This window comes from Urocampus carinirostris, chromosome 3 (assembly GCF_059441175.1).
Source record: "Urocampus carinirostris isolate Australia breed hairy pipefish chromosome 3, RoL_Ucar_1.0, whole genome shotgun sequence".
Classification (NCBI taxonomy): Eukaryota; Metazoa; Chordata; class Actinopteri; order Syngnathiformes; family Syngnathidae; genus Urocampus; species Urocampus carinirostris.
In genome coordinates, this window is record NC_142351.1 from 63,286,888 (window position 1) to 63,351,572 (window position 64,685).

The window sequence follows — 64,685 nt, forward strand, 5'->3', positions numbered from 1 at the left end:
GTTTCAGGTGGGGGTGGAAAGCACTACCCGAAAAACAGCCTGCAGACGGATGTACTTACCCAAGACACAACACAGGAAGTGGTGCCCATACAACCATGGCGATAAAGAGGTGCATAAATGGTGAATACATATTTACTTTATATATGATTAAATAAGATTAAAGACAAACATACAGGGTATTCTAAAGATAATGGGCTCATTTTGACATTGACTATCTCAGAAAATACTAAGGATATAAATCCTGTGAATTCATAAAAGCGTGTTCTCTATTTTACATGGTACAATGTTTAAATATGTTGAATGTGAGCACCATTGGTCACACAACACAAATCAAGCCAATTTTGAAAATTCAAGCACACAAAAGCCTTTTCTGGCTAAGTGAATGAGTCTGAAAAGAAATAAAAGCATAATAACCCTACAAAAACTTAATTCATTTAAATTAGCAGACCTTTACTGTTACTACCATTCATATTTAAGGAGATTTGGTGACTTCAAGTGTGACCTAACTTTAGGTGGTAGATCGGAATTAGTGAGTGGATACAGAGGGGGGGAGTAGTCTGCGTATTCAAATTAAAACTGATTTTATAACTCCCACTTGAGGGGATTGTCATGCCCTTAGAAGATTCTGTTAATATAATCACTTCTTAATAATAGTCCTTGTCAATTAGTTACAGCAATAATGTGACTCAGTGAGAGTAGTGATATATAGTAATATATATATATATATATATATATATATATATATATATATATATTTATATATATATATATATATATACAGTGTATCCGGAAAGTATTCACAGCGCTTCACTTTTTCCACATTTTGTTATGTTACAGCCTCATTCCAAATTGTATTAATTTAATCTCTTATCTCAAAATTCTACACAAAATACTCCATTATGATAATGTGAAAAAGTTTTTTTTTTTTTTACTTTTTTTGAATTTATTAAAAATAGAAAACCAATAAATCACATTTACATAAGTATTCACAGCCTTTGCCATGAAGCTCAAAATTGAGCTTAGGTGCATCTTTTTTCCACTGATCATCCTTGAGATCTTTCTACAGCTTAATTGGAGTCCACCTGCAGTAAATTCAGTTGATTGGACATGATTTGGAAAGGCACACACCTGTCTATATAAGGTCCCACAGTTGAGTGTGCATGTCAGAGCACAAACACCAGGCATGAAGTCAAAAGAAGTGTCTGTAGACCTGCGAGACAGGATTGTCTCGAGGCACAAATCTGGAGAAGGATACAGAAAAAAATCTGCTCTTTGAAGGTCCCAATGAGCACAGTGGCCTCCATTATTCGTAAATGGAAGACATTTGGAACCACATGGACTCTTGCTAGAGCTGGCCGGCCTTCTAAACTGAGCGATCGGGGAATAAGGGCCTTAGTCAGGGAGGTGACCAAGAACCCGATGGTCACTCTGTCAGAGCTCCAGCGTTCCTCTGTGGAGAGAGGAGAGCCTTCCAGAAGGACAACCATCTCTGCAGCGATCCACCAATCAGGCCTGTATGGTAGAGTGGCCAGACAAAAGCCACTCCTTAGTAAAAGGAACATGGAAGCCCGTCTGGAATTTGCCAAAAAGCACCTGAATGACTCTCAGACCATGAGAAATAAAATTCTCTGGTCTGATGAGACAAAGATTGAACTCTTTGGTGTGAATGCCAGGCGCCATGTTTGGAGGAAACCAGGCACCGCTCATCACCAGGCCAATACCATCCCTACAGTGAAGCATGGTGGTGGCAGCATCATGCTGTGGGGATGTTTTTCAGCAGCAGGAACTGGCAGACTAGTCAGGATAGAAGGAAAAATGAATGCAGCAATATATAGAGATATCCTGGATGAAAACCTGCTCCAGAGCGCTCTTGACCTCAGGCTGGGGCGAAGGTTCATTTTTCAGCAGGACAATGACCCAAAGCACACAGCCAAGAACTTAAAAGATAGGCTTCAGAACCACTCCGTGAATGTCCTGGAGTGGCCCAGCCAGAGTCCAGACTTGAATCCGATCGAACATCTCTGGAGAGATCTGAAAATGGCTGTGCACAAACGTCTCCCATCCAACCTGATTGAGCTTGAGACTTTTTGCAAAGAAGAATGGGCAAAAGTGCCTAAAGATAGGTGTGCTAAACTTGTGGGATCATATTCAAAAAGACTTGAGGCTGTATTTGCTGCCAAAGGTGGATCAACAAAGTATTAACCAAAGGCTGTGAATACTTATGTAAATGTGATTTCTTAGTTTTCTATTTTTAATAAATTCAAAAGGTTTTATATATATATATATATATATATATATATATAGGGCAGCATGGCGGCGCACAGCTCCAGACTTCCTGTGCGGAGTTTGTATGTTCTCCCCGTGCTTGCGTGGGTTTCCTCCGGGCACTCCGGTTTCCTCCCACATTCCAAAAACATGCATTTCAGGTGAATTGGCCGGTCCAAATTGTCCCTAGGTGTGAATGAGCGAGTGAGTTGTCTGTCCCCGTGTGCCCTGCGATTGGCTGGCAACCAGTTCAGGGTGTCCCCTGCCCACTGCCCAAATTGCTGGGAAGGGCTCCAGCACCCCTGTGACCCTACTGAGGATAAGCGGTGTAGCTGATGAGATGAGATGAGATTGCTGTTGAGATTGTCATGATTGTTTTCTGTTATTAGTGTCAATAAATTTGTTCAAACCCATATATATATATATATATATATATATATATATATATATATAAATACAGTGGGACCTGGCTACCTCGTGGTTCCACGTTCGCGGGTTCAGAGCTTCGCGGGTCTAAAAAAGAATAAAAAAAAAAAAATAAATAAAAATTTGTTTTAAGTTTTTAAGCATTTTTGAAGGGGCGTCGCTACTTTGCAGTTCTACGTTCGCGGGTTCAGAGCTTCGCGGTTAAAAAAAATAATAATAATAATAAAATAAAATTATTATCTTTTTTTTAAAATGTTTTTTTGAAGTATTTTATGAAGGGGCATCGATGCTTCACGGATTTTCACTTTTCGCGGGTGGTTTTGGTCCCCATTAACCGCGATAACCAAGGGATTACTGTATATATATATATATATATATATATATATATATATATATATATATATATATATATATATATATGTACATACATATATGTACATACATATATATATAAATATATAAATATATATATATATATATATATATATATATATATATACATATATATATATATATATATATATATATATATAAAATTACAATGACTCATGATATAGAGCGTAAAAACATTGTAAAAGGGGGTTGGTGTATCCACGAGGTCTACTGTATAATGCAAGATTACAGTCAGAAACCAATGGCTTGCGAGACATCCAGTATATGGCTCTTTTCATAAATACATACGGCTTGGTGATGAAATGCTTAGTTAACAAATTTTACCCCAGCATAGTGGTATGCTTAACATTGAGTTTGATGCACACCCATGTAATGCTTGGTGCGTGCATTGCTATAGCTACGCTAACAAATGCTAATGTCCAGTCCAATATATAAAGGGGACAGTTATAACTACAGTTTAAAGTTGAGGTGTCACACCAACAGACCCTGTTTTGGCTGTACATTACAGAATCTTTTATATTAAAGCTCATTAAATGACAATAATAATGTATGTTCACTGTTAATGATAAAACCCCACAAAAACTGTAATTACCCATAAACGCTAACCAAGAACACGGAAAATTATGATTGGGTGAGCGGTAGGGGTGGGCAGAGCTATGCAACATAGCCGCTCCCCTCTCTCACACGCGCCCACTGCGTTGAAGGGAAATACATCCATAAACTTTGAGTTTGCAATTTTTTATGACATATTTGCAAAAGAACTCTTTTCGCACCTTGTTTTGTGACCATAACTTTACAAAAGAAATTAAGGTCAAAATGAGCCTCAATTACTTTAGTAACGGTGGGAGTCGGGTTTAACTGGTATATTAGTTTACATGGGACACAGGCTCTGGCATTATTATTATTTTGGAAATGTCACGGTCGCCATGGCGACCAGTCTGCCGCGCCCCCGAACTCAAGCTGTAGCAGATTAGCTGATTGCTGGTCTGCTACTTAAGGCTGGGTTGTGGGTTTGGCGGGCGCTGGCTCATTACACATTCCCCGGTCTGTTATGCCTTGTCCTGTTTTAGTTTTAAACATTGTCCGTTCGGTTATGCATTGTCCTGTTTAGTTGAGTTGGAAGAAACAACTGTTTGTTTTGTCATGTCCCAGAGTTTTGGACAACTTTTATTTTGGTGAATAAAAGTTTTGGATCGTTACGCAATTGAGTTCTCCCTTCCTGCCTCCTGCCTCTGTTCCGGTCCGATCACCCCTTCTACTCCACCACGCCTCGTGACAGAATGAGCCAGCCACGACAAGAACTCAGCGAACGATCCCAGCGCGACTTGGGGAGAGCTGGAGAACGCAGTTTGGCAAGCGCCCACTGAGGTAACCTTCCCTGCCCGTTCGAACCACGGCCCCGCCCGTCGTGGCCATTGGTGTGCCTCGAATGGGGTCCCGGGAAGAATTGACGCCTGCCTGTTCGACTCTCATGCCTGCCTGCCCGACTCCCATGCCGATTGCCTGCTATTCCGTCTCCCCTGCGTGCCAGTCCGACTCCGACTCCGCTGCCCGTCGGGCCGACTCCGACTCCGCTGCCCGCCGGGCCGACTCCGACTCCGCTGCCCGCCGGGCCGACTCCGACTCCGCTGCCTGCCAGTCCGACTTGGCTGCCTGCCAGTCCGACTCGGCTGCCTGCCATTCCGACTCTGCCGCCTGCCAGTCCGACTCTGCCGCCTGCCAGTCCGACTCTGCCGCCTGCCAGTCCGACTCTGCTCCCTGCCAGTCCGACTCTGCTGCCTGCCAGTCCGACTCTGCTGCCTGCCAGTCCGACTCGGCTGCCTGCCAGTCCGACTCCGACTCTGCTGCCTGCCAGTCCGACTCTGCTGCCTGCCAGTCCGACTCTGCTGCTCCAGTTTTGCCGGTTCTGATTTTGATTCGCCTGTTTTTGCCGGTGCTGATTTTGACTCGCTTGTTTTTGCCGGTTCTGATTCTGACTCGCTTGTTTTTGCCGGTTCTGATTCTGACTCCCTTGTTTTGCCCGTTCTGATTCTGACTCGCCTGTTTTGCCGGTTCTGATTCTGTCTGTTCTCCGTGTTTGCCGGTTCTGATTCCGTCTGTCCTCCGTGTTTGCCGGTTCTGATTCCGTCTGTCCTCCGTGTTTGCCGGTTCTGATTCCGTCTGTCCTCCGTGTTTGCCGGTTCTGATTCCGTCTGTCCTCCGTGTTTGCCGGTTCTGATTCCGTCTGTCCTCCGTGTTTGCCGGTCCTGATTCCGTCTGTCCTCGTGTTCGCTGGTCCAGTTTGCCTGCCGGACCCCCCCAACCCTGCCGAGCGTCGAACCATTCCGGGGCGTGAGGTAGTATATATTTTTTTTTTTTCTTTTGGGGGCCTCAGGAGCTGTCCCTTAAAGGGGGGGCTCTGTCACGGTCGCCATGGCGACCAGTCTGCCGCGCCCCCGAACTCAAGCTGTAGCAGATCAGCTGATTGCTGGTCTGCTACTTAAGGCTGGGTTGTGGGTTTGGCGGGCGCTGGCTCATTACACATTCCCCGGTCTGTTATGCCTTGTCCTGTTTTAGTTTTAAACATTGTCCGTTCTGTTATGCCTTGTCCTGTTTAGTTGAGTTGGAAGAAACAACTGTTTGTTTTGTCATGTCCCAGAGTTTTGGACAACTTTTATTTTGGTGAATAAAAGTTTTGGATCGTTACGCAATTGAGTTCTCCCTTCCTGCCTCCGTTCCGGTCCGATCACCCCTTCTACTCCACCACGCCTCGTGACAGGAAATTTTATCAAATCATCTCACGTTACAGAGAGTAATCAAATGCGCCGAAACATTAGCTTTTGTCTGGAGAGCGGGTGCTGCGGTTTTGCTGAATTTTGTTCTAAAATATATGGTATGGCTCTCTCTTTCAAAAAAATCAAAATATTTTGTCTATTATGGCCTTGTGGGTCAAAAAGGTTCCCCACCCCTGCTGTAAATTGAAAACATTGTAAGGTGGGGTCACTGTATCCTGAGGTCTACTATATAGAAGGTCTAAGAATTTCTAAAAGGTGACCGGATGTAGTAAAGGACGACATGAGGCCAGAAGGTGGAGAGACTCGGCTGGCAAACGCCACTGAGACAACTCAAAGGGAACAGAAGAGAGAAAAACGCTGAAAAATTACAAGCTTCGTAACTGCAAGATTTTCACTTTTGTAAATTAAAGACGATCCCCAGCGGATCGTAGAGTAAACAAATGAAAAAATAAAAGGTCGCTGTGAGAAAGATACAGAGCGGCTCTCATTCCATTTCTACCCTCAGTGCCGGTCCTCGTAATCACATGTTGGGTTTTCTTCCTCTCAATCCTGCGCATGTGGCGCAGCTTTCATAATTGTACGCTGACTTTGCCAAGGCAACATTACGGTCGCAGGAAACGGCTCCTTCTCGTCCATGCTACCCTTTCTGCGGGGAAAGGGAAAAAAAAGACCAAAGGCGCTTGTTGCCATCTCCCCCTGAGAGTCCGCTCTGATCTCGAAATCCGTGGACCTGTCTCCTTCGGGTAGTTTTGAATCGGACAGGCTTGCCATTCATTGTGTGGTAGGGCAGATGAAACGTTGTGTTTGATATATCATCGCTAAGCCGACTAAGAAGTTAGAGGGCTGACTTTGGGCTCGTACGTCGTGTTTTAATTTGGCTTCTGGTCTTTGTTCGGGAAAAGAGCTCAAACTAAGAAAAAGCAGAGGAAACCATCTGGGGAACTTCTTAAGAACATACGTGAGAACATTCTTTCAGAAGACATAGATTTTTTTCTAAATTGGAACAGCTGCTTTATTTTACTCTGTATAATGAAATCTTTCATAGACCGATTGTTGCCTTCTCATAGTTTTTTTTCCAGTCGTGAATTGTAAAAACTGGAAAATATTCTGATGTCATTGATCAATAGCCCCCTCTGTCTCACTCGGCATTATGTTTGTATATAAAACATCTAGAAAGGTAGGAGTGTTTTTTCTTGTGGGCCTTTTAATTAACAATGGCATACCTAGAGTGTACATCATACTTTCAATACAGTGGAACCTCGGTTTTCAAAAGACTCACAGTTCGAACAAATCGGAGCCCGAACAAAAAATTTGAGAAATTCTTGCTCGTAGTTCGAACAAAAATCGAAGTTCGAACGCTGGTAAGACAGCTATGGCTAACTGTAGTGCAGTGCTACCGTCTAGGGGTGGATGTTTCACATCACTTTTTTTTTACTCCTTTTAATTTTCTCAGGTGCAATTTCACCTCCACTACACTAGGGAACGTCCGAGATTAAACAAATGTGTAGCAAATGGGCCGAGTTACAGAATTTCGTCGAACTCCACCACCCCAATGAAGCTGCAGCCACCAGAGTCATCAATGACTTTAACAACACTGTCATGAAGCACTTCCGAAAAGTGCTAAAAAGAAGGCAGAAGCAAGTGTCATTGGATAGATATTTTAAGAGAAAAGAACATCCTGTAGCCGAGTCATCCGTAGCAAAGAGATTTGAACGTGTGAGCACCCCTCAGACAGAAGAGCTCTCCAAAGTTTTTATGGAAGGGGACTCTCCTTCCAAACAACAATTTTCCTTCCTCCTCCATCCCTCTCCACCGTCCACCTGCTGACCATCACAAAGGTAAAAAAATCCTATTCATAATTCTTTTTTTTATCCTTTTTTTTTTTTTTACACGTTCATGTTAGCGTAATCTTTCGTACGATTAGCCTGGGTTACATTTATGTTTATGTTATTTGTGTCTTAAAGGTAAACAAAGGTAAACATTCAGGGTGTTGGAACGGATTAAAACGATTTACATTATTTGTAATGGGAAAATGTTTTTGGTGTTCGAACAAATCGCTTTTCAAACAGGGTTCTGGAACGGATTTTGGTCAAGAACCGAGGTTCCACTCTATTTGTCTTTTTGTTTGCATTTAAAAGATAAATATGAAAATCGCCACGAAATAATTTTTACATTTGGTCTTCATTAAGTCTCCTGTTAATTTCTATGGTAAAAACATAAACTCATATGGCAGTATGTTTGTCACAATATAAAATTCATTACTATTAAAAATGAAAGAGCAACACCACCCCCAGATTTTTCATTTCTGTTTACACAAACACCGTTTTGGAGCCCCCAGTCTTTTTTTCACTTTTAACAAATATGTTTCTGAAATTTCAAAAATGTCAAATTTATGTTCGAGGTAAAGTGCCAGGTAATACTTATTTTGATCAAAGCTGGCATAGAATCCTATAGTGTTTAATTGAGTAATTTAAAGTTTTCCCCCAGGAGTCAATTGTTCATTGAATTGTGATTCTGTATAGTAGTGGCTTGTTTCTGGTTTGCTGTCATAGTTTTTGTTATTTTCAGGGCCAGTTTTTTTGGTAGGAAATTTGAAATCTATTGTTTATTCTTGGTTGATTAATATTGGATAATCCTCTAATCATTGTATTTTTATTTTTTGGGGGGTTCTCAAATTCAAATTTTCAATTGACTCGATGAGTCTTTCCATTCTATTTTTAACAAAAAATAAATATTGTTTGGGGAAATGTTTAATATTTAAATATCTTGGAGTTGACTATCCCTGATGCTGTATTAGGTTCTAAATTTGCACCTCATGCAGCCTTATTGTATGTGCGCGGTTTGATTTTGATTCCATAGATTACAAATGTTTTTTTGAGAGAGTCACACCATAAATTTTAAGATGAAATTCCACAAAACTGCTAAACCTGCTCTCCAGACAAAAGCTTATTATTCATTGTGTGATGTTTGATGATTTGATAACATCTATGAAATAATTATAATAATTCCAGAACCTGTGTCACATACGAACGTAAATATGTAATATTTGTCTCCCTCCTGTTATTCAAGAGTGTTGGGACTCATTTTGACTGCCATCTTTGTCCTAAATAGTGGTTTCAAAACAAGGAGCAGGCAAAATTATTTTGTAAAAATGTCACAAAATACTGCAGACGAGGATACCAACATATCTACCTTCAGTGGGGGAGGCAAAAGAGTGTGCGCTCCTGGTGTATTGTTAGAACTAAATATTATAAAAACTCTTTGGTGGCTGTATTTACTCAAATAAAAACAGATATTAAGTTAAATCAATGTCCCTAGCGGAGGAGCCCTGCGGGGAGGCCATTTGGCCAAGTGTCCTCGACAGAGAGTGGCTTGTCTGGTCGGGCGTGTGTTTATTATTCGTCACAGGAAACAGGAAAAGGAACACACACACATGAGCACAACTTCATAATAAAAGAATATAAGATTGATAAACGTACAAAAGATGTAATTAGACTGATGATTGAAACGTTACTTTATGTGTGTGTGTGTGAGAAAGATTGTTTTTATATTTAGGAATATAAAAACAAGTTATTTTCATTGCATTGAAATTTGAGAAATGTACATCCAAACCGGCCAACTTTACATTTATAGCGCCGCCCATTCCTACTGCTTACCCAATTAAATTGCTCTTGTTGCTTTGCTAGAGATTTTGGGTGAAAAGTTTGTTTTGGGTTTAAATTTGTTCTGTGGCTTCCCATCATAAAGGGTCTCAACAATAAAGATAGATTGTTTAATGGGGTTCAATTTAAAGGATAAGTTAGCAATTTACAGACACGGTTTCTGTTGGTGTGACACCTTGACTGTAAACTGTAGTTGAAATTGCGTTCTATATATACTGGACCAAACCAACTGCTCATCAGTATTGTCTTAACTCCCCTTGTGCAAAATTTGTCTCTACATGGGACAATTGTTTAAAATAAATCACACATTTTCTATTTTAACTCAGAGTAATATGTATGCATGAAAAGAGACATATATGGCTTGCGAGCCATTGGTTCCCCGACCACTGGATTAGAAACATTTTCAGGCGGTTGTTCTATTCAATATTATTTACCTGATTTTTCAGACAATAGATAAGTCAAACTTTCATATTTTTTGAACCAGACTTGTCATCGCTTGAATTTCTTTTGAAGTTTTCTGATTTTTTCTTTGATTTCGTCAAATTTATCATTAATTTGGGTGAGGATTTTTACCTTTTCTGTCTCTGCCTTTTTCACATTTTTCTTCTATTCGGCTGTCGGCTACGAGCAAGCGTGAAACAAAGCAAAAGGAGCAGAGCAAAGAATAGCAATCGAAGCACTGCAAATAAAAATACTGTCCATTTAATACGGACAGATTTGGAAAACTACAAAATTGATATCAATACACCGTTGAGGTGTAATTTAAATAATGAAGGACAAAAAACAAATATAATAAATATAAAAACAAACCAAAAGACTTTCTCCCAACTTTTCCTGTCAGAAGATATACATTTAAGTCATAAACATAACACATAACTTGGGCAGGGAATGGGTCATTTGGGGTTTGGCTGCGTTCGATGGTCCAAAGAGCAAACAAGTGGGTGCACTAATACGTGGAGTGAGAGCAAAAAATAGTTTCATTTGCATGCCAAGCCCTGCAGCTTCTGACGAACACCATAATCAACAAAGCCACAGCAAGAAAGCCATGGAGTGCCATTGAAAAGGGAAAAACTCAACAGATGTACAGCAAGTGCCGAAATCAACAAAACAAGAACTGGAGAAAATCAAAAAGCTACAAAAATGCAACTTTGTTCCAACAAAAAATGGCCTCCGATTTTTCACTGATAATTGAAAAAATATTTAATAAAAACCTCAAATTTTGCTTCAAAACAACTTATCCCCACCTCGGAACGGATTAATGCCGTCCCCGGAGGTCCACTGTATCATATATTTTCTATTTAGAGAGGGCTTCTCTCATTTTAGCTTCCTCATGGTGTCACTAGGGATGCTGACTTTGTGACACATAAAGTTATCATATATTAACCCATTTACTAATCTTACTATGGGCTTGATTCATTTTTCATTCTCCGTCCAACATTACATGGTAACAGAAGGTAGGGCGAATGACCCAACCAGGATGACAATAGCGGAAGAAATGTGTGATAATTGGGCGCACCTGTGCCCAGTTCAAACCGCGGTTGGGGCCCTTTGGTGGACAACATGACCTCCCTCCTCAAGGGCCGGATACCAGACGGCTGCAAAAGGAAAAAAAGGGAAAAAATTAACAGGGGCAGAAGCTACAGGACGGCTGAAGGTCCTTTCCCTTGCCGCCGAGACAGAAAACCAGTGTGCGACCGAGGGGCATTCTCCTCGCCACCGAGACAGAAATCAGGCGCGGCCGAGGGGCATCCTAATTGCTGCAAAACCATGAACCAGGCGCAGCCGAGGGTGCCTTTTTCTCTCTGCTAGGACAGTAACCAGGCAAGGCCAAGAGGCCTTCTTCTCCCTGCCAGACAGGAAGCAAAAGCTGACGCCAGTACAGGAATGTGGGAGCCTCCCATTGGGTCTTCTGGTGGTTGGGTCATTCTGCCAAGTGTTGGTGATGGACCAATGTGGGAGGGGCAGGAACTGGAAACAAGAAATCAGAAACAAAAACCAAACCTGGAACTGGAAAAATGCAAGGAGCAAAGAAGCAAAGAGACCAGAAAAAAAAAAAACACGACATGGTAACAGACAGCAGGATGATAGTGGCATGGCAATGACCGGACCAGGGTTACAATAGTAAAAGAAATGAAAATGACCCAACAACGTGTAATGTTCAAAATGTCCTTTTAAAGGGTTCAGGATAATTAGGCTCAGGTGTGTAATAACTGGACACACCTGTGCCCAGTCCAAACCCTGGTTGGGGCCCTCTGTTGGTAGGAGGTGTGTAAAAATCGGATGAGAGAGTGTATGTGCCACATACCACATTTCCTGCGTGCGTAAATCAAACTTTACTGCCTGTTTTCTTTGTGTTTCTGGATTGAACAAGGCCCTATGAGAAGCACCCGTTGGCCTGTGATTAGTTTGTTTCGACCGATGTTTGAGCATTGACTTAATGACGGTAGGAGAAAACATATTACAATTTTTTTTTTAATTACCTGCATGCTACAATCAAGATCGAGTGTCTGTTGTCTTTGTGGTTCTGGATTACACAGGCCTAAGGAGAAGTACCTGTTGCCCTTCCTATCTCTGCCATTCTCTTTTTCCACCCTTGTTTGTGAGTCCATTTTATGACACTATGAGTGGGCAAATATACGTTTCTTTTCTTCTTTTTCTTTTTTAATAAAATAAAGATTTTTCATGTCTTTGTCAGTAAACCCGACATTTTTGGAAATGAATCTAAATACCCTATTTTCTAATGTACGTGCAATTTAGGCTATTTGTTAACCACTACCATGTGAATATTATACATATATCCTAAAATTCTTCATCTTATTTTTATCTTCCAAGTCTTTTGTTACATATTGCCACACCTATGTGCATTGTTTTAATGCACTAGCATTAGCAGCTAGTACTCGCTTCTACAATGTCAGTATTAGTAGTTAGTGTTTGTGACACTAGCGTTTATAATAAGCATTGGGTGTTACGAGCGGCTAAAGCAATGCTGGCGGTCAAAACAATGCTATTTGTTAACGCAGCTACCGGTTGCATCCTCAATACCCAAAGCAATTAATGGTTAGCGTTAGTGACGCTAACTTTAGCTGACAAAATATATCACATTAGCTGCTGAAGTGGTACAAGTGGCTAAAACAAAGCTGACCCTCAAAGGGATGGTATTTCAGCTTCCGATTGCATCCACAATGTCAGTATAAGTAGTAAGCATTTGTGACCCTAGTACTGTATTAGCTGCTATAAGAAATAGCATGTATTGGTTAATTGATGCTTGTGGATAAAGTTAAGCTGGCCATCAAAGTTAGCTATTTGCCGATCCAGCCAGCGGTTATGTTAGCGTAAATATGCGCTGTATCCAGGCCAGAGTAGAATAGGCCTCTTAGACGATTCAACGATCTTTCAATTTTTGGAGATCACGATCTTTTTTGATTTCTGAGCGATTTATTATTAAAATATGTTAAGGACACCCGGTTTTTCTGAACGGTTTTCATCACTACACTGCAGATGTTTTATTTTTGGCTGATGGATGAGGTCTGACTAAAGTTTGTATGAGGCGTCTAACCTACCTCAATAGGGACACTTTACCACCTTTCATCTCTCTTTCTTGCAAATAATTTTTTCCTTTCAATTTTTGAATAATCTCCAGGGGCGTGTGCACCGGACATTTGGTAGATGACGGCACAGAAACTTCAAGCTTTCCAAAGCGATTTGCAGAGTCGCTGCTGGCCACATGAGAGGATTTGTCGGCTTAGCGCTACGTCAGCTAATTACAAGGTCAAGCGATGGATGGGATTTTCTTGGACCGAGTTCCAGTAATGAGTAAATAATTCATGAATGATGAAATGCTACATCGCTTTGACGGTAACTCACAATTAATGTGTCAACGTGCGGGAGTCGAGTGCTGGTGGTAAAGGCCGGAGGTGTCGACAGGGAAATTTATTTGTGTGAATCGGACACAAACAGAAGCAAAACTCTATGGAGACGAAAGGAAGTACAGTAGACTCCTGGGTTACGACGTCCTTAGCTTACGATAGTTTCACGTTATGATGTGGAATACAATGTTTTTCAGACCCTTGTTATCAATGTCATATACAGTGACGTGGAAAAAGTATTTGCCCCCTTTGGGATTTTTGTGTTTTTTGCATATTTTTGCAAACCTGGAACTGGAAAAACGCAAGAAGCAAAATAGCAAAGAAACCAGAAACAAAAAACAAACATGACAGACAGCAGGATGAAAGAGGCATGGAAATGTCAATGACCAGGGTTACAATGACAATTTTTCAGATCATCAAACCAATTTTAGAATCACACTGAGACAACCGAAGTTGATACAAAATGCAGGTTTAAATTGTTGATTTATTACGGCACAATAAAATCAAAATCCGTGTGACCCTGAACCGAGTAGAGAGTTGGGCCAGCCAAGGCTGCGATAACAGAAAACAAATGTTCAAGATATTTGGTAATGAGTCTTTCACAAAGATGTTATGAATTCTCTCCACGTTTCAGTTTTGCCAACTCCAAGACCTGTCACACCAATTACCTCCTCCGGTTCCTTTTTCATCCCATAACCGTACACCCAAGCCATCTTCCTCAAAGTTATTTCCAAATCTTCCATTCAAGATTTTCCCCCACTCCAAGAGCCACTCTCTGATTTCCCTCGCAAGCCTTCCTCTCAAAGTCTCCTCCTCAGCAGTCTCAGTCCCACACCCCCTTTTTTTGCTAATATTGTCCTTTGTTGTGGCTGTTTTAATAAATGCCCCCGTTAGTGGGGTTTGACAACATCCCTTGTGTCCCTAGCTTGGATCTGTCCGACACCTCGTGACATATAGCCGTAACCAAGCAACAAATGTAACATTTAAAAGAAAAGAGGCTATTAAAGCAAGAACATCTTCCAAGAGGTCTACAATCCTCACAAGTGGAAGTTATAAAATCTGTTTGAATTCTATTCCGGCCCAACCCCTGCATCCACTCCACTTCACCAAATGAAAGCATGCACACCAAAGGTAAATAAAACTGAATTCCTTTTTTGATTAATGGAAGTTGTTTAAATTTTGCTACTAGTTGTCCTTGAAGAAAACATGAGCAGGATACATCTCAGCATGTGTACTGGGCCAATACTAAATTAGAATAGACTTACATACCTGTATAGTCTAATAAAAAAATGTTATATACGAATGTAACTTTAAAAAGTTAGTACATTACTGTGAACATTTTGCAGACGGTTATTGTATCCACTAAACATATTATCGACCCGTACTGGTGATTTTAAACCAAAATTAAGCTCTTTAATGCTACACTGCAAAATAAAAACATTGCCATTTTTTATTATCAAGTTTTCTTACTTTTAGATAATTTGAATAGTTTATTTGTAGAATAAGATAAATCCGAACTAAAATGGGCAATATTACCTGATTTCGCAGATGTTCTTATTTTAAGAATATCTTAAGTTTATGAAAAAATAATAATAATAAGGAAAATGTATCTGCCATTTGGCATACAATTTGGTTCTTTGATACATTTTGTTTTGTTTTTATTTTTCCGGGTTATCGAAAGAACTACTACTTTTGAAAAAATCTCATCTCATCTCATCTCATTAGCTGCACCGCTTATCCTCAGTAGGGTCGAGGGGGTGCTGGAGCCCATCCCAGCAATCATTGGGCAGTGGGCAGGGGACACCCTGAACTGGTTGCCAGCCAATCGCAGGGCACACGGGGACAGACAACTCACTCGCTCAGTCACACCTAGGGACAATTTGGACCGGCCAATTCACCTGAAATGCATGTCTTTGGAATGTGGGAGGAAACCGGAGTGCCCGGAGGAAACCCACGCAAGCACGTGGAGAACATACAAACTCCGCACAGTAAGGCCGGGAGCTGGATTTGAACCCACGCAGGAGGTTCCCACGACCTCAGAACTGTGCCGCACACGCGCTAACCACTGCGCCGCCGTGCTGCCTTGAAAAAATCTATCACAATTTAAATGGATTTACTGGGATTTCTCAATTGTGGTTTTTTGTATGAGAGAATCTACTTGGATTTTTCAATGAATTAACTTATATTGTTCACCTTTGATTTATTGGAATATTAAAGGGCCAGCGTGTAATATTTAGTGCCTCCAAGTAGTACAAAGAACTCTCATGCCAGAAAAAACATTGATATGAATACTAAGGCAAAAATCCATGAACTATCATCCATCCCTCCATCCATTATCTGGACCACCAGGGTCGCGGCCCGTGGGGGTGCTGGAGCCCATCCCAACTATCTTCGGGTAGTGGGCACGGGACACCCTGAACTGGTTGCCAGCCGGTCACAGGGCATACAGAGACGGACAACTCACTCGCTCATTCACACCTAATGACAATTTGGACAGGGCAATTAACCTAACGTGCATGTTTTTGGAATGTGGGAGTAAACCGGAGTGCCCGGAGGAAACCCACGCAAGCACGGGAGAACATGCAAACTCCACAAAGGTTCCATCTTGTGACCTCAGAAATATGCAGCACACGTGCTAACCACTGCGCTGCCGTACTGCGCATGAACTATCATACCAATGTTAAATTTTATTTTAAAAAATCATAGGTCGAGAAATTTTTATTTGTTTTACAAAGTGGAATCCCTACCCAGAGGTTGCTGCCATGTTTTTCTGGCATCTTGCTCCTAAGCTGTGCTCATTTGGAACAAGCATTACAGTGCAACACTGTGCCCTCTAGCGGTCGAATATTACACACTGTGGCTTTAAAAATACAGAAGATATATAGCATTTTTAAATGTGTTTGGATAATTTAAAAAAATATTAGTTTTTACACAGTTAAAAAAGAAAGAGTACAATTTTATCCGCATATATCATCCAGAAACATTTACGAGGCCATAAATGTCAGCATCGCCCTTGCAAAAAGATGTTTTTTTTCAGTGCATGTCATTCAGAGCATTTTTGAAATGCACAGATTTGTGGTCTTTTTTGAAAATGAAACAGTCTTAACTTTTCCTGTTGATAGTGATGAGATTGTGTTGACGTTTAGATATCGGAAAAATCTCCTCGTTGTGGAAAGATAACGAGTCCCTTTGCATTGGTGAGACACGTAAAGGCATTGGAGGGGATTTGGTCAGGGTCCAAAAGGTTCTCTTCTAAGTGAACTGAAGACAAAGTGGAGCCAGAATTTCCAGGATGACACACTCCCCACTGCCTCACCGACCTGTAAGCAGAAAAATACAGATCATTATGCTCCTTCTCAAAGACCCTTTCATAGCCTACGTGACGTCACAATCGAAGCTGGAGGCAAAATGATTCTCCCGTTGGTTAAAAGATTGAGCAAAATAACTGCTAGTTGTTGTCATGCTGTGTATTTGTTTGCCAGAATTAAAGAATAAATAAATAAATAAATAAATTGAGGTTTAATCCCAGCCGACACTCCCGATCAAAGAAAAATCAAGAGTTGTGCATTAAAGCAAAACCATTAGACCGAGGGACTCTTTTAAAGTGCTCGGGTTTGCGGAGCACACTTAATTTCAAGTAAGAGAAAATAAACATTTATGATTTTTGCTATCAAGTCCATATTACTTGTTACATCGGCAAAGTATCTTGTTATTTCCTTAGTTTCAGCTAGCTGTTAGCATGTAGCCTAAATGCCATCTGTAGCCTTGTAAACACTGCTTGGGTCGAAAACAAAACAGGCACGCATTGCAAACATTTGTTTGGAATACAAGTATTTAATTAGATACATTTAATTATTCATGTATTTATTGTTTTTTTTTTTTGCTTTAATGTATTCATGATATGCCGAACGATCTTTTGCAATGCGTGCCTGATTTTATTTTCGACCCACGCAACGTTTGCACGGCTTTGGTCGATATTTGGGCTACACACTAACCGTTAGCTCAAGCTAAGGAAATAACAAGATACTTTGCCCATACAACAAGTAATATGGACTCGAAAGGTACAATCATAAACATTTAATTTATTTTACTTGATGCGAAGTGTGCGCAGCAAATACAAGCATTTTGATGAGTGCCTCGGTCCAATCTTTTCACTTTCATGCACGACTCTTCTTTTTTCTTTGATCAGGAGTGTCCGCTGGGATCCTGTAAAACAGGATTCGGCAACCTATGACACGCGTGACAGCAGTGACACGCGAGGGGTTAACCAGTGGCACGCAAGCGAACGGCAAAATAATAATGATTTTTTTCTTTTTTTTAAGCGCATTTACCTGAAATTTAGAAATTTTCAGTTGCGCACCGTGTTATTTAGAAGCTTTACTTGAAAAGCGCTATATAAATGCAGACCATTTACCATTTACGTTAGCACCCTCCGTATGTCAGCGCAGCTCCTCGCAAAGGAGAGCTCCATGTCTTAACCCAGCCAAAGAAACACACGCGCGCGATAAAAGAACGAATCATGACGGCTCCTCGAGCGAAAACATCTCGTTCTTTCCAGCCAGCGTGGACAGATGACTGGGGCTTTGTGCATCATGCCTCGAGAGCGTTGTACCTCGCGCATCAAGTGTTTTACGTCATTACGAGACGAAACATGAACATGACTTTATGTGTCCAGGTAGCAAACAAACACAGACCCTAAAAACCTTTGTCGCTGCTAAAAACACCACCACTGAAGCAATCGACTTTGGCCTGGACGGATCTATTGACACTAACAAAGTTATATAATGAAATTGTGAATATGCTTGATTGCTATTAAGATTTTCGAGAAGGGTTGTTCAAACCTCACATTGTGTTTGCTGTTAAAAACGTCATATTGAAATATAATATTGTGAATGTGCTTAATTGCTGTTGAGATTGTCATGATTGTTTTCTGTTATTAGTGTCAATAAATTTGTTCAAACCAAAAAAAAAACACTGAAGCTATCTAGTAAATTGCTCCCTGAATAGCAAAGCACGGAAAACCATTGACTGAGGGCGAATATTGCTTGTGCCTTCTGCATTGCTGCTGTTATTTCAAGTTTTGATATTTTCTGCAACAAGATATCATTGATGAATGGTACAGTTAGCTGACCATATTACTTGTTTTTTGAATGTAGTTTATAGTTGATGAAGAATGGTTGATTCTGGTTCATTCTTGTGGTAAAAAGTTGAAGTCAGAATGGCTACAGGCCTTTCCACATGTTGTTCACATTCATATTTTAGTTAATTGATAAACAAGAATAGTGGAAGATAAATTGGTCAGTTATACCAGTGTTTTTCAACCAGTGTGCCGGGGCCCAATAGTGTGCCGTGAGACCTTGTCTAGTGTGCTGTTAGATATTTATCTTTCCAATAAATCAGGCCATTATTCAGTATTTTTGCACTCTTTAGACGAGGAACTGTAATAGTCATCTATATCAGTGGGTGGCAGTAGATTTTTATATACTAATTATCTGCTCTTGAGATAGCACAGTACATTTAATAACTTAATTTGTTTAACAAAGCAGTTTAAGATCACTGTCCATGTTGTATGTTTGGAATGGTGTAAAATGACAGCGCTGTTGGATATTAAAAAAATGTTGTGCGAGTCATTAATCTTAGTGCGGCACACTGATTTACAAGGAAATTTGAAAGTGGCACTCCGCACCGGAAAGGTTGCTGACCCCTGTTGTAAAACTTCAATTTATGATCACTCAGGTTTTTTTCTCCAATTCTTGCACACAAACACACAAATAGCAGCTACAACTGCATACTTTTTCTCTGTCTTCTGACCAGCGCAAATACCCTTTTGCGTCTAGGCTAAGCGCCGCCCACCGGATATGTCACAATGTTTACAAACAAATAAGAGTTCATTGTCCCGTGACCCGTTTGGAAAATCAATTAATTATTTGAATTTTTGCAGTGTAAATCTCTAACAGTTGAAGGAAAAATATAGTAAAATATGAAAAAAAAATACTGAAGAACCAAATTATCTCTTGACAAAGCAAAAACTATATACTTGATATTGTCAGCCACCTTATTCAAAAATTATATATACTGTAAATGCTTGGAATCTCTGTAACAAAAAGTGCCAGCTGGTCTAAATATTTTAGTTTTGCAGCAGATGACTAATTATTGGATACATTTTTCCGATTCTGGCCAAAAACTGTGACGTCATATTAGGCTGTTTTCAGTCCAATAACTGTAAACCCGATACACGTAATTATCGCGAACCCCTCCTTAGTTAGTAACCAGTGTGGGCATTTAAATTATTTTTTTTTCTGTGGTAGTAGCTCTCTTTCAATCACTTAGTCATGTGTGCAATGGATGGGAAAGCGTAAGATTAGTCACATGGCGCACCATGTGTACAATATATTTAATTTTGTTTTAAAAGTGTTGTTGTTGGACTATTGCAAATATGTTAATGCAAATTTAAATAATAATGTCTGCTGCTTGAGATTCTTAAGATTGACAGTAGTACAATATGTTTTCTGTACTAGACATTTCCCCTGTGATTTTTTTAAAACCTGTAAAATTGGACATGAGTGAGTTGATTTTCATGGCTGTTGAAGCCTGCGGCTTAAAATCCGGTGTGGCTTTTACAAAAAGAAAGTTGAGTTTCTTCCTTGAATTCTAGCATGCGGCTTCTTAATCAGGTGCGCTTTGTATCCAACCTGATATAGTTGCTGTCCAGCCTCAGTACTTGCAGGTTCTTAAACTGGCGAACCCAACGAGGAACCTCCTCCAATTGGTTGCCGTCCAAGCGGAGCTCTACCAGGGAACGTAATGTTCCCACAAAGGATTCCCGCACCATGCCCTGGTCCTGCAAGGCGTTGTGGGACAGGTCCAAGCGCCGAAGTCCCGGTCGAAGGTGGCGGAAGACGCTCGTCGGGACGCGGCTAATGTTGTTATTTCGAAGGTCCAGTTCCAGCAGACGGCGGGGAAGGGGCCATGCCAGAGATGTTAACTGGTTATCAGAAAGGTCCAAGGATTCCAGTCGCCTGCATAGGTCAAAAACAATCACAGTTACATATTGTAACTTTGTTGGTAAAAAGGTCACAATATACTGCAAAAAGATACACATGTACTTAGGGGAGTGCGCTATTTGCGCAGAGATCCACCCAGCCCAACCCCTCACCCGATGAAATTGCTCCGGGAGCATGACTAGCGTTTTCAGGTGTTTAAAGTTTGTTCTATTGGATTTCTCATAAGGTCTCTTAACAGTGAACTTTAATTGCTCATGTGTTTTGGTTGAGTCTCTTAAGACATTTCCGTTTTATTTTCTGGGAAAAATCCCCAAAGTTGTATTTATCCATGTATAATATAAATCTCTAGTTTTTGCTATGCTACATAAACCGCACTTTGCAAACACGGGACGCAGCAACTGAGCTGAAATTTGGTGAGCAGTGGAAACAATCACAGTATTTTTTGCATATACCGTATTATCCGCACTATAAGGCGCACCGGGTTATAGGGCGCACCCCGAAAAAATAGTTTTTAGTCCTATATTTGACATACATAAGATGCACCGGATTATAAGGCGCTACAATGGGAACGTCAACAAAACAGTCAGATAGTTCAGTCAAACTTATTACCCCCTTAAAATTCCGAAAGCTTGCAAAGAAGCAAATACGTGTCGTAGACACGTGCGGATGCGGTGTCCGTACTATGTCACTCAAATGCATCGTTCCAAATATCATTCGGAAGGTTAAAGTCTTGGGATTCAAGAAATGCCAACCGTTCCTTAGTTTCTATTTTCTTTTTCGCTCGCAACTTTACTGTGCATATGACAATAAACACTTGGAATTGAGTTTAATTCTAAAATAGACCCTCCATTCCATCCATTATCTGCACCGCTTATCACAGAAACATCGAGTTCAGTCTGAAACAAGATACTGGGAAAATATATAGCCGGAGTAGCTCACCGAAGTCGTTGTGTTCAATAATAATGTGCAACCATGGTCCTCTTATATCCGTGAGTGTAGTAAATCCAGGAGAGTAAAATATTTACAAATACATTACAGAATAGTAAAATTTTGTTATCTCTATGGCGTAGTTCTACCCAACATGCTATTCACAGTCATCTTTTTCGGCCAATTGCAGGCTTTGTTTTGTTCCTTTAGCCTATGCAAGCCAGTAAATGATAAAAAGGATCCGCCCCCTTTACCTACGAATAACTTTAGCCAATAGTGATCGATTCAACTGATGATTGACACATCTTTTTCGGCCAGTTGCATGCTTTGTTTTGCCCCTTTAGCCTATGCGAGCCTGTAAATGATAAAAAGGATCCGCTCCTTTACCTACGAATAACTTTAGCCAATAGTGATCGATTCAAATGATAAATGACACATTGGTTAGCCAATGAAACGCTGGTAAATAAATCCCAGCGTACACCGCGGACTACTTTGCGTTTGGGGGAAAATCTAGTCGGCGGCTGCTGCATTAGTTGCAAGACTTTGCAACTTAATATTGATCCATAAATAAGGCGCACTGTATTGTAAGGTGCATGGTCAACGTTTGAAAAAATAAAGGCTTTTAGGTGCGCCTTATAGTGCGGAAAATACGGTATTTGAGGTATTTAAATATCTACATTTTTGAACACTGTATGAAAATCTTTGAACCGAAAAAAAAAAACCGTTTATTTTTGTCAGACTGATCTTGTCTTGCGCTTTTCGGCTCTAATCCAGATTGTTCCATCAGTAACAGACAACTATGTCCTTGTAGATGTCATGGTTTCCATTGCGCCCAATTGGTCCCCGCCGTGTGGCGCCAGGTTCTGTCACAGTTGCCACGGCGCCCAATTTGCCCCGCCCACTGACACTAGCTGAAACGCGTTGAAAGATTGCTGCCGGACTACTTAAACGCGGTCTTGCAAGTTGCCTGGTGTCAGAGCGAAACTCCTGCTAGACTCTGTGTGATATGCCAAGTCCTGTGAATTTGTCTGTGTTTTGATCCAGTTTTATTTTTGGCCCGATCTGTTTGATTTCAATCTACTTCTGCGACCATCGATCCCCCGATTGAGTGTGTGCGCATTCCTCTTCTCCCCAATAAATTGTGAGTAACGTTACGCGATTGGGTTCTCATTTCTGTTTCCTGTCCTGGTTCGTGACAGCGGACTGCTAATATTGTCGTGGTACACTAGCAAATGTGTTAGTAAAACATTTATTTTAAACTAAATTGTGACAGTTTCTGTTGCAGAGTAAAACCTTCTTAAAATGACTACTAAAATAAATTTTTCCATTTTTGCAACATTGCAAAAACTGTTGTCCCAGTCTGATGCCGAGATTATATTTCACGTGTTTGTTACCTCCTGTCTCGATTACTGTAATATACTACTACTACTCTCCAGTCTCCTGAAGTCGAGCATCAGTTTGCGGCTGGTACGAAATGCTGCACGGAAGATTTTTAACTAGGACAAGAAAGTTTAAACACAGTACTCCGGTTTTAGCTAACCTTGCAGTCGCTCCCTCTCAGTTTAGGATGTGATTTTAAGGTTCTGTTGGTATTACACACAATTTTGCATTGACTTGCCCCCTCATATTTTTCTGATTTATTTCCCACTCTGTTCCTGCTCGAAGCCTTTGCTCGGAAAACGCTGGTCTACCAGTGATCCAAAGACCCAAGAAGAAATCCGCAGGTTCGAGAGCGTTCTCCAGTTGGACCCTGGGGCTGTGGAATGCTCTTCCCTCTGATATTTGATCTGGAACCTCAATGGAAGTGTTCAAATCTAGGCTTAAAACACACTTATATTCATTAGCTTACTTGTGATGTTGACCCCATATTCTTGCCTTCTAATACCTGAAGGAGAAGGATGACCCCGGTTGTTGTACGGTGCATGCATTTTGAGCCATCATACTGGCACCTGAACCAGACGTACAACATAATCTAGAACCTGCTGCATTGGTCAAAATATTGGAACAGGAAGCTGTCTCTCTTATTACCTATATTTCATGTTGATTAGATCTGTTTATTGTCTGTTGATGCCCTCGCGACATCTATTGGAGCCTGGTCATCCTTAACAGGGGATTACCTCATGTGTTGCCACTTCTCAAGGTTTCTTCATTTTCCTCAGGCTAATATTTGCTTTTTTCTTTGTCCTCAGGTAGATTTTAGTTCAGAGGATGGTGTAATGGTAGTTAGTAGTCTGTACAGCCCTTTGAGACTTGTGATTAAGGGCTATATAAATAAACATGACTTGACTTGACTAGACCAAATGAAGTCTGCGAAATCCTGCACTGCTAAGTATAATTAGCAACACAAAATTTACTGTAAGGGATAAATCAAATAAACTTGCGTGTTTGTAAGGTTTACTATTGTTTAATAATGGGAATCGCAATCATAAATAAGGGGAGCAATTGCTGGGGGTTGACAGTTATGTTTTTTGTAGATTTCGATCAAATCATTTGCTGTTTTTTAAAGTGCTTGTCTCTCTTTCTTGATGTCGTATTACTTTCTCCTCAACTCTCCCAGAAGCTCCCATTGCGGTTCAGAAGAATCCCAGGGAGCGATAGCAAAACCCAGAGGAATTAACTATATTTATACACAACTCAAACATGCTCACACACACACCTCCATGCCTGTGAACGTGCACGCGTGCATGCATAAGGGACAGTGGAACATGGCGACATAATTCACGTTGACTGACACTGATAATGGAGCAAGCGTAAGCTTTCATTTGGGTGCGTGCGCAAACTCTTTTTGATCCTAGGCCGTCGTGCTGGCGCAGATGTTAAAAATCGCAAAACGATCAGTCAGCTAATGTTTCTTATCTGCCACAAATTTACACCGCCATCATCCTTCAGGCCAATCAGACCGCAGGGCGGTAGAATCAGAACATTTCCAAGAAACGCCGGCCTGCCCCTAGTGGCTGACACATAAACTGCAGCATGCGCATTTCAGAGCGTTTTTGTCACGTGGCGTAATTTTCTTTTTCCAAGAACGCAATTTATCGGGAGAGTTTTGCACGTTTTTTGGTACCGAAGTCGGGTCCAGACGTATTGGGCCACGCCATCGTCACGAAGGCGGTTGTGACTCAGGTCCAGAGTTCGCAGGTGGCCCAGGCCCCTCAAAGACTGATCCGAAACCTCTTCCAGGAGATTGTCATCCATTTCTAAAGTCTAGTGAAAAGAAGAACAGAAAAATACAAAATACAAGTAACAGTACGTAATAAAAAACAACTAAATATAAAATTAAGTGCTTAAAACGGGGACCTAATACAATAATGTATATTATTTTGCTTTAGAAATGAGCGTTTCAAAACCAATTTGATAAAACGTATCTATTTAAAAACGAATATAAAGAAACATGTAGATGTCTGCATGTATATTTATTGAAAAAACGTATCTCTCTGGGATCAGCCCCATGGCCAAATTCTTGAACCCAATGTGGCCCACGACTCCAAATAGCTGCCCACCCCTGTATTATGGTATAAAAAGGAAAATGTCTCAATAAATTTGCATTCCCAGTAGCTCACCTGTTACACAGGTTCAATCCTCACCCAAGTTCGCTACTTTAATTCTAACTGAGACTTGTTCAAAAAACACTGAAAAAAATGTTTGGTGAATTCAAAGTCTTGTGTTTTAAGTTTTATTTCACCTCCAACGAACGGGGAAGTCCAGTCGGGATGGACCGGAACTGGTTCTTCTCCAGTTTAAGATGTCGCAGGCCCTTGAGCGCCTTGAAGGCTCGAGGAGAGACCGCACCCTCGTGGAGGACGTTCCCCTCCAACTCCAGCTTCAGTAAGTTCGTCAGCCCTAAATGCATTCAACAAACGTTTTACCACATTTTACCTGCATAGGGAATGCTCCCTCCCTGTAGGTCTACCAGCAAAAGAGTCAGGGTGGAGGCTAAGTAGCTGATTGTCGTTTAAGCTCAGCTCTTCCAGCGACGGCGGCAGTGCCGAGATGCTCGAAAGCCGGTTGCCATCCAACTTCAGCTTTTTCAGAGAGGTCAGGTTCTGAAAAATGAAAAGGAGTACTTTTCATGAAACAGTTTAAAACCAGAGTTTAAAACCAGAGTTTGAAACCCGAGCGAAACCCTGCTTTAAACCCGTAATGAAAACCAGTTTAAGTTCGAAACCCTAATATACAAAAAAACTCCACCAACTCCACAAAAAAGGGCAGTTTTGTTTTTGGAAAAAAACAAAAACTGGTGTTTTTTATTTATTTGTTGAAGATAGGTGCTATGGTTTATTTGTTTTTTTTATTTATTTATTTTTCAATTTTTAGAATTCCAGCATATTGGTTGATTTGTCAAAATTTTTTAACTCATTTTAATTTTAAAAATATCAATTTATGACAAAAAAAAACAAATTTGGGGCGTGTTGTAATTTTAGCCCAAAACACTGCTTTAAGTTTAGTTTAAAACCCTAGCTTGAAACCATAGCAGTAGTTTAAAACACTAGTACAGCTCTAAAACTAGGGTTTTAAACTACAGCTCTGGTTTCAACTAGGATTTTGAACCTCAGCCTGGGTTTCAATTTAGGGTTTTATACAAGACCAAGGGTTCAAATTAACTTAGTATAGCAGAGTTATGGAATAAAATGTAGCTAAGGTTTGAAAGAAAGTTTTTAAAATTTATTTTGGGTTTCATACTAAAGTTTTAAACCAAGCTTAGGGTTCGAATTGGGGTTTAAAGTTGACTTTACGGCTAAAATTAGTGTTTTGAACAGTAGCAAGGGAAGGTGTTTGAATTTACCGTTCAAAATTAAACCTAGCGCTCAAATTAAAGTTTAAGCCGTACTTTGAACCCTAGGTTAAGTTTTTGCTTGTTTCTCAAGGCAGCCGCGAAAAAAATGTGACTTGTTTTTTATCAATTTGCCCCGGAAGAAGTTACATCAATTAATATCTAACAACCCCAAAGTTGAAGCGTGTTATAAAGAGAAAAAAGGGCTTTTTTTAAAGCCACAATGGGCTATCCTTGGTCACTAGATGGCACAGTATTGTCTAATGCGAATGAAAACCAATGCCACAAATCACAGCGAGGCAGAAAACTGCCAGACAGACATAGCGGCGACCTTGGGCAGGCATTCCACGATGTAAAATACAAAATTCTCGACCTATGATTTTAGTGTGATAGTTCAGGGGGCAGCACAGTAGCTGAGTGGTTAGCGCGTCCGCGGCACAGTTCTGATGTCATGGGTTAAAGTGCAGCTACCAGCCTTCCTGTGCAGGGTTGCATGTTCTCCCCGTGCTTGAGTGGGTTTCCTCCGGGCACTCCGGTTTCCTCCCACATTCCCAAAACATGCATGTTAGGTTAATTGGCAGGTCCAAATTGTCCCTAGGTGTGAATGAGCGAGTGAATTGTCTGTCCCTGTGTGCCCTGCAACTGGCTGGCACCCGGTTAAGGGTATCCCCTGCCCACTGCCCGAAGACAGCTGGGATGGACTCCAGCACCCCCGCGACCCTGCAGATAATGAATGGTAATGGGTGATAGTTCAGGTATATATTGCCTATTATTCAAATCTTTTTTTAACGTTTTTGGAAAAAAAAAAAGTACTGTACCACTACGACTAAATATTACACACTGTACTTTTAAGATAAGTTGAATGTTTTAACCACCACACACAAAAAGGGTTTTTGTACAAAAGAACAGAGGAAAATGTGAACTTTATTTTCTTGCACTTTAAATTTAAGATCACAATAATTACATCAAACTACCCAGAACGTCTGACTAAATCGATCCAAATGATAAATCGGTCGATTTTTGACCCCGTTTTGCATTCTTTTTAACCCAAATGTTTTTGGAGTGTGGTTACCTTTAAAGTTAAAAGATGCGTCCTCTTTCATTACTAAAATGTGTGCGGGTTGGATTAAAAAAAAAAGAAATACCACTAAAAATAATCCCGTTCCCTCCCATATGATCGGAGATGGCCAATGGCTTTCCGAGGGGGCGTGTCCCCACATTTGAGCATCTTTGTGTACATTTGGCGCGCGTTGCATTTGAGGTCTGAGTTAAAGTTATTCTTAGTCGGGATGAGTTAACGCCGTTCCCAAATTATTTTAATCATGGGGCATTATGAGCGCCTTTTATTTTAAAAGTTTTGGAATCAAAGATCAATGACATTGAAAAGTCACTTCCATGGCGCCTAACGGAATGTGGACACAAGGTTTTTCAGAATAGTTAGCGTGCTTCTGTTATCACAACGGGTTTGGGGTATTTTTAACTTGGCGCTCAAAAGCAGAAATTCTATGATGCCTGCAACCACTTTCCACAGTGTTTGGGTTTCAGATTAGGGTTTTAAACTGTTTTTAGGCTTTCAGTGTTTGAGTCTAAGGGTTAAGGGGTTAGAGTTGGGGTTTTCATCCCTGGGTTGGGCTTCATATTAGGGTTTTAAATCGGCTTTAGGGTTTCAAACTATCGTTTAGGACTGGGGTTTGGGCTTCATATTGGGGTTTGAAGTTTTTTTTTTTTTTTGGGGGGGGGGGGTTAGAGGTTATGGTTAGGGTTTTTAAACCTGGGTTGGGCTTCAAATAAAAGTTTTAAAACCGGCTTTAGGATTTAAAACTAGGGTTTAAGGCGGGGGCTTGGTCTTCATTTTAGGGATTCAAATGTTTTTAGGCTTTCAGGGCTTGGGTAAAAGGGTTTAAGTTTAAAACAAAAACTAAAGTTTGGGTTTTAAATTAGTGTTTTAAACTGTTTGAGTCTTTCAGGGTTAGAGGGTTTAGGAGTTAGGGTTAGGCTTATTAGGTTTTTGGGTGTTTTATTTTTACTTGAGTTGGGCTTCATATTAGGAGTATTAACTAGCTTTTGGTTTCAAATGAGGCCTTAGTTTGAAATCCTGTTATTAGTTCCTAGGGTTTAAGACTAGGGTTTGGACTTCAGATTAGGGTTTAAAGTGTTTTTAGGCTTTCAGGGTTAGGGTTTAGGGGTTAAGGTTTAAAGGTTTAAACCTAGGGTTTACGTTTCATATTAGGGTTTTAAACAGGCTGTATGATTTTAAATTAGGGTGTAAAACTAATGATTTGGCTTCATATTGGGGATTCCTGTTGTTAGTCTGATTTCAAATTGAGGGTTAAGGATAGGGTTAGAGTTCTGAGGCTTAAAAGTAAGGTTTAGGCTTTTCTATTAGCTTTTCAAACTGTTAATAGACTTTTAGGGTCAAGGATAGAGGGTTTGGGGTTTGAATTAAGGTTAATTTTTTCAGCTTTTCAAATTAGGATTTAAAACTAGGTTTTGGTCTTCATATCAGGGCTTTAAATCAGGTTTGGGGATTGCGACTAGGGTTAAAACTGCAGTTAGGGTTTCAAACTAGTAAGCGAGAACATCTTTCGGGTAAAACTAAAACTAGGGGTACAAGGTTTGAGGTTCATGTTTAGAGTAAGCTTTTTTTTTTTTAAACCAGGGTTTGAGCTTCAAGTTCAGGTTTTAAGCTGTTTTCAGGCTTTCAGGATTAGGGTTGGAGTGTTTAGGGAATGGAATTTTGAGTTTGAAACTAGGGTTAGGACTTCAAATAAGGGTTTTGGGCTCAATAGTTGGGGTTAAGCACTTAAATTGAAAACTTCAACATGACAAGGTGCCCGAATCATTTTTAAAATAACTCTATTGGAATAGTGGGCATGCTTCTTTATCAAAGGAGGCAGTTGCCCTGGTTTGAAATTGGCGGTTTTACCTCGTTGGCATTCATTTTAATGATGGCGTTGACTGTCTCTTTTGATTTCTTTAAATTTGAAAGAAGTCAAAATTTATGTATGTGCAAAGCAACTCACAGACAGCGGGTTCTGGTCAAAAGAATTGTCATCCAGTTGGTTCTTGCTCAGGTCCAAGGATTCCAGATAGGGAACGCCCAAGAAAGCTTCAGGGGGGATGACCTGGATGTTGTTCTCTTGGAGAATACAAAAGTGAAGCAGATTTCAAACATAAGTTTGAACCCCTAGCTGCAGTTGAAAACCCTAGTTTACAAACCTAACCGCAGATTAAAGAGTCAAAGTTTTAGCACAAAACGCTACTTGAACCATAGGCTTAGGTTGATAGGCCAAGGCTGGTGTCGAACACAAACTCCAGCTTAAAACCCTAGTTTGAAACCCTAGTTCAAGTTTAAAATTTAGTTTAAAACCCTAACTTTAGCACCAATCCCTGCTTTGAACCCCTAATTTGAACTCAAGGTTTGAAACTGTAATTGCAGTTTATGATTCATAATTCAATTTATTTGGTCCTCGTAGGGAAATTACTTTTCACCAATGGGCGGCATTAGCTCAAGAGGTAGAGCGCTCGTCATGGGATCAAGAGATCGCAGGTTCAATTCCCAGCTCCTCCATGTTATATGTCGAAGTGTCCTTGGGCAAGACACTGAGTCCCTAATGCCCCCAATAAGTAGATCGGCTCCTTGCATGGCTGCATGGCCGCTATTGGTGTGTGAGTGTGTGAATGGGTAAGTGTGAAGCACATTGTAAGGAGTTTTGAGAGGTCTTCATTGACTTGAAAAGCGCTATATAAATGCAGACCATTTACCATTTTAACAAACTGTACCAGGGGTTACAATCAGTGCTGACGCAGCAGAGCGTGCGCCAAATGACCTATTTACAGTACCTGGTAGTCCCAGTTGGTCTCTAATCCGAGTACAAACCAGGCCCAGCCCTGCTTACTTTCCGAGATCGGGCATTCTCGGGGTAGTATCGCGGTACACAGAAATAAAGGTGTAAAAAGTAAAACGAAAACTATCTACAGTTTAAAGCCCTCATTTCAAACCTAATTGACTGTTTAAAAACCTTTGGCCTAAAACTTCAACTTCAAAACTCTAATTTGAACTTTTGGTTTAGTTCCAAACCATGGTTTGAAACCCTGCTTTATAACCCTACTTTGAAAGCCCAAAGAGGGTTTTGAACATTAATTTGAAACCAGATACAGTTTTAAATCCTAGTGGAGGATTTCAAACTATGTGAACTCTTAGCCAATTTTCTGAAACATAGAATATACTAGAAATACAATTTTTGGGTTAGGTATAGGGTCATCCTTAGGGTTAAGGTTTAGGGTAGGGGTTTGGCTTGGATTTTAAGTCTATGGTTGCGGTATGGTGTTGGTTGGGGTATGGGGTTAGAGTTAATTTGAGAAGCACTACATTTAAAGAGTTTACCAATTGAAATGTTTTGTTAAAACATAGACGGATAACAATTCAGTGTCTGAAAGAAAGGAACAAGACGAAGCAGCATCTTCTGGACCATGGAAAACAAGTCACCTCCCAGGTCCAACTTGGTGGCCTCCAGGTTGGCGATGATTGGCAGATGAGTCATGCCGACGCCCCTGCAGCTGATTTCCATCACGTCCGTCTCACAATCACCCACCGAGGAGATGCTCTCCTTCTCCGTCTCCGGCTGCCCGCCGGGAGCTTCGGTGCCTTCTTCTTCTTCTTCTTCTTCCTCGTTCTCTTCTTCTTCCTCTTCTTCTTCTTCTTCTTCTTCTTCTTCTTCCTCCTCTTCTTCTTCTTCTTCCTCCTCTTCCTCCTACAAAAAAATCGGCAATAAATCATGTGGAAAAAGAAAGGTAGGGAAAACAAAAGGGAAAAAAAGCAAACTAGTTAAATATGGAGATAGAAAAATGGAAAGAAAAAAACAGGAAAATTAAAAACTAGGGGAAAGACAAAAAGCAGGAAAAGAAAGTGAATAAAAATGAAAACACAAAAAAGAGAATAGAAATGGGATTGAAAAAGAAAAAAAACAGACAAAACATAAAAAAATTAAAAAGGACATAAAAAATACATTTAAAAAATAATCAAAAAAGGAAAAAAAGAGAAAAAGGAAACCTAACGAAAAAAAGGAGGGAAATGGGAAAATGACAAAAGAAAAAAAAAAGAAAAAACACAAAACACAAAAATAAATAAAAGAGAGAGAAAAGGAAAAAAGAAAATGAATCACAAAAAAAGAATAATTGAGGGGAAAAAATGAAATGAAAAAAATAAAGATTGAAATGTTTTAAAAAGGAAACTGTAAAGAAGAAAAAACGGGAAATAATGAAAAATGAGGGAAAAAGGAATTGATAAATGAAAAAAATATATTTTTAAGAACCTCATCATCGTCGTCGTCATCATCCTCATCGTCGTCGTCTTCTTCTTCTTCTTCTTCTTCTTCTTCTCCTCCCTCTACTTCTTGTCCTTGCTCCTGGTCCATCAGTTTCTTTTTCTCCTGGTGAAAGGTTTTCAGCAACGCCATCAAAGTGCTGCTGTCCTCTTCTCCTTTTTTGTGAATCCTCCAACCAGCCAGGGGACGCCCTAAACCTGCCTGACATCACAACGACCTTTATTTCTCAAGAGTTTAAAAAATAACAACACAAACCACTGAATATTATCACAAAGTTTAAATGAATAAATGCACAATAGATAGGTCAACTGTTTACAAACATCAAAACAATGAAATAACACCATAAAATACATAATGTTCTTCCTTTTTTGCCTTTTACCAACTACAAATTTAAACTTCCATTTCTGTTAATCCTCCTTCCCGCCAGGGGGCGCCCCAAACCTGCTTGACAACACAACATTGTTTCTTAAGCAATTAAACAACACAAACCACAGAGACACAAAAGTTCTCATAATAAATGCAAGAAATATAACAAAATCAATAAAACAGCACCATCAAAATAATATTCCTTTTTTGCCCATGACGGAGTTACACTTCCCTTTTTGTTAAATGGACAGTGTATGATATTTAGTGCCTTCTAGGTACAAAAACACCTTTATTCAGTAAAAAACAAGCATTGATTTGAATATTAGGCAAAAATACATTAATTGTGGTACTGATATTTTAGGTGGAGAAATGTGTATCTATTTTAGATAATGGAATCCCGACCAAGAGGTGGCCACAATGTTCGTCTATCATCTTGCTGTTATGCAGTGTTCTGTGACACTGGTTGCATTAAAGACAAAATAGCGGTCAGATATCAAACACTGGGACTTTAAGGATTCCTTTTATTTTACCATAACAACAAAAATATGAATTGTAAATTAAAAGAATCCTTAAAATTAGCAAAATGATCTGACAATCAGGCAATATTATCTGGGTGTCTCATCTCATCTCATTAGCTGCACCGCTTATCCTCAGTAGGGTTGCGGGGGTGCTGGAGCCAATCCCAGCAATCATCGGGCAGTGGGCAGGGGACACCCTGAACTGGTTGCCAGCCAATCGCAGGGCACACGGGGACAGACAACTCACTCGCTCATTCGCACCTAGGGACATTTTGGACCAGCCAATTCACCTGAAATGCATGTTTTTGGAATGTGGGAGGAAACCGGAGTGCCCGGAGGAAACCCACGCAAGCACGGGGAGAACATACAAACTCCGCACAGGAAGTCTGGAGCTGGATTTGAACCCACGCAGGAGGTTCCCAAGACATGAACTGTGCCGCACATGCGCTAACCACTGCGCCGCCGTGCTGCCCTTATCTGGGTGTTTACCCAGGAAATTGTAATCCCAAAAAAAGGGTTGAAAATGTGTAAAAAAAAATAAAATTAAAAAAATTAAAAAATAATACGAATAAAATAATTGTATTTATTTTATTTTTCAGAATTATGTTCCTCATTTACTAAAACAAAAATACATACAGTGAAATGAAAGAAAAAAAATTAAAGCGACAGTGTGTAATATTTAATGCCTCCTAGTGTTACAAAAAAACTTTCTCTCAGGAAAAAAAACAACATTGATTTAGATACTGGGCAAAAATATAAAAAAAACTGTCTTACCAATATTATTTATTTAATTATTATTATTATTATTATTTTAAACAGGTTGAGAAATTTGTATTTCTTATACATAGTGGAATCCCTGCCTTGTGTTGCCACTATGTTTGTCTGACATCTTGCTGCTACTCTGCGACACTGGTTTTCCTTCACATGAGGCATTACAGTGCCATCTATTGGTCACATATTACACACTGGGGTTTAAACCACCAGTTTGTTTCTCAAGCTTCATGTATACAATTTAACGATGAAAATCAAACATTAAAAGAGCATTTCCAATAATAAATGCGCAAACAAGGCCTGGAGAGGGATGGGCACCACCGGGCTGTACTTGCCCAAGATTCACCACGGGAAATTGGTGCCCCTACGACTCTAGTTGTTAAGAGATCCGAGCCACCCTGACCGATAAATGTTTTTAAAATGTTTCCAAAACTTTTATAATTTCATAGAATGTGTTTTTGTCTCAGCGGCACAGCAGCTGAGTACTTAGCATGATTTTTTTATTTTTTTTATTTTTTTATTTTTCCTATTTTTCTTAGGCCTATTTAAAACAATTGATTTTAAAAAATAACTTTTATGCTACCTAGCGACAAATTGTGGTAACGTAACTGGAAAACATAAATGACATCTGGAGTTTGTAAAAAATATGTGTCCTTCCACATTTGAATGCGTTTATAAAAGATTTAAGGTTGAAGGTTTTCAGCTTTCTACTGACTAATGTGGGTACTATAACTGTAAATTACTGTTGACCACCTACGTATTTTAACCATATTTTTCAATCTTTCTCAGATGTTTATAAAACAATTCGTTTTTTTAATCATCTAAAATTAAAACTACCGCCAAATCCTGGCATTGTAAATGGAAATTACATATGACACTTTATTATTTTTCCAAGGGTTTTTAAAATATTTAAGACTAAAACTTTTTTGTCATCTAATGATGAAATGTGTTGTTGTTACTGTAAATTATAGATGACTAATTCCGGGCAGCACGGCGGTGCAGTGGTTAGCGCGTGTGCGGCACAGGTCTGAGGTAATGAGATCAAACCTCCTGTGTGGAGTTTGCATGTTGTCCCCATGCTTGCGGAGGGTTCCTCCGGGCAACCTGGTTTCCTCCCTCATTCCAAAAACATGCATCTTAGGTTGATTGGCCGGTGCAAATTGTCCCTAGGTCAGAATGAGCGAGTGAGTTGTCTGTCTCTGTGTGCCCTGTGACTGGCTGGAAACCAGTTCAGGGTGTCCCCTGCCCACTGCCCGAAGATAGCTGGGATGGGTTCCAGCACCCCCTAGACCTTACTGAGGATAAGCAGTGCAGATAATGGATGGGTGGATAATTCCGAATTATTATTTTTATTACAACTATTATTATCATTATTACTATTATTATTATTATTATTATTTGGTGGTTTAATACGATATAAAACATTTTCATTTATTTTTTAAAATCATTTAGGAAATTTTCAGATTTCAAAATAATCACTGATATGGTTAAACCCAATTTATGTTGTTTTAATGTTATTTTATAGTATGAATTTGTTTTAATTTTTGGCTTAGTTTTTATTCCTCGGGGATGTCCAAAAAAAAAACAATTAAAAGTATATAAATTACAATTCAAACGAATTGACTTTAAATTTTCACCTGATTTTTTTTATGAGAGAATTTACTGGGATTTTTCAATAAGTTAACTTATATTACTCACCATTGATAATTGGAATATTAAAAGGACAGTGTGTAATATTTAGTGCCTCCTAGTGTCACAAAAAAATTGTAAAAAAAAAAACATTGATTTCAATACTAGGCAAAAATATATGACCTATCATAGCAATGTAAACTTTTATTTTAAAAAATCATTGAACGAGAAATTTGTATTTCTTTTACATAGTGGAATCCCACCTAGTAGTCACCGCTATGTTTAGCTGTCGTCTTGCCGCTTGCTGTGGCACTGGTTTTCGTTCACATTAGACAACAGTGATCAAATATTAAACACTGTGGGTTTAAAGAGGGTATTAAAACATAAAGTATTGCAAGGGTTAGAAATGTCTTACTATCCGATATGCAAAAGATTCCACAGCAGGCGCGTGTTTTCTTATCCACCAGGCTGATCTTTTTTGTCTTTCGGCCTGCAAGTTTTCCAAGTCCTGGTTTTGGTTTTCCATCATAGTATTGGGGTTTACTCTTTCGTCACCTTGAGAAATCAAAGAATATATTAATCTTAATGGAGTGAGAATAGGAATTAAAGATAGAGAAAATTGATTTGACATCATAGTTACGACCCAATATAGAAGAGAAAAAAAAAGATAATTAGTCACATGTTTCTTGACCAAGGCCAATCAGCTCCGATGCTGATTGGCCTTGGAAGTTTGGAAGTGACCATTTTCACATCATGAAAACAGCCATAATCTTTTGCACTTTCTGCAATATTTATAAGTCAGTGTTATTGTTTTCACAACAACACTTTTGTATTAAGAAATTTGATTCCCAACCCAATTTTAGCCTATTTTAATCCAACTTCTAATAATTACAACACAGTAATAACATAGTAACAACATAATAACAACATATTAACAGCATAGTAATAACAGTAACAAAGCAGTAATGGCAAAGTGAGAGCATGTTATCTTAGAAATACATATAAAACTGGTTGCTCTTTTTGCTAATCGGTACCAAAAAAAGTAGGACACAGCTTAATAAAGGTTGCTCACAAGCAATGGGATCATTGTAATTTCCAGAATTTCATCTGCCGAAGCCAAATGAACGCTAGGCACTTTAATATTTTGCTAATTATTTTCCCCTTTGTTTTACTAAAAATTTACCATGAAAACACACTTTTTAGGAAATTTGATTCAATCCTAATTTCAACCCTATTTGGATAATTACAATCGAGTAATAACATTACAGAGTAATAACATAGTAAATACATAGTATTATAATTGTAATAACACCATAGTAATAACATGTTATACTAGAAAACGTAAATAATTGATTGCCTTTTTTACCAATCAGCAACAAAAAAGTAGCACTCCGCTTGAAAAAGATTGCTCACTAGCAATAGGGTCATTGTAATTTCCAGAAGTCCCCAGAAGCAGGATTTTATTAGGTATCGGTGTGAACATTTTTTTTTCCTGCACCTCTGTAGAATAATCAAGAATTTACCTGACAGGGAAAAATCAGAGTTCCTCAATCCCATCGACTGGGGCTCCATTCCCGCACTGACGTCTTCTGCCAGGCTTTGGGCAAATAAAAGCCAAATAAACGCTAGCCAAATCTGCAGCATTTTTTTTTTACTTGACGAAAAGAAGAGCAACCTGAGTAAGAATCCTTCCTCTCCAAATGTTTCGTGAACAAGAGTCGAGAAGGAGAAAAATCTTGTTGTAAGTGGAGAGGTTAGAAAAAATTCTCACATTGTTAATAAATGCCCAAGCATGACATACAGGCGTCCACATCACCCCCCACCGACTCCGCCTCCAGTCTGCCTTACACTTGCTAAAGGCAAATGCTCGACCTCGGGGTAAACACGACACATACGTGATCAGTCTTTGGCATTTGTTTGTTCATAACTTTATTTGGAAAAATTACATTTCAAAAGAATATTCACCTACTTGCTTCCTTTTACCACGAAAAGTGTATTTATAGATTTATTTTGTAGGTGCAAATTTTGGTCAACAGTATCTGGCAAAGTCTCACGAACACAGAGGGTCTCTAATGTGATGATCGCGGGCCCTCGGTTGCTCCCTAAAAACACCTGAGTAGCGGATAAGATGTGAAAATTATTGTGATTTTCGAGGAAAATTTATATCTGTCTGCCATTATGTTTTAGTTGTTCATACTTGTCAACCTGCCCTTACAATCTGTCGTATTTTCCCCTACAAAATACAAAAAAGTCTTACACTATATTTTTTTTTTCAAATGTGTTTAAGTAGTTTAACATGTTATATTGTACATGTGTTTCGTTGTATCATATATATTGTAACATTATATATATATATATATATATATATATATATATATATATATATATATATATATATATATATATATATATATATATATATATATATATATATATATATATATATATATATATATATATAGTCATAGTCATATGTTACAATATATATGATACATTTTGTTGTGAGATACTGAGTTGCTCAACATGAATGAGGTTTATTCTAAGAAAAAGTTAAAAAATTAAGTAGCTTGGACGTTCACTGTAGAAGGAAAAAATACATGCAAATATAATTAAGTAGTATACAATACATTGTAATACATTTTCTTATTCAAATCATGAATTCATTTTCTGGATTAAATTATTGTTGGTAATATACCGATTAAAGGGATAACCACAAACCTGTCTTTTTTCATTTTCTCCTTTTATACTTCCTTTTTTTCTTAACTTCTTTATACAACATAATTTGAGAGCCGGCTCTCTTTAATGAGTTGAGCTGAAAAAGCCGGTTCTCTAAAAAGAGACGGACTTCCTTTCACTACACAACTACGACATAAAATCCGAGGCGGCAGACGTATGCGCACAGTAGAATCAAAAAACGATACCAAAATAAAGGCTACCGCGGCGAACCTGTTTGACTTGATTTGCCGTTTTGTGATATTCGGTGTATACCGGATGGTACCCATAATTGACAAATTTGCGTTTTTCCGTACAGATTTTCTTGTACGCCGTACACATCTTAAAATGCATAATAAACGTACTTTATACGGCAAAAAGGTACAGGTTGACAGGTAAACCTACTTCAACCATACTTCTGGTAATTACAATCTGGTAAGAAAGTGGTAATATCATAGTAACAAAATAGTTTTAACATGGTAAATTGTTACTCGAGAAATGCATTTTTAACTGGTAGCCCTTTGCGCTAATCAGTAGCAGTAGCTCTAAGCTTTAAACAGTAGCTCACCAGCAAAACGGGAAAAAATATGAGATTTCACGAACGGCCAGCTCATGTCAAGGTGGAGTTTGGGCTGGCTGGATAAGAAAAATAATTTGTATCTGTCACTTGCACTATCTGACTGTAATCATTTATTCTCTAGTCACCATTTAGCCACATCCAGCGCACCAGATAAGGTGAGTTTTACAATCTGGGTTAAATCTCCCCTCGCATCTTTTAAGTTGGTTTGGCCCACCACCACACTTCATTTCTGTAGCAGTAAAATCAACACAGAACAGCTCGAATGATATGAGTCAGGTAAAATGGTATGCAGAAATCTGCTTTGTGGAGACAAAAGGCAGGCAAAAAAAGAAATGTGGAAAAAGAAGGACGGTTATCATTCATTTCACTCATCTTGTAATTTGTTGCCTGTCATCCGTGCGTCCCTAGTTGTGTGTTGTGCAACATGTTTGCAGAACTTAGCAGTTAATTGCCTTTACCGGGTCGCTCCTCACATTTAAATAAGCTCGTAGTGATAGGAATTCCGTCTCTTTTTTGAGAGGCGACTCTTTCGGCTTGGCTCACTAAAAAGAGGCGACTCTTTCAGCTGCCCCCAAAAGCCTCTTTAGATTGTTTTGTCGCCGACATTCAGATATTAAAGTTATTATGTAACATTATGCACGCGATTATTTTTAGGGGACAGATAAAGTTAAAAATAGACATAAAGACAGCAACAACAAAAAAGAAACAACAGAAGACACAATCTAAATAAAGAGAGAAAAAAGAAGAAACAATAATAAAGGAATAAAAAACAAGTAAGACGATAGCAGATTCAAAAGAATACAAGGAAAATGAGAAAAATGAAGGTAGAAGCAGGAAAAAAATAAGAAAAAGAGGAAAAATGCTGTTAAAAAAAGAAGAAGATAAAAGTGGAAAAAAAAACAAGGCTGAAAAAGGGGCCCAGTAATGGATCATTGCGATTTACTGGGAAATTTGTAACCGCCATGTGAAATCGTTGACTTAATTAGTGTCTTTATAAATATGATGAATGATTCCAAATTAGCCTTTAATCAGCCAAAAGTAGCCTCTAATTGGTATACTGTATCTAAATTACACAGTGCCCTTAAACAAGGGAGATATTTTAGCTTAGCCTATTTTAACACAACTTCTAATAATTAACACCTGGTAATAGAATAATCATAACATAGTCATAACATAGAAATACCATGATAAGTTTCTGATCATTGTGATTTTCTAGGAAATTTCATTCCCAAGTGGCATAATGTTTTAGTGGTTTACTGAGCCTATTTTAACCTTATCACCTGGTGACATAGTAATAACATGCACTATACGAGTTTTTTTTTCTTTCTCTTTAAAAGCAAAAGTAATAGTTAAGTTAAGTTAAGATATGCATTTTTGTTTCCGGCGTTAGAAACATATGTTGGCCTGGAGAAAGATTGGCGCCATCCGGCTGTACTTGCCAAAGACACACCACTGAACCTATTTTAAGCCTACTTCTGATCATTACAAACTGGTAATAACAGTGATAATACGTTACTATATTTTAGAAATGCATACATAACTGTAAGCCCTCCTCGCTAATCAGCAACGAAGTAGTAGCTTGGAAAAAGGTTGCTGACCCCTGCACTAGCAACTATGTACGAAAACAAACACGAGTACGCGGAAATATAAAAACGAAGTGCCTGAGCGTTTTAAATACCAGTCAAATTTGCCACCCGCCCACATCTCTGCAACCTCCTCCGCATCTGTCAAAAATCTGTCAAAAACGTCTGCCGAGTAGAACACAACTGTTTGTTAAACATTTGTTGCGTTCATCTCCAGGTCAGGACGGTCCAAAAGAAATATTGCGAGAGAAGTGGAAAAAAATTACCAGAAAATGACGAAAAAAATACAGTAATGACCATAATAGAGGTTGAAACTGATATGAATGTCTACGTAAAAAACATTTTTTTTTTACTTTGGGAGAGCTCAAGGTGAGATTTAAATCAAACTGTACCTCTAATTAAGGTTCCCAAAACTTCTGAGAAATTACACAAAGTCTGTGAGCATTGCTTGGAATAACAGTGATAAACATCAATTCAGCGTGTGGCAGCCAAATTATCATCAAACATGTCTAAAACCTGAGATCAAATAAAGTTACATTTTTCTGAGTTTCCTGAAATGCTTAATTATTTTTTCACAGTTTAATAAATTGATTGTTAGTGAAAAGGTTGCACGGGCAACCATGTCAGTTGTTTTTAAAACAACTTTTACATGAGATTTATTTTTAATGTCAGAACCAAAACAGATACAGGACCCAATCGCGTGACGTTCTCACACAAGCTTTTTATTTTATGGGAAATGGGGAGTCATGCACGGTAGGAAGCCAGTCTGGCGTGGAAGGACAGGACGCCAGAGACCGACGAGATCGATAACAAATCAGGGTAACGAAAATAAACAGGAGAAACTGGACGGGAACCAAAACTGGAAAAACTAACCAACAGGACAAGAATAGACAGAAAACAAAACTGAACCCCGAAATTAAACAGTACAAAAATAAACGGGAACAATACCAGACTGCAGATATCACAGAAAAACAGTCTTTGTGGGGAAGACTGACACTGAAGCAAGAGCGCGTTGAGCTTTATATACACGGAGAGTCAATCTCTAAACGAGGCACAGCTGTACCACACGGGCGGGCCAATTGGGCACCACGGCAGCCGTGACACATACTGGCGTAGCCAAGTGGGCGCCATGGCAGCCATGTAACACACGGGCGCGGCCAAGTTGGCGCGTGGCAACCATGACATTTTAATTAAAAAAGGGTATTTTTTCCGAATAATAACATGTTGTGGATTTATTTAATTGATTGCACAAAACAGAGCTGTATTTAATACCACTTTTTCAGTTGAAATAGTGTTGGAAAAAAGATTGTCTGTTTTTCTTGAATCTATAAAGATATAAACCCATGGCTGACCAAAGAATTCAGGCAGAGGCAGGAATTGAAGTTTAAAAAGGCTACTGCAGTAGGAGATCGATTCGCCATCCGCAGCAACTTGGCCCGTTTGGCTGACCAGATCTTTCTGACCACTTGCGGTTTCAGTAGCGCATTTATTGAAAGGTCTCGCATGCGCAGTCCATACAATGGAGTCACGCGTGCGCATTACATTACATGCAATGGAAAAAGACTGAAAAACGTGGATCTTTGAATGTGACTATGTGTGTGTGTGAATGATTACTTGTGTATCAAAAATAGAAAAACAGGTTAAACAAGTTAATTTCATAGCAAGTTAATTTGTAACATATGAGTCTGAGAAATGCACAATAACTAAAAGTACTTTACAGTTTTCAATTTTCACCATGGGTTTTCAGTTGGGTTGAGGTCTGGGCTATTTGCAGGCCATGACATTGAATGGATGCGTCTTTCTCCAAGGAATGCTTTGACAGTTTTTGCTCTCTGGCATCTTGGAAAATGAGTAAATCATCCTTAAAGTTTTTTTCAATTGAAGGAATAAGAAAGATGTCCAAAATGTCAACTTGTGCCTTTATTGCATATATGACCATAGCCATCTATCCAGTGCTTTTGCCTGAAATGCAGCCTGTTGGGAATTTTTAATCAAAATCTACCGTTTACCAAATTGTCCGAATTAGTTGTCTGATTCTATTAACCAAACACGACCCTCATTCATCCAACAATTATGCCCGCTGGTTTTTCGAGAGAGAAATGACCAGACGGACCACACGGAGACGGATGTTTATTGTTCCTAACAGCAGACCTAAGTGTATCCAATCGGAGCCGGCCCCCATCCAAGTTGCCCGGGATCATTTATACATTTCACAAACAAAGCAAAGACATCCTATTGGCTATGTGTCATCTGCAGTTAACGTTAGCTTTCTCTTATTGGTTTTCTCCCCGCATGAAGGCGTATCGGCTGGGCTCCACATTCTTCGCATACCAGCGGCGCCCCGACGTCTGGCCTCGTGCATCTGGCCTTCTGCGTCAGCACCAAAGGCATTCTGTTATCAGAAATACGTCTGATGCATTCCACACAGCCTGACCTTCTATTGTACATTGAATTAAAGCAGTCAGTGAATATGTTTATTGCATTGAACTGAATACATGTACCTTGTAGTCAATCATATAAAATCCTTTAAGCCCCATATCATTAAGGACTGAGGGAATTTGGATGTTTTCTTCCTGCGTCATCACTTTGTCCAATGCAGATTCGTGACTCATCACTGAAGATAACCTTCATCTTGTCATCCACAGACCATGATTGCCTCTTCTTAGCCGATTGCAGTCTTGTTCTTATGTGTTTAAGCGTCAACAATGGTGTCCTTTTAGCTTTCCTATAGAAAGTCCCATTTCCTTTAGCCGATTTTGCCCAGTTCTGTCATTTACATTGACTCCAACTTCTACCTATTTCCTCTTCATTTGTCTTGTTGTGCATTTTCTGTTTTCAAGGCATATGGCCTTTGGTTGTTTGTCTTGACGCCTACATGTCTTCCTTGGCCTACCAGTAAGCTCAACTTGTACAACCTTCCTATGCTGTTTGCATTATGGCAACCATGCAAGTGGAGTTGCCTTCTTCAGGAAGTTTGTCTATCCTGTCGTTGGTCTAAAGAGACATCTCTCTTGTTGGAGCCATGATTCTTGCCAATCCACTTGGTCCAGGAACCCTCCAAGCAGAGGTGGGTAGTAACGGAGTACATATACTCCATAACATTCACTTGAATAGGTTTTAGGAAATTTTGAACTTGTAGGAGTAATTTTGAATCCCTATACTTTTACTTTTACTTGAGTAAATTTGAGAAGAAAGAAACGGTATATTTACTTCGCTAAATTAGGCAACATAGAGGTCGTTACTTCGTTACTTAATAAATCCCCTCCACGTAAAGACGCGTCTTTATTATGACGTAGAGCTTCGGCAGGCTCTACCACTTTTAACCAATCAGACGTAGCAGCCTCGTCACGTGACCATATTCCACTTTAGCGGGGGGAAAAGTTGTTTAAGGATGAAAAAGTTCGAAAATGTCGCTCAGCAATACCGACTATGAAAACACAGCAAAAGCATGTTCCCCTTAAAAAGGATACCAAACACCCACTACAATATGCAATGTCCCCTTTGTTTGCCGAAACGAACGGTGATTTCTGCATTCAAGAATTCAACATGGAACTGGAGTAAATATGTAGCGGTCAGTTTCCTACATTTTAATTAGTTGTGATGGCTTCAACAGCACAGCTGCAATGGGTTGTGCTGGCAAAGCCAACTTTCCTCCAAAATATTATTATTATATCTTCTTCCCTAAAAGTTTGGCTCGCTCCTTCTCCCAGAGTTTTTGGAGAACCCCAACGATTTGTTCCGGCCCGATCGGGAAGCGTGTGCTATAGCTTTTTACACCAATACGAGTTACCATGACATCACTATTAGCTGCCAAATGAGAAAAAAAGCGACATAGACAATGAATAGAGAGAGAGAGTCCCATCCGGAATGCATGGGGCCCATTCATTTCAATGGGTAGCCATGGTAACCAGGGAGTTTCCAGAGGTGGCTTAAGCGGGTCACTGACCCACATTTAAATTAACCATGGGTAAATGGTGAATGCTAAAGAGCGAGTAGATGCTAACAGCTATGTGTACAAGCTAGCTGTAAACACTGCCATGAGTTGGGCTGGCATAGCCAACCCAAGTATTAGTTGTTACAGGCTGATGCAATGCTTACTCATGCTAGCTGTAAACACTGTTGGTAATTGTTGTGTATGTAGTAGGGTTGTAGTCGGATTCAGAGACAGGCACGGACGGTACATTCATAGAGTGTTTACTTAACTTCTTCTTCGGTAGTTCTCAAGCACAAGTACAAGGCTGCGCATTAGTATACAGCGACACCGCAGGAAGGGGAGTGCATTACACGACACCACATATTCCCTTTTTGTTAGAATAGGACACAAACAGTAGCATTAATCTAAAATACGCAATAACTCTTCGGTAAGTATGATCTTATAGAAAACATACATTTCAATATTCATTACCAGATTAGAGGTAAATATTTATCAAAGGTAAGCAATAATGTAAGGAACTATACTGTCAATATCGGTAAGCAAAAGTGTGTAAACCTTGTAAACGTAAGCAGACTGTATGAAGATCACATCATAAACAAACATGACAATTTTTAAAACAATGAACATTCATCATGTCTTTTTTTGGGGGGGGGGGACATCACCACATCTTTCTGTATCTTTTTATTTATTTATTTATTTTTTTAAATCACGTAATCTTGAAGCCGTGCAGGAGCATGTCGTATTCTCGGTGCACTAGGAGAGGGATGTGGTGAGGGCACAGTTTCAGGTTCAGGTGGCTCAGCACCTAGGTTGCTTGGCAGGAGGCAAGCATCAGCAGCAGGACAAGGAACGCAACCTCCACGTGGTGTCCTGTGGACGGCCACGTGGCCGACGAATGCGTCTCCCACCCGCTACACGAACGCTTCGGTACAACTACCCAAAGCTGAACGCACAGACCTCATCCGCTTTCGACTTTGTGGGGAGAGCGAGGAATCGGCCGAACACCTATGGGTCGATTGCCCCGCCTTCATCGCGGACCGTCAACGATGGGCAGTTGGATCCGAATTCGCGGAACTCGTAACACAACCGAAGCGTTCCATGTCGTTCCTAAAGATCATCTTTAGACGACTTGAAGCGATCTAACAACAACAACAACAACAATCAGCAGCACAGGTGGAAGAATGGGCAAGGTGGAAAGCATTCCACACCTTTCCAAATATGTTGTGTATGTGGTAGGGTTGTAGTCGGATTCAGAGACAGGCACGGACGGTACATTCATAGAGTGTTTACTTAACTTCTTCGGTAGTTATCAAGCACAATTACAAGGCTGCGCATTAGTATACAGCGACACCGCAGGAAGGGGAGTGTATTACACGACATCACAGTAATGAGTTGGGCTGGCATAGCAACTAAATGATAAATGCTTCATGCTAACAAATTATGCTAACGGCTACTTGCTAACAGTTAAATATTGACAATTTATGCTAACAGCTACATGCTGAAAAATTATGATAACGTCTAATTGTTATAGCTTCATGCTAACTGCTACATGCTAACTGCTTCATGCTTACAAATTAGGCTAACGGCTACATGCTAGTCCCCCCACAGAACCAAGTTAAAAATTACAAATACATCTCTCTGAGTTAATAACTTTCTGCTAACTCAGAATTCAAACAACTCAACGCTACCGGTTCTCTACCATCATCTTCCAGATCCATCTCTCTCCCACTTGCCTCAGGAATTGTCTAGTTTTAACTTAGGTTTTATTCGTTACAAGTATTTATTACTTGCTTGTTTTATTCTTGTTTTATTGTTGTTTTATATTCGGTTTACAGCAAACTTGGGTGTCCTGATAACTGCTTTGAAGTAAAAAAAATTTTTGGGTTTGAACAAATTTATTGACACTAAAAACAGAAAACAATCATGACAATCTCAAGAGCAATTAAGCACATTCACAATATTATATTCCAATATTACGTTTTTAACAGCAAACACAAAGTGAGGTTTGAACAAACCTTCTCGAAAATCAAACATATTCACAATTTCATTATATAACATCTTTGTTAGTGTCAAAAGATCCGTCCAGGCCAAAGTCGATTGTCCTCGGTCTGAACAAATCCACTGACACCAACAGCAGCAAAACACAGCCATCAAGCATGTTCACAATTTTTTTATATTTGACAATATGACGTGACGATATGACGTTTTAACATTTTTTCCTGACATTTTCAACATCAAATAAACAATTTCAGAGCGTATTATTATTATCCTCAAGCATTCACAGCATCTATGATTCAAGCTTACGGTTTTAAAAATTATAGTATATTAAAAGGCTTTTTACTGTGCTGTATGCGCAGTGCATATAAATTAAGGCGCGCACACGCACACACACACACACAGACACACAAACACACACACTACTACTACTTGGTACTACATGTGCTTAATTTATTCCATTGATTTATACTATTTTTTATTGTTTATTAAACCACTTGAATTTACATTAATAATCTACTTTTAAATTAAATGTATTTTGTTGATTAGATGGACTTTGGGGGCAGCACGGTGGCGCAATGGTTAGCGTGTGTGCGGCATAGTTTTGAGGTCATGAGATTGAACCTTCCTGTGTGGAGTTTCCATGTTCTCCCCATGCTTGCGTGGGTTTATTCCGGGCACTCCGGATTCTCCCACATTCCAAAAACATGCATGTCAGGTGTATTGGACGGTCTAAATTGCTCCTAGGTGTGAATGAGCGAGTGAGTTGTCTGCTCCTGTGTGCCCTGCGACTGCCTGTTTAAAAAAAAACAAGGCGTGATAACTGAACTGTTTTTAACTGCTGATAACAAGCAGACTTAATCGAAGCAAGGTGCCCAATTAAGCAAAGGAAATTGACTGGGTGTGTCCTTATTTTCCACAAAATGTACTGATTCCATATTTTTTCCCTCAGAATTCAGTGAGTACATAATTATTTCCCTGCACTTGCTCTGTAAAAGTAACATTTACTGACCATTGCAATGTTTTATCTTAATTTATTTTAGTGTTTCTGATTGCCAATATGTTGCACTTTGGAATGACCTTACGATTGTTTCATGTTTGTGATCTGAGTTTTTTCTACAGAATAAAATGTATGAGTGAGGGCTTGCCCAAGGCTGGTGATTCCTTACTTTTTGCTAGGGGTTGTATTTGCAAATAACCTGAATATAACACCAGATTTTTCAGCAACATACAGTACAACAAAAATATTTTTTATGTAAATGTGAAACGTCAGACTCTTGTGACTTTTGACAATGTCAAGTCGTTTTATACCCTTGGTCATGTAGAAATAATAAAGTTTAACACACAACGCAAAGGCAGAAATTTACTGAAAGTTACGTACAGTTCAACAGCGGGGACGATCTCCTTTATCCTCGCCCCATTCTCCTCTTTCCAGCTCCAGTTCACATGCGCACTTACTTTCATTTACTCAATCTCAAATTGATATTTTCCTATAAATGTTTTTAAAATACCACATTTAAAACACAAAGAGGGAACCTGCGTTGTTTTTACCCACATGCATTGTAATTCTGTCCGGATATACATTTTCATTGAGGCGGCAGTAGCTCAGGAGGTAGAAAGATCGTTTTAGGATTAAGGGATCCCAGTTTGGATCCCGGCTTGTCCGTGTTACATGTCGAAGTGTCCTTGGGTAAGACATTGAACCCCCAATTACCCCCAATAAGCAGGTTAGCGCCTTACATGGCTGCACAGATCACGGCCGCTATTGGGAAATGTGAAGCACAATGTAAAGCGCTTTGGGAAGTCATTGACTTGAAAAGCGCTATATAAATGCAGATCATTTCATTTCATTTCAAGCCCTGATTTTTAGCACTGGATATATTTTCTTGTGCGCTGGCAATGTCTGGATAGAACACAATTGCACACACATCCAGCTTAGAGGGAACATTGCCGCTAATGTATAGCACTTAAAATGGCCCAACGTTTACACAATACCCCTCTTGGGAATCACCCTAATGCAGGGGTCGGAAACCTATGGCTCTTTTTATGAGTACCTGTGGCTCAGATACAAAATTGATTGCATGCAAATTTTCTCCATCTCGTTCAAAACTTGAGCCATTAATCCTGTTCAGATACACGCAAAGCCAAACCAAAACTGAATTAAACAAGCAGTACTTTTCAGAATATATAGGGCACGTTTTTCACTACAATTTACAGTGCAGGTGTCACAAAAAAACAAAAACAAAAAAAAAACTCGTTTTGGCTGTACAACGCTAAAGAATCCTTTCTATAAAAGCTCACTGTATAATCTGTGTTCAGTGTTCAGATACCTTATGATGAATCCACAGAACAAACTGTAAATACGCCAAAACACCGGAAAGAGAACTTAAAGTTATTTGATTGGGTGAGTGAGAGGGATGGGTGGAGCTATGCAAAAAGTGCAAGCACTCCCTCCCATCTCTCGCCCTATGCCGTCTGCGCCAAAGGTAAGCACATCTGGCTCCCTGTTTGCAGAATGTTGTGACGTTTTTACAAAATAACTGCTTGCATCTGGTTTTGAAACCAATATGTAAGAAAAAAGGGTCAAAATGAGTTTAACCGACCTTGAGTAATTGCAAGAAAGAGACAAGTTTAAAGTGGTATGTTTGTTGATTTTGGGACACGGGCTCTGGCATTATTCTCTCTTCATAATTTTTATCAAATCTTCAAAAATAAATGCGCTGAAGACTAAGCTTTTGTCTGGGGCGCAGGTTTAGCAATTTAGTAAATTTGTCTCATAATATATGGTGTGGCTCTTTCCCAAAATAAAATTAATATATTTTTCTTTTATGGCTCTTTGAGTCAAAAGGGTTCCCGACCCCTGCCCTAATGGGTTAGAAATACATCTAAATACATTAAACGTAACCCATTTAGGAAAAGTTGTCATTTTATCATCATTCAGGAGCATTAAAGTTCATGTTAGGTTATGGTCTTTAATTTTACTTTCAAATTCATCTTTATATCATAAAAAGTACTTCTAACTTAGAAAAGGCAGAATATTTGAAACAAGAGAAAAAAAATCTTCCAAAAGTTGTTGTGTCATATATAATTATGTGCAGGTAAAGAGGCTATTAACATTATTTGTCAATTATTAAAAGTGTTATGATTCAACCTGTTGACAAAGTTTTAAAGGGAGTGTGTAATATTTAGTGCCTTCTAGTGGTCCAAAAAAAACTTTCTTTCAGCAAAAAAACAACAACATTGATTTGAATACTAGGGAGGAAAAAAATAACTATCATACCAATGTTAATTTCTATAAAAAAATATAGGTAGAGATTTGTATTTCTATTACATATTGGAATCCCTACCTAAGGTGCCGCCGTGTTTGTTGTTTTGCTGCTGGTTGAGGCACAGGTTTTCGTTCACATTAGACAACAGTGCCATCTAGTTATCAAATATTACACCCTAGGGCTGTAGCTCATTCACTTCCATCAACAGTCATGGATGTCAAAATTATTTAGCTTGCCTATAACCTTCAGATACATTTTAGCTAGGGTGCCCTAGATGTGAATGATACTATTTAGTTACACTGCCATGGACAGCGAAAAACATAAAAAATATTTTTCAAGCAAGCTTCTGTAGACTGTAAATGTCCAAGCTGCATTGTAACAAGTGTGCTTTAGATGTTAAAACCCCATTCTAGCTAGGTTGCACTACCAAATAAATTTCAGCTATGCTGCCATTTATCGCTATTAACTGCGAAAACCCATTTTGGCAGTGAATAAGTTAAACTTGTAACAACTGAAAGGGTTTGTGTGTAATATTTAATGCCTCCTAGTGGTACAAAAAACTTTTCAGTAAAAAAAAAAAAAAAAACATGGATTTGAATACACGGCAAAAACACATGACCTATGACACCAGTGTTAATTTTTAATTAAAATTCATCTCATCTCATTACTGCACCACTTTTCCTCAGTAGGGTCGCGGGGGTGCTGGAGCCCATCCCAGCTATCATCGGGCAGGGGACACCCTGAACTGGTTGCCAGCCAATCGCAGGGCACACAAGGACAGACAACTCGCTTGCTCATTCATACCTACACAATTTGGACCGGCCAATTCACCTGAAATGCATGTTTTTGGAAAAAAGTTCTCGAAAAATCATAAGTCGAGAAATTTATTTTCCATGGTGCCACCCCTACCTAGAGGTCGCCACCATGTTTGTCTGGGATCTTGCTAATATGCTGTGCTCTGTGGCACTAGTTTTTGTTCACATTAAAAGATATTGTCATCAATCCATCCATCAAATATCTGCACCGCTTATCTTCAGTAGGGTTGCGGGGATGGTGGAGCCCATCCCCGCAACCTTCGGGCAGTGGGCAGGATACACCCTGAACTGGTTGCCAGCCAGTCACAGGGCACACAGAGATAGACAACTCACTCGCTCATTCACACCGAGGGACAATTTGGACAGACCAATTAACCTGACATACATGTTTTTGGAATGTGGGAGGAAACCGGAGTGCCCGGGGAAAACCCACGCAAGCACGGGGAGAACATGCAAACTCCACACAGGAAGGTTCGTTCTCATGACCTAAGAACTGTGTCGCACATGCGCCAACCACTGCACTGCCGTGCCACCCAACATTGTCATCTAGTGGTGAAATATTCCACACTGGGGCTCAAAAATACATTTATATAATGCATGCTTTTTTTTCCTTATAAATTAATCTTATAAAGCCCCATTGTCTAATATTTTGACCACTAGATGTCCTTATTGTCCAATGTGAACGAAAACCAGTGCAACAGCAAGCAGCCAGACAGACATGGCAGCCTTACTGGGTGGGATTACACTATGTAAAATACATAAAAATTTGACCAAGGATTACAAATAAATCAGCATTGGTATGATGGTCCATGCATTTATATCATTTTTTTTTTATTAAAAGGTTTTTCTTAACTACTAGGATGCAATAAATTAGGAATCTCAGACGGATCTGGTTTAGGTTGGGCCGAATAGGGGTTTCCACTGTTCCATTTTTTTTTAGCTACTGTTAGATTATTAAAATATGTCAGTGTGTTGCCACCACGAGTCTATTTAATAATCACAGCATTACTTCTATAACATTACTCATTCAGTTATAAATGCACTTATTTTCATCCACATATTTGAATTAAGTGTTTACTTGTCCTTTCGTATCAGTACTTTTCCCATCAATGGTCTTCTGCCCTTATTGTGCAAATGTCAAAATCCAGCTGTGTGCAGTTTTAACAAATCTTGTCCATCGAGATCCTTTATCTTGAGTTTCCAGGAAAGCCTGTTAGTTTCATTTTTACATTATCTGCGCTTTTCTCTTGTAAAAGAGGGGCTGAAACATTTCTCACCTTTCCCATTTCTAATGATTGATCCGGGGGGCACTCCAATTATGCCTTTATTTGAAACCTTTTAATAAATGTCCTCATCTGCATTGCTTCTCTCCAGCTCTGTCTTCCATAGTCCGAATACTCAATCTGGTCCCAGAAAAGAACACACACCTTCTGTACACAAGATATACTAAAAACATTTATAGGAAAATGGATCCCTTAGTAGTAAATGAAACCATAATTTGGGATGCCTGTGCATAATTTGATGTCACATTATTGTGGAATCCAGTCAAAAGAGTGTGGAAAAGACTTGGTGGTACCAAAACTATCTCATGGACCACAATCAACCCAAGGCCCACGAGTTTGATACCCCCACACCGAATATTCCACACCGTTCCTTCACTCAAACATCTCCCACCAAAGATACAAAATTTCTGACAAGGCTCGGTTGATCATTTTTATTTCAGCAAACCACAGTAACGCGTTTTTATCTTGGGTATTAGTACCATAATAAATTCACTTTTCAATCCTCGTATATTGAATTACCTTCATGAAAGTAAACTGCAAGCAGTTAAAAAGACAGACTCGGACATGCAACTTTGTCAAGCAAAGCGCCATGTTGCATATACAGTAGAACTTATTTTTGAACAGGGACAAGTTCTTGGAAAATATGAGACAATTTGTGAAAAGAAGCAGACCGAGATAGCGTCTAGTTGGCAAATTCTTGGCGCACGCTGTTGGCGATGTGCTTGGCGCTGATGCTGTAGAGGTCCAAAAGCTCCTGAGGTTTCCCGCTGCGAGGGACACTGGTAACCGCCAGCCGGGTCACCACAATACCTGGCTCGTGGGCCACTGCCGCCATCACTGCCTCACCCAGACCGCCTGATAAAATTTGGGAAATCAGCAAACGCATCCCTCAAAATTGTACAAAAACGAGACACACGGCATGACTCACCTTCCTTGTAGTGGTCCTCTACCGTGATGATGCGTCCCCCGGTGGCTTTGGCGCTGGCCAAAATAGTCTTTGCGTCAAGAGGCTTGATGGTGAATGGGTCAATCACACGAATGTTTTTGCCTAGGACACACATACATACAGGATTAAATGAAAAAGGTCATTTAAGACAAAATTTGGGCAATTTCAATTTCAAATTCACATTTAGTTAACCAACCATGATGTGCTGCAATCCGATTTCTACACATCACCAAAAGAGGGCAACAGGATTACCTTCACTTTTCAGAATGTCAGCAGCAGCTACAGCCTCATGTAAAGTGACACCAGCACCAATCACTGTTGCCATATCGCTTGCAGACTGGCGGACAACCTGAAAAGGGACATGTTTTATTAGGCAAAGTTCTTCATAGTCACGCTACACTAAGTATAGCAGATCCCATCATACAGTGTCTGCTTTGTTGTGAACTTTATGGCGCACAGGATATTTTCAGGCCTGTGTACAGCATTTTCCCCACCGATTTAAACCCAAATCATGTCCCCAATATGTCTTTAGGATGCCTGTCTATTGGTCTGAGTCAGAGATGCCAATATGCCAACTCCCTCCCACAATGCTCCACTTTGTTTGGTTTAGGATTGCTTGTAACAATGTTAATTTGTTTAGCTATGGATCCCAAGAGGAAGAGATGCTAAAGGTTGAATAGATAATTGGTACTGCATATAGTAATTGTTCTGCCTTTGAGAAAGCGCAATAAGTCTTCAACGCAAAGGCAATGAATAGATGTTATGAATTCAAAAAAAACAAACTAGTACCTCTGAAATCTTATATAGTAATTAAATTACAATTTGGACACAACATTAGTAGTCTGTCACTTTAACCAAAAACTAACAGTGTAGGACATTAGGCTTGGTAACAACTCTAATTTATAAAATAAATGGAAACATAAATAGGCCTCCTAATGTTTAACAGAAAATAAAAATGTCAATAAGACTTTAAAAACTGCATCAAAATGTCAACGGACCTGGCAAACCAAAGTGGGTACTCCAGTGTTAGCCACAAATAGATGAACTGATGTTATTCACCAAGTCTTTTTACTTAAGCGTTTTTTAATGCCCTCAATCACAAACATTGACAAACTAACGTTATGAGAACCAATATACCAGTCTCCAACCTAAACGTGCATCCCCCAAAAAAGTAAACATTTTTTAGGGTATCTCTTACACACTTTTCTACTGCTTGCAATTTTTAAAAGTCTCATTATCTACCGTCTTGAACCACAAAAGCATGTTGGGACTTGGGTGGTAGCAGACTTGTCGCCGTTTACTCTGCTTCAGTGATTCTGCCACCAGTCCCTTATCCAATCACTAGGCATGGGCTGGGTAGAGTGCGAGACAGAGGTAGGATAGAAAGCTTGGCTGCGTCGGAGTCCGAATAACCCAGTTTTAAATCAATGCAACAGCTCGTCAGATGAAAATGCAGATAGAGATCTGTCAAATTCCCAAATATAAGTGGCTATAATCGGCCAACATTTAAAGATTTTAGTGGTGAAATCAGATGTAAAGGTTACTTTATGTGACAAGAAAATATATTTTAATTGAAATGCATTTAATAATCCCTTCTGCAATCCTAGTTCTTATTGTAGTTTTAATTCCATGCGCCATATATATGAAAATTAAGACTTTCAGGATGTGCCTTACAATACAGTCTAACTTTTAGTGTAGAAAAACACAGTAATGACTCACCTTTGCTACACCGATCTCAAAACGCTCATGTTCAGAGTAGATAATTGCCGTGTCAGGTCTGCTGGTTCGGATGAAACACATACCCTGAGATGATAAAGGGGTTTATTTTTTTTTTTTTTAACCAAATGAAACAGTGAAAAAAGAAAAATATGGTCAACCTTTGTGTTGGCTGAAAGCTCCACAGCTCTCTCAGTGGCAACTGCATCACTAGGGTAAAACACTGTACAGGAAGGGATAGCCCGGAACATGGCCAAATCTTCCAGCGCCATTTGAGAAGGACCATCCTCACCTATGATGACCAATCATTGCTAAGTAAATTATACACAAAATGAAATTATCCAAAACTCACCAATAGAAACGCCGCAATGAGAGCCAACAAAGGTTACGTTGGCCAAAGAGATGGCACCCATTCGGATCTGATCGTAAGCTCTAGAAAAGAAGGCGGCAAACGTACTGACAAAAACCACCATGCGGTCTCTGGCAGCGCATCCAATGGCCACACCCACCTGAAAACAGTGGACATTCACTAAAACAATTAACTGCAGATTTAGACTTCAATGTGTTGAATAAAACAGTGGTTCTTAAACCTTAACGGAGGTACCGAAAGCAACTGTTTTTCATATACTTAAGAAATTCAACTTTATATTTGACACCTGCAAAGCAGATTGCACAAGATGCCAAGTTGTCATTTTAACCATTATCCACCAATGTTAAATCGTCTTGACTATTCTGTACTGTCGTCGTCACTTAGCTCATCATGCTGCCATTATTAGATTTCCACACTGTTTAGGTTGGCTCTGCTCTTGTAACTTATGTAATTTAATAAAAATGGGTAGGGGATATTTAAGTTCAAAATCACTTGTCACATTTCCTTATTTTGAGTTTGACAAAGTTAAACACTTTCTTGACCAAGTATCACACAAGTTGAGTTATTTTTGCCATCTTAGATCCAGAAATCTTGTTAGGAGTGATTAGTTTTAGCCCTTTACATAACCTACACTTTAATGTGTAAACATACATACAAAAAGTTTTTGAATTTTGCTCTCAGTTCATATATAGTCAACCATTATTCACCATGACCATGCGTTTTATGGGCCTGTGTGGTAGCTATTAAAGCAGTTTTGGGAGACAGACCCACATCATACGTAGCCCATTAGTACCCCAATTCATTGCCTCTTTGATAATCAAAACAGAAGTTCAAAGGATTCAAATGTTTGTTTTATTGGTTATAAATTACAAAAAAAGGCTTTGCATTATGACCCAGCTGTCATTTATTGCCCGTGAGGTCTTGGCCACACATGGATGCCTGTAAGATTGTGATAGGTTTCTGCTACCTTGAGAGTATTTGAGAACTAGTTTATTCAATTTCTCATCTCATTAGCTGTACCGCTTATCCCTATTAGGGTCGCAGGGGGGCACAAGCTTGGTCCATGTTTATGAAATTTAACAAGCTCTGCAGCACTTGGATTTATTTGTTGGTTTAAAATAAATAAATAAAAAACCCTGGTCTCCCTTTGTGGTTCTCAATGAGTTAATCGAATTGCCAGCAAAGACAGAGCAACACACTGAAATTTCCTGGATTATTGTTTAAGAGCTACCTTTTGACCACCGTTAACATAGATGACAGTCATAACAGTATTGCTGTTAAGACAGATCATTGACAAAAGACGCTTTAAAATTTGACCACGTGAATCGTCTGAAAGTTCGAGTTGTTTAATGAAATCAAGGATAAGAACCACCAGATTAGACCATATTAAAAAAAAAAAAAAAAAAGATTTTTTCAATTGAGAACCCATCAATTCATTTTTCTTTCCTCCGACAACACAGAGTCCCACTTACCATGTTCTGCTCAGCGATGAAACATTCAATGAAGCGGTCCGGAAACTCTTTTTGGAAGGTAATGGAGAAGGTGGAGTTTTTGGTGTCTCCATCTAGGGCAACAATTCTGTTGCTGCTCCGACCTAGCTTGGCCAATGCTGTGCCGTAAGCACGCCTTGTTGCCACCTGCAAAGGTGGACAAAAACATTTAGCTCATGAAGCTTTTAAGAAAACAATTTCCAAAAAGGGAAGAAAAAAAAAACTAATTGCAATTTTACGCGATACGATATTTAAAAGTGCATTTTCTGTGGAATCCAGTCAAAAGAGTGTGGAAAAGACTTAGTGGCCACAGGTCCTCCCCCCCAACCATTACGCAAATGGTTCAAGAGACATAGGAAATTAAAGGAAAACCTTGGATGCATGACCTACAAGTACAAACACTCTTCCAAAATCATTGGAAGATAATAAAAATACTAACAGCATTATGTCATGAACATGTTTTATGAGGAATATGACAACGTAACAACTTTTAGTTTTAAAGATTCTAAGACGCGTCTGTATGTCGTCACCAGTCCCTGGTCCTTTTAGAGTCTCCTAGAAATACCCTTGGAAAAATGGGTAAAAGACTCATGTTCAGTTTTTACGGATTGTGATCATTCTATTGTGTTAACTGTTTAAGACAAGATGCCCTTGTTACACATCTGCAGGCTTGTGGCGGAAGAAAGAAAAAAAACCACGAGAATAACCTTTTATTTCTGTGTTACAACTTAAATAACTAGCGCTTTTAGTGACCATCTCAGTTGGGAACAAAACTTCAGTGTTCATCCGACAGTCCTTATTTCAAACATTTTTTTTAATTGCAATGCAGAAGACCCCAGGGATACAGCATACCCACCTTACGATGTTGAATACGGTGATTTTTCAGACTCTCGTTACAGTATTTCCCCTTACAATTACATCAGATTTTTTCCATGCATCATCCCCCCCACACACACACGCACGTAAATTGAATTGTTCTAAGGGCATATTAATCCTTACAAGAGGAAAATTTAAAATCAAGTTTTTAGTTGAAAAAAAAAAAAAAAAAAAAAAAAAATCAGCATATATATTCCATGTGTCTCACTCATACCTTTACTGCTTGGGCGCCCTTGGTAGCAGTTGGAAAAGAAATGCATAATCCGCAGGGTTGAAAGCTTGGGAAAATGTGGCCACTTATAGTCCCAAATTTATGGTAAATACCCCCACCCTCCCTACATCAATTTCCCTTTGTAATCCCAATATCAGAATGGATCCATGTCATATCCCAGGAGTGTTATGTAAATCTTGAAATGTACCTTTTGACCATTTTGGTAGTTGGGAGCTTCGGACAGGGGAATGGGGCTGGAGTCAATGGGCAAGACATCCTCGTTTGGCGGTAGAGGACTCAAAGTCTTTTCAGGGTTTTGGATTTGCCCCTTGAGGTCATTCAAGAGTACTTCCACCATGTCCTTTGGGATGGGCTTTCCGTGCCAGTTCAACTGATCAGCGATGTCTTGCAATAAAAACATGCAAGTTAAGTCAAAATTGATGAACCAACATAATGAGAACCTCGTCCACTTACTTGTAAGGCCTTGTCCTTTGAATGTTTGAGCAACAATGCAGGTAGGCCTGCCCTTGGTTTTCTGAGCCATTTCGAAGGCGGTACACAAAGTGTCCACGTCGTGCCCATCCACGACAATAGCGTTCCACCTACCGAAGGAAAAAGTAAATATATTTTAGAAAAACTAACTTTTCAACAAGTCAGCGCTTCAATTTTTTTCTGTCATGCATAGCCCTGGAAAATGAAACCATCTTGCGCCCTGTTCAAGATCCAAAACCTACTACCTGGTTAAATAATACTCTTTATAAAATTGTACTCCTATGCATAAAACTATCTCCATGACAAAATAATTCTATTCAGGATTTGTACACCTTTCATGGCAAAATTAATGTACTTTCAAAGCCAATTTTCCAATCTCTCCATTAACATTAAAATAAATTTGGTGTGAATCATTTTGCAGAGCCACAAAAATATTTGAGGAGGGTATTTTCAATCGTGATGGCATTTATCCGGGCATGATTCTTTGATATCAAGTAAATCAAAAATATTTGCTTTGAGATATCAAAACATGTCCTGAGGATGGGTAGCTTAAAATATTCCATTGTTTGACAAAAGCATAGTTTAGAAGATTAAATTTCATCCTGCATAGATACAAAGGCTTTTGGTGCAATCCAATTTGAGGAAAAGATGAAACGTCAAGTTAACTAACCCAAAGGCTTCGCAGCGCTTTTGATAGACCTCCATATCATGCTGAAGTGGCGCAGGATCGCTCTGCCCGAGCCGATTGACGTCCATGATTGCCACCAGGTTGTCCAGCTTGTAGAAAGATGCAAAAGCCATAGCTTCCCACACCGAACCCTCGGAACACTCACCGTCTCCCAACAGGCAGTACACACGGTAGCTGCAAGAAGGAAAAAAAAATAATAAAAAAAAATAAAGATGAGCAATTGCAAGTCATGGATTGTGAAATGTCCATTGGGCATGATCTATTCATTTGGGTCAATGGAGCCATTGACAACAAGTGACTGATTAGCCAAAAGCAGATAATTGATCACAACAAGGCGCAAACGATGCGTCGCTAAAAGGTCAGGAGTCACCATATTCATGTTTCTGATGAGTCAGCAACTAACCAACAAAAAACTAAGTTACCGTTAAACTTTCATTTAGTGTGCACACACACACACACGTTTCTACGTCAGTTATGATCAGTACCATGAGCTCTCTGGTTTAATTGTCTAGTAATTTTAATATTTGTCATAAAACATTACATTATTTTAGCTTCTCGTCATTAAAGGAACTGTACAGGATTAGAACTTAGCCGCCAATTCTGGCTGGTGCCATTCCAGCCTTCATTGCACTTGTTCATGTTGCGCATGCAAGTTAAGACAATGATTGAAAATTAAAGCTGCGACATTTGATAGCGCTGCGAGAGCACAAACAACACCACCTTGCAAGTATAATAATCAATGCAACAGACTGGATTGCCCGACCAAATGTGTGATGATCTGGTAAAATTAGTAAACCACTTATTTTCCTACCATGACCCTTAACTTATCATCTTAACTGTGGAATTGTGTCTTGTAAAGGATGGTGATTTAATTTCGTTATGCATTTTACTTGTTGGAATGACCATAAATTATCTTCTAGTTAATCCAGTGATACCTGACACCATTTGGGACAATTGTAGAGACATTCAAGGAACCATCAAGATTCATCCAGAGCTACAGGGTCAGGGGGATTTAAGCACAGGCATTTACTAAATATTTTCTCTAGAAAAGGTATTTGCTAGTCTTGTTATGATTATCACCCAATTTCGCTTAGTACATGCACCAAAAGTAACTGACTGGGAAAACCACATCACACAAACAGTCAGGCTGCACAATTAACTGAAATCTAATTGAGATCGCGATGTGACGTAGTGGTCTAGTGAAACCTCAAAACACAGTTCTTTTTAAGGGTTCATAGTTCCGGTTTGTTATTTGTGCAATGAGTGTTTGGTGAACAAGAATTGTCACATTTCGTGGTGTGGGACAAGTTGGAGACCCTGGAGTAGCGTTTAGGGCTGAACGCCGACCCTGTAAGAACTTTGAATGATCAAGCCTTTAATTGTATGTCAAAGAATAAACTAACCCTAACAGAAAAAAAAATATGCACATTTACCTGCCCTTGTCAAAAAACTTGCCGGTGTATGCCATCCCACAGGCAGCACTGAGACCCTGCCCAAGAGACCCGGTTGCCAAATCAACAAATGGCAGTTTCTGGTGGACAAAAAAAGCAGAAGTGGCACATCAAGGTTATCCTTTGGCCATTTTTTTAGGATTGGCAGAGAAAATCTATATATGGTTACTGGTGTGGGGTGCCCCTCTAGGTCACTGTCAATCTTGCGGAGGTTGAGCAGAGCCGACTCTTCAATATAACCAGCTTCGGCCCAGGCGGCATAAAGGATTGGTGCTGCGTGACCCTGAAAGATTAAAAATGAAGTCCTTTTTTTTCTTGCCATTTCGCCGCTTGTTTTTTTGTGTCACAGAATACTGTCCATAATGTGTTCAATTAGTAAATACTATACTATGTGTCACTTTGCAACTGCCTTTACATGAAAACAAACAAAGAATTGGGTTTTCTGGGAGCTGATTGGAGCCAATCCGAATTAACAGTTTAAATGACAAATGAAACTGGCACACCTAGTTTTTGATTAAAAATCGGCATAACAAGAAGTTCCTTACTTCTTAGCTCAAACTAAGCAGCATAAATAAAAAATGTTGAATTTGAGAAGCCACATAAAATTATTAATTGACAACATAAACTATGAATACAATACAAACACAAAATTCACATAATAATGTCCAATTCAGATGGAATAGTTTCCCCTCCCTTGTCGTACAATTCTTCATTAATTTATATTTTTGAGCGCAACTTTGTCTCTGGTACCATTAGAGGTGGGTAGAGTAGACAAGTTTTACACAAGTAAAAGTACTGTTGCGTAAGAATAATATTACTCAAGAACTGAGTAACTGTAGCAACGTCATGTATTGATTTTTTTTTTAAAGAAAGCAATCAGATCAAAGTCCATCCAATCAACAATACATTTCATTTAAAAGTAGAGCAAAATAATCAATGTAAATCGAAGTGCTTTCATAAAATAAAAATAGTATACATCAAATAAATAAAAGAATATATACACCACAGCACCGGTCATGGTTCAGCACCCTCACCGCTGTGACACCGGTCCCATTGCATACAGACGCTCCCCTACTTATGACCATTCGTTTTACGAAGAACTGTCGAAATGAACATTTTTTTCCGAGATGTCGAAAAATATCCGAACATTGCAGCAAGTTAGATTTTGTATCGCGTGCACCCTTTTAGTCTTTACTAGTCATGCAATGTGTTCTGCATTCCTAGTGACAAAATGTCCAAGAGATAGGTGTTAGCAAAAAAAATAAAAAGTTAACAGGCATAGTACAGTATTTTTGTTAAATGCTTATGCCTGTTAAAGAAGTTAGTTCTTTGGTGTAATTTTAAGTATTTAACTACATTTTTTAAAAGGTAGTGTATGCAATTTCAAAATATTCTGACAACATGTTTCTACTTTGCGGAAAATCACTCATGGGTGGTTTTGGTACATATATATGTGAAAAAGCAGATATAAAACCAGCAAACCTTTGACAGCACAAATCGGTCATTGCACGCATTGCGGGGGTCCTTTGCTTTATAGCGCATGGTGTGGAAGAACAGCACGGACATTATCTCTGCTGCGCTGCAGCATGATGTCGGGTGCCTGGGGGAAATGACACAAAGTAAGATAATATATGCGATTGAAAAAAGGCACACCATAAACCATGCAGGGGACCAGAAAAAAAAATAAAAAATCTGATCAGTCAAAACATTCAATTATATCCTCAACATGTTAGCAAACAGTAAACATATTTGATTCAGTTTCACATCATATTTTGAGAGCTTCACAAACAAGACAAAAAAAGTGTTAAACTGTCAGTTGGCACTCCAAACTCACTTATTTGAGAGAAAGAGAGAAGGAAAAAAAAAAAAAAAAACAAACAAAAAAAAAAAAAAACGACATGCCGATTTGAGAAACTTAGCTGCTGAAATCCTGGCGAGGGTATATGCAATCTTTTTTGAAATCTTCTGTACTCAACACACATTTTAGCTTCCTTATGTGGCTTGCATTTCAAACATACTTGCAACATGCCAAATAAACGGGCTGTTATGTTACAGGACACTTATTGCGCACGTTTCATTTTACCCACTGTGGTATTGTCAAAAGGCGACCTGGTAGAAAATAAAAGGGTATGACTCGTTAAAAATACAGTTTCAAACTTCTAGTCAAGAGCAGATAAGATTTTTGTAATTAAAAATATAATTGACACGCAGGTTACAGCAACCCCATCTTACAATGTTGTGTTTCAGTGCAGAATAGATGGGAATTTTAAGGAACCTCTGTACAGCATTCTCCCCACCAGAGAGCAAGTTTCATCTAAAAAATAACAGTCTGCCATCATGAGATGCTGGTCTGCGTCACATCATTGTGACGATGCCGATATGCTATTGGCAGAACTACCTCCCACAATGCCTTTCTCCTTCATTCAGTTGAGTATTGTATTCGCTTTATCAAAACATTGAAACTCTGCGATATAACAGTTTATTTTGTACTGTATTTATTTACGTTGGGTCCTAAGGCCTGCAGTGACGCTAAAGAAGCAAAAAGAGGATGACCATGGAAAACAAAGCTTTCAATCATCATGAACTATAGACGATCGGTGCAATTAAGAATAGCAAGCGAATTAATGCTTCAAAGTGTGCTAAGAGCATTAGTCTTAGAGTTAATATGTATAATCAATTTTTATTTTAATCCACCAACTCTTCTCTGCATCCACCGACTAACTCCACTAGAACAGCTCAAGTCATCTCACACCAAAAGGTTAAGCTCATTTGTAATCTTACGTAATCCCATTAAAAGTACATTACATACATTTTTTTATGATATACTCGTTACAAATATTTAACCGGGGTCACAGGGAGTTGGGAATGCATTAGCATAGGTTTCTATCGCCTACCATAACACAATTTCACCTATGATTGAGACATCAGGGTGGTTTATGTCCTATTATGGGGGTATACTGAAAGTTAAAGAAAAAACAAGTTCATTTTATAGCTCTATAAAATTATTCATAAAAGTGGGAGGTCTAAAACAACGTTTTTCAACCACTGCACAGAAATTGTTATACTGTGCCGTGGAACATTACCCGATTTAAACCTGCGCGGTATAGCGAAAGCAGTTTTTTTTATTTGGATTTACTTCTAACAGTGATGCAATGGCACCGCAGGATTTTCTCAAAAAAAAAAAAATGCGCCCAGGTTCAAAAAACACTTCACAAGGAAATAGACTTACAAAACCTGTTTAAGGTGTTTAAAATTCCATGGCTTGATTGCACCATGTACGTGCTATTACAGAAAAAAAAAACCCACAAGAAAAAAAACTTTGCAACACAGACCTTTCTTTGCAAGTGCAAAACTTCTCCATGGTCCAATAGTACATCAAAATGTGAAATGAAACTATTTTACAACTAAATTGTAGCTGAAGGCTCGTGTTGCATTGTTGAAATGTGGATTAAAAATAATATACATTTTTACAGAAACTAAAAAGGGTAAAAACATCTAACAGAAAGCAACATCACTTATTTCACATATTCAATGGAAACTGCTCTATGCATTTCAAAGTTACAAAAGGCATTTATGTAGGGTTTTTTTGGGGGGGTCAATTTAAGCAGCAATAATTTGTTTCAACTTCTTAAAAGGTATTACTAGAAAGTTGTGTGATGGTTACAATTGTTAAAAGTAGCAAATATAAATATTCTTAACCTCACATTAAGAACCGAAAAACTTACAAAAATAAAAAAATAAACACATTTTATGGTGCAGTTGAAGTAAAACTACTCAACTAATGCAAAGAATTTCAATGAGATTCCACAGCCTAAAAGGAGTAAATTCAAACCAAAAATAGTGATAAAATAAACACATCATTTACACCATAATTAAAATAATTCAGAATTTATATTTATGAATTATATAGAATTAGAACAAGTTTATTCCTATTTTTAGAAAACAAATTAAAAAGATAAACAAATCTGGCTCAAATAAAAACACATTCTGATAAAAAGTCGATAGGAGTATCAAAAATGCTAGAAAGTATACATTTTGGTGAGTTATTGTTTTCATAGATAATTTTTAAGTATAAGCAAGTTTGAGATGACATTTTTATTATCCGTTTGTTTTACAGTAATTATATGAATATTTGGGTTATGAGAGCAATAGTTTTAGTTCTTCCAATCCCCATGTTTGCATGTCACAGACACAAGTAAACCAGATATAGCAATTTTCCCCCCTTTAGGTGTCAAACAGGCGGCCCGCGGGCCTGACCTGACAACACTCAGAGAAGCGCAAGAGAAAAACAAGCTGCAGGTTGAAATATGTCAACTTGATGTTGCCAAACCCAAGTGCCTCTCACAAATGCTGTACTGGAATCAATCTCTCGCTCTGTGTATGTGTCCGTCTTTTTAACTTATTTTGCTCCAACTTCCTTTTCTCTCTTCTCCCTACCCTTCGCGCTTTCTTTTCTCTCCTTCCGTCTTTCTATTTCTCTCTTCCGCTCCCTTTACCCCTCTCTCATGACTTCTCTTTTGTTTCTCACGCTCTCTACCTCCTTCTCTCCTCTTATTTTTTATCTCTCTTTTTCTTTCTCTTTAATCTACCAGTCCCGCCCCCGACAGTTTGTTCTATTGTGTGGCCCGAGTTAAAATGAGTTAGACACCCCTGCTGTAGTTTAACAGGTACATAAAACTATGATAGGGAAAACTATACAGTACGCACCATACGCAATGATTTTTGGTCTGAAATTTGTTACTTTACGTCTGATAAGATTGACAAATTGGTTCAAATTATTTTAGAAAACTTGTTTGGAATATATGACAGAGCAATTTAAAAATCAAAGCCAAAAGAAACCATTGTTCTCAATCTTATTTTAGCTGAATTTTACAATCATAAGTGCAAATTCACAGGCAGTACATTTTATCACTTCTCAATGTGAAAAATAATACATTTTTCCCAACAAAATGTGTTCCTTTTTATATCCTTTTCTATTGTTTCTTTCCCAGCCTTAAAGTAATTCCGTGCATAATATTACATAACAATTGGTAATTAAGGAATAATGCAACAAGAACAACCCGAGTGAGCAAAGCCGGTTCTGTAAAGTTAGACGCGCTACCCATTTCTAGTCACCGTAGTGTTTGGAATCTCATACCTGTCAACCTCTACGTTTTTGCCGCACAAAGTACGTTTATTATACATTTTAAGAAGTGTATGACATACAAGAAAAACTGTATGGAAAAACGCAAATTTGTCAATATGGGTACCATCCGATAAACGCCAACTATCACGAAACGGCGAATCAATCATGTTTGCCGCGGTAGCCTCTATCTCTGTATCGTGTTTTGAATTTTCTTTAGATACAAATCATTAAGTCGCAATGGCCGAACCTGAATTAAAATGCCGTAAGTCATTCTGATCTGAAAACAGGCGGGGTTGATTTGAGTAAATTTGAAATACATGTGGTCTTAAAAAAAAAAAAAAAACCTCGGATTTCATGTGGTAGTTGTGTAGTGAAAGGAAGTCGGTCTCTTTAGAGAAACGGATTTTTCGGCTCAACTCATTAAAGAGCCGGCTCTCAACAACTCACCTG

At 39.1% G+C, this 64,685-nt stretch overlaps 2 protein-coding genes and 2 long non-coding RNA genes across 5 annotated transcripts in view; all 4 read right to left on the reverse strand.

Annotated features, from left to right (window-relative positions):
• Window positions 1–13,850: 13,850 nt before the first annotated feature.
• LOC148370403 (extracellular matrix protein 2-like) lies at window positions 13,851–35,250 on the reverse strand. The gene is made up of 9 exons (XM_088330121.1): window positions 35,115–35,250; window positions 31,404–31,616; window positions 30,578–30,842; window positions 29,112–29,227; window positions 25,228–25,360; window positions 25,000–25,157; window positions 24,382–24,521; window positions 20,079–20,405; window positions 13,851–16,706 (listed from the first exon to the last, which is right to left on the reverse strand). The coding sequence occupies exons 1-9, from the start codon at window positions 35,226–35,228 to the stop codon at window positions 16,529–16,531; spliced, it is 1,644 nt and encodes a 547-aa protein (XP_088186247.1). The 5' UTR covers window positions 35,229–35,250; the 3' UTR covers window positions 13,851–16,528.
• A 6,439-nt stretch (window positions 35,251–41,689) lies between these two features.
• Window positions 41,690–43,751, reverse strand: LOC148370404 (uncharacterized). The gene is made up of 2 exons (XR_015849912.1): window positions 42,076–43,751; window positions 41,690–42,011 (listed from the first exon to the last, which is right to left on the reverse strand). It is a non-coding gene; the product is annotated as an uncharacterized LOC148370404 (long non-coding RNA).
• A 1-nt stretch (window position 43,752) lies between these two features.
• On the reverse strand, window positions 43,753–44,783 carry LOC148370405 (uncharacterized). The gene is made up of 2 exons (XR_015849911.1): window positions 44,717–44,783; window positions 43,753–44,647 (listed from the first exon to the last, which is right to left on the reverse strand). It is a non-coding gene; the product is annotated as an uncharacterized LOC148370405 (long non-coding RNA).
• A 6,503-nt stretch (window positions 44,784–51,286) lies between these two features.
• Window positions 51,287–64,685, reverse strand: part of tktb (transketolase b) — a 14,510-nt gene continuing 1,111 nt past the window's right edge. For both annotated transcript variants that reach the window (XM_088332915.1, XM_088332916.1), the window contains exons 2-14: window positions 60,593–60,710; window positions 59,280–59,393; window positions 59,093–59,190; window positions 57,642–57,833; window positions 56,954–57,081; window positions 56,688–56,884; window positions 55,375–55,539; window positions 53,885–54,041; window positions 53,694–53,824; window positions 53,536–53,619; window positions 52,069–52,165; window positions 51,799–51,918; window positions 51,287–51,725 (exon numbers count right to left, since the gene is read on the reverse strand). In XM_088332915.1, coding sequence (XP_088189041.1) covers window positions 51,553–51,725; window positions 51,799–51,918; window positions 52,069–52,165; window positions 53,536–53,619; window positions 53,694–53,824; window positions 53,885–54,041; window positions 55,375–55,539; window positions 56,688–56,884; window positions 56,954–57,081; window positions 57,642–57,833; window positions 59,093–59,190; window positions 59,280–59,393; window positions 60,593–60,710 — 1,774 coding nt within the window. In that variant the 3' untranslated portion in view covers window positions 51,287–51,552. The remainder of the gene's footprint in view (window positions 51,726–51,798; window positions 51,919–52,068; window positions 52,166–53,535; window positions 53,620–53,693; window positions 53,825–53,884; window positions 54,042–55,374; window positions 55,540–56,687; window positions 56,885–56,953; window positions 57,082–57,641; window positions 57,834–59,092; window positions 59,191–59,279; window positions 59,394–60,592; window positions 60,711–64,685) is intronic.

What these genes read in the sequence shown, in the direction of transcription:
- LOC148370403 (XM_088330121.1), bottom strand. Translation starts at nt 35,228, where the DNA reads ATGATGGAAAACCAAAACCAGGACTTGGAAAACTTGCAGGCCGAAAGA. An exon ending in CACCAAGTTGGACCTGGGAG is followed by an intron (nt 29,228 to 30,577) that starts GTGACTTGTTTT and finishes GTATTCTCCAAG; the next exon opens with AGAACAACATCCAGGTCATC. An exon ending in TTGACCAGAACCCGCTGTCT is followed by an intron (nt 25,361 to 29,111) that starts GTGAGTTGCTTT and finishes TTCATTTTTCAG; the next exon opens with AACCTGACCTCTCTGAAAAA.